Genomic DNA, 60,948 nt, shown 5'->3' on the forward strand with positions numbered 1-60,948 from the left:
TTGTCCTCTTTTTGCTCATTTTTGTGATCTACACTCTGACAGTCTGGGGGAATGTTGGGATGATCTTCTTAATCAGGATTGATTCACGACTTCACACACCCATGTATTTCTTCCTGGCTAACCTGTCCTTTGTGGATGTTTGTTGTTCCTCCAACGTCACCCCAAAGGTATTGGTGGATTTATTTTCAGAGAAGAAAACCATCTCATTTGCTGGCTGCTTTCTGCAGATGTACTTCTTTATCGCCTTGGCCACTACTGAATGCCTCCTCTTTGGGTTAATGGCCTATGACCGCTATGTGGCCATATGCAACCCTCTACTTTACCCCTTGGTCATGTCCAGGACAGTCTGCCTAAAAATGGCAGCAGGAGCCTTCACGGCGGGGCTGTTGAACTCCATGGTGAACACAAGTTATGTAAGCAGCTTGCCGTTCTGCAGTTCCAATGTCATCCACCACTTCTTCTGTGACAGCCCTCCCATTTTTAAGCTCTCATGTTCTGACACACACCTGAATGAAAGCATCTTTTCCACTTTTGCTGGAGTAAATTTGGTGGGGGTTCTGGTGCTCATCCTCTCCTCCTACACTTACATTCTCTTCTCCATCTTCCGTATGCATTCAGGGGAGGGGAGGCACAAAGCTTTCTCTACGTGTGCCTCTCACCTAATAGCTATATTTCTATTCTATTCCACCTCCATGTATACTTACCTGAGACCTACTTCCAGCTACTCCCTGAGTCAGGACAAAGTGGTGTCCGTGTTCTATACAATGGTGATCCCCATGTTGAACCCTCTGGTCTACAGCTTCCGGAATAAGGATGTAAAAAAGGCTTTACGTACTGTAATTACGAGGAAAAGAATCCCTTCATTGCTGTGATTGCTTAATTATCTGGACGTAGAAGAATATTTAATAAATTTTCAAAGCCTGGTCAAGCCTACAACTTTTCATTAAATTTTTTCTAAGTAATTATGTCCTGTATTATTCAAATATATTACCAAATGTACATAAGACCATGAAACTTTCATCTAACTATTTGGTATCTTCACTGGCTCCTAAACAATAAGGTTTATTTGCAATAAAATCTTACCTAGGATAAGAAAGGTATTGAGTGTTTAGAAACAAAAGTCACAATATTACATAAAACTAATTGTAATAAATACTTGTAATTATATATTTATTTTTCTCATGTATATTTTTTCCACCATTTTCATTTGTAGTAGTTTATTATATATCATATGGGAAAAAATGTGTTAAATTTAACTATATAGATACGCTTTTTTAAATATTGAATTATCCCCTGGAAAAATACTTCAATTTCAAGACTGTAGTTTAATTGCCACTGTAAACTCCCCAGCTTCTGTTTCCCTCCATGCCCCAAAGCAGATACATATTCTTTCAAAAATAAATGTGAGTTGTTTAAATGTGTGACATCAAGGAAACTTTTGTCTGATAGACTGTACCAGAATGGTGGTAATTTGTTCTATTTTATTCCCTTTTCCTCAAAAATTTCCAATTATCTCACTTTCTTTCTCCCAGACTGACACACACACAGAAGTCCACATACATACACAATTAGCTGCTGCAAAGAGTTTCAAGCAGGAAGACAATGGATGGATCTGACATATATTATTTACCATAGGTTCATGGATGTCCTGCATATAGAAGTACTCTCTCAGTTGTCAATAAAAAAATCATCTTAATATCAAACTTAAGTACTACTAATACGGAGGCAGATAGAGAGCTGTCTTGGTAAAACCTGGGGGAAACTGAGTGGGGTCAGGGCTTTTTTTAAGTAGACAGTCACATTTACTGAATTTCTTGAAAGGAAATTCCCCATAACCTTTCTCTTATTCCAGCTGATGGATGCTGTGATGAACAAGTCTTCTGGGATATGGCCTAGCAGACCTTATGGTTTGTCACAAAGAGGTTATCTAGCTTGACCACTCATAATGGTCTCAGTGGTCCACATAGGTGACTTTGGCCAAACAAATGTTTTTGAAGGTATTGGTGTCAGCTGTACACCTGTGTACCATGCTCTCACCCCACAGGTATATAGTAGTTACCTGCCCCAGAACCTCCGCAGCTGAATGATCAGGCTGTCCTCAGAGGTGGCTCATTCTTTCCTGAGGACCTCCTCTACTTTCTTCTGTACCAGCTGGAGCTCATAGGTTGAATTCTTTCTGCTTTTCTTTTCTTCTGTATTCAGTGAAAGCATACATAGGACCAGGATACTTCACAAATAAAAACTAATTTATTCCTTCTATTAAATGTTTTAATTTTCAGTAAAACAGAAATAGAAACCATGTGTGGGAAATGAATCCAGTTATTCTGATATTTAGGATTTTAGACATATTTTAAGACATGTTTTCTACTCTTTAGTTCAGTTCTGCTACATTTACTTAATCTCATTTAAAAGGTTTTGGGAGATATTATCACTGATTACATTGCTTACTTTTTAATTCATTGCATATAGGTTTCTTACATAAACTTTGATTATTTCTTAAACCCATTGATATTTGTAAAAAATGTTTTTATCATCATATTTTTGCTTACTGTTCAATGCATTTATATAAAAAAGTTCCAAATATTGTTTATTCTCTTCAACTCAAAAGAAATTAAATTATAAAGCATTAAGAGAGGAATGGGGGAGTGAGAGATCCCCTTGATCTCTCCCATTGAAATTTCAGCTATTTGAGCAGCTATAACTCAGCAAAGGAACCCCTCCCTGATGGGTACACAGGTACACCTGAAAGATCCACACTTTGAAGCAACTGAAGGTGGGCATGGAACAGTGAGGATGGGGATGAGGATGCAAAAAGATAGAGACACAGCACTTCAATAGACCAGGCATGGCTGGGCTCCAGAGAGGGGAGGAACCAACACAGTTGTATCTGGGTTTCCTCCTGCCAGGAGGAGTGGAGAGATGGGGCAGGAGGGTCATTGTCAGGAGTGAAGAACTAGAGCAATGGCTGAATTCTGGGACAGAACAGGGGATGCAACACTGGGATTCTGCCGGTTCTCCTGCAGTCTGTTTGCAGCCCACACTTTGGACAGAGATCTGGAAACACAAAGTGCTTCAAACCCACAGCTTTCCATACATGGGAGCTAATTCCACAGAACCACCATTTCCCCTGAACAGAAAGGGTGCTCTGTGTCTAGTCCCTAGTCCATCAGGGCACAGGAGACAACAGGCAAAGGCCCAAGGTGGCCATTGCTACAAAGAACAGAAAGGCAACCAGGACCCTCAGCCCACCCCACCTCCAATTCATGGCTACAGCATGATGGCAGCCACCAGGCAGTGGGAGCCAGCCCAGGGATTTCACAGAGCTAAACTGTCTAATCCAGTGCCACTTACTGGAAAATAATAGAAAAACATCTCGAAACTAAACTACTAAGAGCCGCTCACAAATACCTAGACAGAGGATCCCATCAAATACCTTGAATAACCAAGAAAGAGACACAGTTCAAAAAGAAAACAAAAAATCAAATAAACTCAAAAATAGTGTGTTAATTCATAGTCAGCAAGTTTTAATGGACAGAAATAAACAATATTGTGTCCAGGAGGTACTGCCCAAGAGGTGAGGTTTAGGGCAAAAAAATATCCAATACAAAGTAGTTGAATTGATGTGAGAACATGTAATCTGTATAAAAATGAATGTACAAAGAATTTGATTGAAAATATAAAGTTTTATTGAAACATATAGCTTTATAGAAACATTGTTAAAACAAAGAGCTTTGTTAAGAAATGTATGCAATGCCTATCCAATAGAGTGTGTGGCATCAAGAAATGTGCACACACTTGTTTCTAATTTTAGATGTAACTTTCCGTGTTAGCTGGAAAATGAAAATGTGTTATGTTTAAGATTCTCCCAAACTTCTGTGATTTGACTTCTGTTGAGAAAACATTGTGTAGTCATGGACCACCCTAAATCTCAGAAGAGTACTATTATAGATATACTTCATCCACTTAACAGAACTGAGTTCTTCAAGAGCAGAAGAAAGAGGTGATAAATATTGTTCGAGGAACTGGGAGGTTTGAATACAGAAGATCAACCTGATACCAATTTATGTCAAAAACTCTTGAGTTTCTGATTGGGTTCCAAACCCTCAACCTCCTGAAATTGTGTGATCATATTTACCATGTGTTGTTGGGCAAAATTCTAAAATATAATTTATTAGCTAAGTTTGTGTTGAGGGTGTGTCAGATTCATTAATACACTGGGAAGAGAAACAGAAAGATGTAAAAAAAAAAGCACAGATTTAGAGAGAATAAGGAAATAGAAATTTTATTTTTAAAGCTAGAACACATAATGAGAAGCATAGGAATGCTAAATGAAGTTGAGGCTTTATTTTACAAATCATAAAACCATCATGCCCAAATCCTATAATAGGTAAGAAGACTGTGTGTCAGAATAATCTATGTGCTAGGTTTGGTAAGAGTTAGTCAAAAATAATAAACAGCACATTTAAAGAGTGAATGGTGCTTGACCAGGCAGTGGCACAGTGGATAGAGCATCAGCTTGGGACACTGAGGGCCCAGGTTCAAAACCCTGAGGTCACCAGCTTGCGCACAGGCTCTTCCGGCTTGATTGCAGGCTCACCAGCTTGAGCACAGGGTCACTGGCTTGAGTGTGGGATCATAGACATGACCCCATGGTCACTGGCCCAAAGGTCGCTGGCTTGAGCAAGGGGTCACTGGCTCGGCTGCAGCCCTCACCCCCTGTCAAGGCACATATGAGAAAGCAATCAATGAAAAACTAACGTGCCATAACTACAAGTTGAGGTTTCTCATCTCACTCCCTTCCTGTCTGTCTGTCTCTCTCTCTCTCACTCTCTCTCTGACTAAAAAGAAAAAAAAAAGAGTGAATGATAAAGTATATCTGTCACTGAGTGTATGGCACAGTTTTGTCCTCCAATAGCAGTGCCCCATAGACCCAGTCAGCATGGGCTCATAGTGCCAAGAAAAAGGTTTTATTTTTAAATGGGCCATTGCCAGTGATTTTTTTTTCTAGTGTTAACAAAAATTTCAAAACACGTACATTGTTTTCCTGTTTCTTAATTTTGATTTTGCTCTTTAAAAATGCATATAAACTACATTTTTCCCTGAAAATGAGGCTGATAACTTCAGGTGAGACTTGTATGAAGTAGCTATTTACTACTGATCTGTTGAGATGAAAATAATATATTGGATGTGAAACACAGGCACACACACATACAGGACTTTAAAGACACTCACATGCTATTGAGAACCTTAATATGTGTAAACGTTTGAGCTATTGAGAGCAGACTTTGTCCAAAAGGTTGTTTTCAGTATACAACTCACAAACATCTTGTGATTTGTCCCTTCTTTAATTTCACTTTTTTTTATCAACAGTGCAGGCTGTGACTCCATTCTCTCTATCTTCTTTGTCAATGACAGCCTTGTTCATGTCAGGAAGGTATTCAGCATGACTGTTTACCCTTTGCCTGGATTTAAATTGATTTCTGATGCACAGTCTTGCATTTATAAATGGAGTAAAGAAAAAGGCGCCAGTAGCAGCAACAGTGCATTTGCATATTTCTACTTATTTTGAGCGCTGCAATGCACTAAATTAGTTTAAAAGAAACTGACTTAACTAGCATCCAACTACATTGGGCTTAATTATGCATTAAGCAACATAAAACACCACTGTAGCTAAGCAATTTCCAGCAAGCAAGAAGAGCAAAGCTGATTTCAAACTATAGGAAGGTAAAAACGTAGGTTTATAGTCATAAGTATATGAAATAGTTTATTCTCCTATTATTACTTATTATTATTTTCCATTCAAAAAACTGTAAACCTACTTATGTAATATACTTATGCCCTGCCCTGTATATTACAAAACTTAGCAATCAAAACAGGATGATATTGGTATGCAAACAGGAAAATAGATCAATAGAAATCCCATAAATAAACCCATTTATAGACCAGACCAGTTGGTTGGTAGAGCATCAGATAGCATGTGGATGTCCTGGGTTTGATTCCCTGTCAGGGCACACAGGAGAAGCAACCATCTGCTTCTCCACCCCACCCCCCTCTCACTCTCTCTTTCTCTCTCCCCTCTCACAGCCATGGCTCAATTGGTTCAAGCAAGTTGGCCTCTGGCACTGAGGATGGCTACTTTGCCTCTGCCTCAGGCTCTAAAAGTCCTGTGATCCAGATGGGCAGACATCACCACCTAGTGGGCTTGCTGGGTGGATCCTGGTCGAAGCACATGCGAGAGTCTGTCTCCTTGCCTCCCCTCCTCTCACTAAAATAAAATAAAAATTAAACCCACTCATATATGACCAAAAAAAAGGCATCAAGAATGCACAAGGGAAAAAAATAGTCTCTTCAATAAATGGTAATGTAAAACTGAATATCCACAAGCAAAAAAGAAAAGAAGAGAAGAGAAGGGGAGGGAAGGGGAGGGGAGCCAGGGAAAGGAAGGAAAAGAATGGGAAGGGAAGGGAAGGGAAGGGAAGGGAAGGGAAGGGAAGGGAAGGGAAGGGAAGGGAAGGGAAGGGAAGGGAAGGAAAAGGAAGAAAAGGAAAATTAGATTTCTATCTTACACCACTCACAAAAATCAACCTGAAATGTATTAAGCACACCTACCTCACAGCATATACAAAAATCAACTCAAAATGGATTAAAGACTTAAATAAGGGTTAATATGCAAATATATATAAAGGACTAATACAACTCAATAGGAAAAAAACTATAACCATATTAAAAAATTGGCAAAGGACCTAAATGGACAATTTTTCCAAAGAACTACAAATGGTCAACAGGCATATTAAAAGATGCTCAACATCACTAATCATCAAGGAGATGCAAATGAAAACCACAATCATATATCACTTTATACCTGGTAGGATGTCCATTATCAAAAGGAGACATGAAGATGATTTAACTTTGGGTGGTGGGCACACAGCGTGATATACTGATCATATGTCATAGAAATGTACACTTGAAACCTGTATGATATTATTAACCAATGTCACCCTAATAAGGTCAATTAAAAAATAAATTTAAAAAAAAAAGGAAAGAGACATTTCCCCAAGAAGAAAAAAGAGAGAGATAGACATGAGATACATGTTAGTGAACATATGAAGAGAACCCTTTTTGGTGGGAATGTAAATTGATATAACCACTACAATAAACAGTATAGAAGTTCCTCAAAAATTAAAAGTAAAATGACTATATGATCCAGCAAGCTCTCTTATGGATATACATTGAAAGGAAATAAAATCTCTTGGTTCTTATCAAAAAGTTACAAGAAATTATTCTGGTTGACCAATGTTTGATATAACATCCACTCTTGAGCCAAACAACTGTGACCAGGTATGTGCAGTCATGTCATATATAATGAGTATTTGAAACAAGGGGGATGAAAGTGGAGAAATTTATTAGGAAATTCATGCAGGGGTGAGTAGAAATATCAAGGGGACCACTTTGTAAATTACATAATTGTGTAAACTGTATGCTGTTCATCTAAAAATAATACAGAACAATATCAAATATAAACTGTAATTAAAAAATAAAAATATATCTAAAGAAGAAAAATCAACGTATCATCCTAATTAGGTTAAACTAGACAGAATATTAGAAAATCCCTATGATTCTAAGATTTTAGGTTTTAAGAAAGATAATCTAGGACAGGATTCCAAGCTCAGTGTGAGACTCAACCCTATATAATCATTCAGGGACAGATGACTTTGATATTTTTCACTGGTGACTTCCATGGTTGTTATGGTCAGTTCGGACCAGCCAGCTAAAATAAAGATAAGGGAAATTCCAAGAGACATCCTCCCAAGTAAGTGAATAAATCTGTACACACTCTTTTCTTTCCTATTTCATTGCCAAGAACTAAGTCATGTGTTCTCACAAGCTACAAGAGAGACAAGAAACACATCCTGGATATCATGGAAATTAAAAAAAAAATAAAATGAAGGAGGACTGAATTTGGTAGACACCTATCTGTCTCTGGTGCAGTGCACAATACAATACAATCATGAGAACCAAAGAGAGCCAGGGAAAAAAATCAAGAGAATAAATGCCATAATTTGACTTATATCTTAGAATAATATATTAATAATTACTGAAATAAGAAAGAGAAAATTGATAAGAGCAATATACAATACTGAAAATAAAGAGTTGTGTTTAAGTATTTCGGCTTTTAAAAGATTACACAAATGTGAACTAATAGAGTTAAAAGACAGGATTAGTATGATTTGGGTGACTCATTAGCCAGGTATATACAAGAGATGCATTTGATAAAAGTCATATTTTCTAATAGGGCTGATTTTATGTGTGACAAAATTGAGAATCAAAAAAGAAGAGATGTCTTGAGCACAATGTCTGTGAAAATCCTGGGACCATTGTCTACAATATCTACACATCTACAAGCCTGATCCTGGCTGCTCTCGTCTTCCACATAGGTTATTGCAATCACCTCCTAACTCACCTCTCTGCTCCAACTCCTGTCTTCACTAATGCATATTGTCTCCTTATTTCATACCACCGTCCAGATTCCACTCATTTCCTAAACTGTAAGAAAACACGATATGTGTCGTTAATGATTTTGAAAGATTAAATGACATGGTGTAAATTATTGAGTCCCCTAAAAGCCCATGTTCTATGCAAATGGCTTCATATGTGGAGCTGGATGTGTACCCGTCAGTAAATAAGACACATGCCCTGGAATCAAGGAGTTTATGAAAGGCAAAGAAGTCAAATTATGGAGTAACACTTAAAATGTAGTATAATAAGAGTCAAAATAGCATTGCATTAGAAATATTTAACTTTGCCTGCATGAATAATATGTCACTTTTCATAGATGGAACACACCAGCTCAGTCTAAAGGATGAACAGGAGTCTGGCAGTCAGACATGTGACCGATCTACAGGGCACAAAGTTTTCTGTGTCTCCTGGAGGTTACAGAAGACTATCTTCCATAGTTATATACTTATTGAAGGCCTCAAGTAAATAGAGAAAAGCTGATGCATGTACTGATTATGTTATATAGCTTACCAAATATTCATGGCAATAATAAAAGTCACACTATCTTTTCTCTCCTATTAGTATTAAAAGCTTCATAATGTCATTTTCCTATCCTCACTTTCTGATACAGAAACCTTGAGACTTAGGATACTATATCCTCTCATTCAAAATCTTTTTTTTTTCTAAATATCTGTAAGAAAAGATAAATTCTATCCATGGCATGACCACACAAACAACCTAGATGGTGATGCATAAAGTTCAAGTAATTTCCACATTGCATTCCTTGAGGTTAAGATTCTATTTAAAAATTTCATATTTAGTACCCTCAGAGTTTCTATGTACCTACAGACCAACTTAAAGACTAGGGATGTCTCGCCCTGGCCGGTTGGCTCAGTGGTAGAGTGTCGGCCTGGCGTGCAGAAGTCCTGGGTTCGATTCCCTGCCAGAGCACACAGGAGAAGCACCCATCTGCTTCTCCACCCTTCCCCCTCTCCTTCCTCTCTGTCTCTCTCTTCCCCTCCCACAGCCAAGGCTCCATTGGAGCAAAGATGGCCCGGGCGCTGGGGATGGCTCCATGACCTCTGCCTCAGGCGCTAGACTGGCTCTGGTTGCAACAGAGCGACGCCCCAGATGGGCAGAGCATCGCCCCCTGGTGGGCATGCCGGGTGGATCCCGGTCGGGTGCATGCGGGAGTCTGTCTGACTGCCTCCCCGTTTCCAGCTTCAGAAAAATACAAAAAAAAAAAGACTAGGGATGTCTCTATACAGCCTTTCCCAAAGGGGAATTGCCTCCACTCTCCAAACATGGAGAGGATGGAAGAAGGTGAAGAGGAGTGGCCAGGAGGCAGTGCTCCTCAGACCGTATTCCACAGGGAGAATGTGCACTGAACAGGAAGCCTCCTCTGTCGTTTTCTAAGTCACCACTTGATAAACAGGTTACTGAGTTAAATATGCAACATCCAGGAGGGAAGATGCTATCACAATGAATAAGAGGCTATTTCTTACCCAAGAAACACTGATAGATTTCAAAGTGGAAGTATGATGTTCAGGAAAACAGGAATGGCTGAATTTGTTACTTGAATAATTTAAACCAAAAATTTACAGTACCTAGACCATATCTTTATGAAAGAAGCACCATGCAGTGATTTCTCTATAATAGAAACAGGTAAGCAGACATTATTTCCCCCTGCATATCTTATAGTAGTGTTTAATTTTTTCTCTCCAAACTTAAGAGTCATCAAAGAAAATACTTTCTTCCAAGCAGAATAATTGATACTGCACCTCTGTTATTCACTGATAGCTTTTTCATATGTGCCTTGACCTCCTTGCTCAAGCCAGTAATCTTGGGTTTAAGCCAGTGACCTTTGAGCTCAAGCCAGCAACCATGGTGTCATGTCTATGATTCAATGCTCAAGGTGGTGACCCAGCACTCAAGCCAGCAATCTCGGAGTTTCAAACGTGGGTCCTCAGCAACCCAGGCCAATGCTCTATTCACTGAGCCACCATGTGGTCAAGCTTATTTTGTTTTCTTAAATGTAAAAATAACAAAAGGAATTTGTGATACTGAAAGATCTGACAAAGTCTCAGAGTAAATGTCACTTCCTTAAGAAATTACATGGGGCTCCCTTAATATATTGTGTTTCTCTCTCCACAGACGCTACACATTCTAGCATAGGTAAGACCTGACTAGTCTGTCTGATTTACCAGTAGTCTCTAAGCTCTATGAAGCCAGAAACTGGGTTCATATTATTTACCATTAGCGCCATTACTGTGCAAAACATTTGGAATTTAATACACACTTAGTATTTCCCCATGATAAATCATAATATATACTACAAAATATATATAGATTGACTTTTATCACAAAAATCTGGGTCACTGAAAACTTAATCCTTTTTTCGTGGAAGTTGTTTTTCAAAAGGTAAAACTTCTGAGGAAACATACATATAAGTAAAGTAATATTATATATAAAATCTTGAAAATTGTGAAAAGATATAAACTGGAGAAATGACTACCAAAATGTGAAAACAGGAGAAAAAAGAGGGAGAAAGACCAGAAAAGCAAAGAAATGGAAAGAGAAGATTTGAAAACATGACCTCAGTGTTAGTTTGTAGAGCATATTATTTGAATCTGAAATGTCTCTGGTTCTTAATCCCACCTCTTGACATTTCTGAGCCCTAGCACAGAAGAGCTCAAGAAAGCTTTTATCTTTAGAATGTACTGTGAAAAACGAACAATGTCAGGATAGAGAATTCATTGAACTAAGGGAAAAGGAGTTTAGCATTAGCGAGAAGTAAGAAAAAGGAGTAGAAATTGTAAATTTTTTCAGTAGTTCAGGACTTATGAGAGGGAATAGAATTAGAGGTCTTAAGAGAAGAAAGGGAGGTCATGTTCTGTAGGAAGAAAAAACAGATTTGGAATCTGGGAAATGTAGGATAAATGTCAAAACTCGTGACAATGCAGATGTTGGAGTATGTCAACCTGTGAAAAAGATCACAGTTTAGCATGCATTAATAAAGGACGGATGGAAATCACAAAAGTGATGTCTAGGAATCCAATATAATAGAGAAGAGACAACTTATTTGGTCTAAAATCCTTAACTATTTAAAGAGCTGAATAGGCTAAACCTACACTACCTTTAGCACTGTGTTTTCGGACATACTTGTATCAAGTATGTATAAATATTTAGAGATAAAGAAAGGTCGACAAAAGCAGATTTTATATTTTGTCTGGTTTCAGGTGTGAAACTTATGATTAGATTCTCTAACAAATTTTCTTTTCCCTTTTCCTTGTGTAATTACCTCATAAAGGCCTAAACTTACCAAATTACTTCTACATTATGCCTGAAATTCAGAGTATAAGTAAAGCTGTTAAGATTGTTGGGGGCCATGGCAGGGCTGAGGACACATCAAAGCAAAATTATATATCTTTAATTTACATTCTAGAATTCAAATGACCTTGTGACTTGCTATGATACATTATTACTCATAAAAATGTCTATGACATATTAAATGGAATATTTTTCTAGAATGGGGCAAGGCTCTAATTCTGATCTTTCTGATCAGTGTCTATGTCACTTTCCCAGATGGAAAACGGTCCAGGCTGGTCGGAAACGGGTCTGTAGTAAGTCTTACTGATGCCCTTGCCCTTGGTCATCTGAGATGAAGTTCACAGGGAAACATAAAACCAAACATGAAAAAAAATCATCTAAGTGGATTATAAACTAGGAAGTTTTAGGCAGAAATATACAAATAAAAAACAAGTAGAGAACGACTGACCAAGAAGGAGAGAGAAAAATTCTCAATAGAGAATGGCACAAGTTACCTAGAGCAGTTGTTTCTCCTTCTCCTTCTCTCTTTTCTTTCTTTCTTTCTTTCTTTCTTTCTTTCTTTCTTTCTTTCTTTCTTTCTTTCTTTCTTTCTTTCTTTCATATTATTTTGAAGTGACACCCTGCTTTTTATTTGGTAGAAGACTTAAAAATAGTGAGAATAATAATTGTACTGGTTTCAAGTTCTACAACAGGTCTGTCCTGTTCTGAGACTAAGCTAGCTAGCTACCTGACATGCTTTGCTGTTAGTTGGTTGTTCTGTTTTGATGTGTTATGCATTTATTGATGTTGTTACTACAAACAGGATAAATTCAGTTTAACATTGTTTTCTGTTCTCATATATTGAAATTTTAGAACATTGAATTTGAACAAAAAAAATACAAAACCAGCACACAAAACATTGCAATATCTCTCCTTTGTCAGTGAATTGAAGCGACTTCTAAGCCTGAAATCATTCTGTTCATATATGGAATCTACAGGACAAAACCTCCCACGGGGAAACCACACTGCGTTGATGGGTTTTATCCTGATTGGCTTTTCTGATGTTCCTGACCTCCAAGGATTTCTTTTTGGGATGTTTTTGATTATCTATGTGATCATTCTTATAGGAAATAGCCTCATTGTCCTAATAATCAAGGTTGATCCTTCCCTTCAGAAGAAGCCCATGTATTTTTTCCTTGGGAACTTTTCTTCATTGGAAATCTTTTATGTGTCAGTCACTCTCCCCAGACTGTTAATAGATCTTTGTAGACAAAATAGAAATATTTCCTTTCTGGCCTGTGCCACTCAAATGTATTTCTTCCTGGTCTTCGGAGCTACTGAGTGCCTTATTCTGACTGTTATGGCTTATGACAGGTATGTTGCCATTTGCAACCCATTACTCTACTCTCTCCTCATGAGTAATAGGCTATGTGTTCAACTGGCAGCTGGCTGTTTAATGACTGGATTTCTGGTACACACAGTGTTCACCTACCAGATCTTCTCTCTACCCTTCTGTGGATCTCACCAGTTGAATCACTTTTTCTGTGACGTACCTCCAGTACTTCAGCTTGTCTGTGGGGACATTTTCATGATAGAGATGTTGGTTTATGTGCTAACTGTTCTAATTATTTTTATTCCTTTTATGTTGATTCTTGGGTCTTATGTGAAAATCCTCTGCACCATCCTGAAGCTACCATCAGCCACAGGGAGGGCCAAGGCATTCTCCACTTGCTCTTCCCATCTCATGGTTGTGGTGTTATTCTTCGGATCAGGCATCATTTCATATTTGAGACCAAAGACCAGTCATTCATCAGAGACAGACAAGTTCCTCTCTCTTTTTTACACCATTGTGACACCACTGTTTAACCCGATGATCTATTGTTTAAGAAACAAAGAAGTTATGGTGGCATTGAGAAAATTCCTATTGAAATGAACTGTTCTGTGACTCAAAAACATAACTTTTTATAGTTTGTTTCTTATTTATCACAGTCTCCAGACATTAATTTTGGTTTTTTTCCAAAATTTCTCAGAATCTTAGTTATTCTGGATGGGTGATATTATATTAGTATCTCACCTGAAATAAATTCTGCTGCTGTTTTTAAATAGGGATGCATGAGAGTCACTTTCTTACTTCTAGCTTTCTGAAGTACAAATGATCCATTTTTCTTTCTTCATTCTTTAAAGAAACTTTATAGGAACTTACTGACAAAGGAATAACTGTGTAGGAACTGGGAAGAGGTAAGACTGAATGCTAATGCAGCAAAATAGATAAAACTCATATTAGTTATCTCTGTACTCTCGACATCTCTTCTCCTCCATATAGTCCTGCATTCTGTAAAACTCCTTGCACCCCTTAGGGGACCACACCTGGTTTCCCATGACGTTCCTTTCAAAACACAGACTATCTTCACTCACCTTCACCTCCTCCCGCTCTCCTATATTACCCATCATCAGAGCTCTGGAGAGGTAATAAGAAAGTGCATATAATGCAATCTTTGTACAATTTCTTCTTGGCATTAAAACTATAGCTTAAAGAGAAAAGGTGGGGAAAGAACTTAAAGAAACAATTACCAAGGTCATAAGAGTATCCAATTATAAAAAAAAACATTTTTGTCTTTTTATCTCTATAAAAGAAATTATCAAACATTATGAGAAAGAACAATCTCTGAAGCAATGGAAGACAGTGTGGGTACTAATGTGCACAGTGCTTGCCTTCGAAGTTATGTCTTCTCAGGGTGAGGCCAAAGTAGGTTTACAGTTGTTCATATGGAAAATAATACAATAGTTAATAAATAATAATACAAGAATAAGCACTGTGTTTTACATATTCACAACTCTAAAACTACTTTGGCCCCACCCTGTATTTCTAAGCAAGGATTTGTGACCGGAATATATAAAGAATACTTGCCATCCAATAATAATAAAACAACTCTCTAACACTCTCTTACCTACATTAGAGTATGTGATTAGTTTCTACAATAGCATATGGGTAGAAGTGATGTTTCTTTATGTGTTGAAATGCTTAAGAGTGTGATTTTTTTCCTGTCTGTCTTTAATTCTCAGCTCTCTGAATGCAAAATGTGACTAATGGACTGAATGAACACTTCATCAAAAATATACAAATAGCCAATAAGTACATAAAAATATGCACCTCTTTAGTCATTAAAGAAAATGAAATCAAAACTGTAATGAGATATCACAACCCCCCATTAGAATGACAAAAATTGAAAACTCTAACAATGCCAAATCTTGGCAAAGGGATCAAGCAGTTGTCACTCTCACACACTGCTGGTAGGAGTGTTGTAAAATGTTATAACTTCTTTGAATACTTGGAGTTTCTAGGAAAGCTAAACATACATCTATGTGACCCAATAATCTCACTTCTAATTATTAATCTAAAAGAAGGGAAAATATATGCCCCACTCTAAAACTTGTGCACGAATATACACAGTAGCTTTATTTATGACAACCAAAACCTAGGAACAACCAAAATTCTAGCAACAGATAAATGAATGGACAAACTAAAGCAGGGAGTTCAATTCTGTAATGGCAATAAATGAACTACAGATATATAGAACTAGATGAATCCTAATATCATTAAACTGATTGGACCCCAAGATAAAGGAGGACATTCTGATTAATTACAAATGATCTATAGGTACAGAAATATTATCACTGATTTCCTGGGTTCGTAGGTAGAAGAAGGATGGATTGCAAAGTTACACAAGGAAATGTTTGGGATAATATGAGTATTCTCTGTCTTAACTGTGGCAATTGTTGTGTGTGTGTGTGTGTGTGTGTGTGTGTGTGAAATCTTATCTTATTTTAAATCTTATTGGATGTATTTTAAAGTTTGTACTTTATTTTTATGTAAATTATGCCTGAATAATGTTGCTAATTTAAGAAAAATAATGACATCACATTAGACACAAATACATATGAAAAATTGACTACAATACATAGATGTGTCCCACACAAAATTATTCTGCTTTGTAAAGTTTATGTTAAGACTTAACCCTGAAGTCTATACGTTATAGCATGCTATAACACGTTGCTAGTGAACAAAGGAGAGGACCGTGACAGCCTGGCTTGATGCTCTCCAGATATATTTCTTTTTCTTTGACATACAGTGAACAACATTCCCTAACGCTCTCTTTTATCTATGTTAGGGCATGTCATTAGTTTCTACGGTAGCATATGGGTAGAAGTGATGTGTCTTTATGTGTTGAAATTCTTGAGTGTGCTTATTTCCTTATTTTCTGTCTACCTTTAATTTCCAGATCTCCGAATGCAGAAAATCTAATAGGGATCTGCAGAGAGGAGTGAACTAGGGAGCAGTGGGATCCCTAGATGAAAGAAACCAATTTCTTAATCACTGATCACAATATTTTATGGTGGTATGAGCGTAAGATGTCTCTTTTTGTTGTTGTTGTTGTTAAGCCACTGATATAGCTGATGAGTTGTTTCAGTTTTTCAGATACTTTATAAGGTGATGGTTATATTTAATTGAATGAGAACATATCCAATTCTTCATCTAAATAATAGAATAGAGATATGGAGGACAAACATTCAGTTTGTCCCAGCTTGTATGTCACTGGCAAACCTCTTTGAGGCAAATCATGAATGCAGTTCTTATTTGTAGATAAAAATGAAAAAAGCCTGACATCAATGCCAAATCAGCCATAATAAAGTGTATGGGAGGCATACTCTGTATATAAAAAAGGAATGCAGTTTTTGAAACATACTATGAAATAGTGAAAGAACCCCAAAACAGAAAGAAACAACTGTAAATACAAGGAGAAGTGGATACTGGGATTCTGAAATGAAATAGTTTTACCTCCACATTAGCCTGGAGGTAGCTAAAATCAGAAAAGAATTTTGACAGAAAAGTTTCTTGTTTTCTGCCTGAAATATTTTTGCTTAACATGCTTATCTTACATTGTTTCTTACACTTCACTTTATGGTGCTTCCCAGATACTGCATTTTAACTTTTTATTTAAGTACTAATTTTTTATTTCTAAATTAAATTTATTGGTGTGACATTGGTTAATGATTATATGTTTCAAATGTATAATTCTATGATATATCATCTGTATGTTGTATTATGTGTCCACTACCTAAAGTCAAATCTTTTGTCACCATATATTTGACCACCTTTACACTTTACGACCTCTCATCAGCCCCTCTTTGCTATGGTAACCACCATACTGTTGTCTGTGCCTATGAGTAGCTTACATTTTGAATCAACTAAATATCTTCCCTGATGCTAGAAGTCATAACATGAATAAAACCATCTAGAATTTCATCAGCACATATGACATGCTGTAGTTTCTGCAAAAGTTAATCGAAGGACAGAGCATTCCACTTCTGAAAGGGGACCTAACCGCCCAATCTAAAAAAGAGTCAAAGTGTGCCATGTCCATGTGACAAAACGTGACATTTTTCTAAAGGTGTGGATACTGTAGATCAAGATGGATTATGGGAATAAAAGAAAGGAAGAAAAACACACACCAATGATCGAGGGTCTGAAACACAATACATAGAAAGATTTTTAACTTTGTCTTGAAAGTAACACTAGATAATTAAGTGGTATTTCCTCACCCAGGGACTATCCCATCGTGGGGAACTTTACGCCAAGAAGAGACTGAGGAGAAGGACAGGTCCATCTACAGAGAAAGTAGTTTCAAATAATAAACTCACGTGATTGCCTAAACAGAAAGAGTCATCTAAAGTTTAATTGATACACGAGAGATGTCCCCCAGGGTGAGCATGGCTACTTCTGATTTAAGAGCAGCCATTGTTAGAGCCAGCAAGAATACTGTAAAATTACAGTGACTTCCTGACACAAAAGAACTTTAAAAAGTTTAGAGGGTAAAAATACCCTCCACTCACACAGACAGCTTTGTGCAAATCCACAGAGGTAAGCTGTAATTGTGGTGTTAACTTCTTTTATTTAAAGATAGTTCTAAATTTGAGGATCCACATATAAAGAATAAACCAGAAAAGAATGAAATTCTGAGATCTTCATGTGAAAATAACTTAAGATAAATCAAGTTGCAGTTAACTTTCTTAATTATAAAGTAAAGTAAAATAGGTAAAATATCAATAATAATGTTAACTACAATAAAATTATTCACTGAAGGTCATTTTAAAAGTTAAACTTTTAAATAGATTAAAATAGAAAAATATGAGAGAATATTTGCTTTCTCCATTTTATTTATCAAAGTATTAAGGCAAAAACACCTAATGGGACTAGAAGGTGGAGTTCAGTATAGTAGATTTGATGAAGTAGAAAAACATAGTATTTGTTTTGGAAAGTTACAAAACAAATATTAATAAAGTGTAATAGAAATTGTCATGAGAAAAGATTTGGATGACTTTAGTATGAAGTGAAGCAAGATTGTGTTTGTGTGTTTGTGGTTAGTCTAATTCATATGTTCCAACAATTTCCATGCCCAGAGTAAATCATAACTGTGTTTAATCAAAGGTACACATTATTAGGAAAAATTATGAAAAGAAATAGGGGAAGAGAATTGTATTTGGTTACAAAAGAATTATGTGATAATGCATCATAAAATTGTACATAAGTAAGGAAGTAAATATTTTAAAAATATTGTGAATGAATGAGCCATATTTCTTGATTGAGTTAAAGGTTTATTAATACTCCTCGTATACCTCTACAGTGTATAGGAAGTGTTAATGGGAAAAATTAATATTTTTATATTTAGCATAAGTGATAGTAATCATACAGAAAGTAGAATATTAATACTGCATGTATTTATTCCCTAACTTAAAAAAGACTGTTTTAAGAAAATTGACTATAAATTGAATTATAAATGAAAGGACTTAAAACTCACTTTGAATAACAATTAAACAAAACTCAAAGAGAAAAGCTTTGAATTAAAAGAAGATGGAAAAGGTCAAAAAAAAAAAAAAGAAGATGGAATAAGTCAACCAACATAGAAAAAAATAATGAAAAAAACTGCATCATAATTGTACTCTAATAGGGGTGCAATAATTAGATACTATTCTTGCACAATAAACTCTAAATAGCAATGCATACTTCTTATTTTCTCTGATCTCATTCCATACAAGTATAAAAATATATTAAGTTTTTATTTCTTGGATTAATTTTAATTGCACATCTGTTCATTTGTGGTTTCTTTTTTTTTTTTGTATTTTTCTGAAGTTGGAAACAGGAAGGCAGTCAGACAGACTCCCACATGCGCCCCACAGGGATCCACCTGGCATGCCCACCAGGGGGCGATGCTCTGCCCATCCGGGGCATTGCTCTGTTGCAACCAGAACCACTCTAGCGCCTGAGGCAGAGGCCACAGAGCCATCCCCAGCGCCTGGGAAATCTTTGCTCCAATGGAGCCTTGGCTGTGGGAGGGGAAGAGAGAGACAGAGAGGAAGGATAGGGGGAGGGGTGAAGAAGCAGATGGGCGCTTCTCCCGTGTGTACTGGCCGGGAATCGAACCCGGGACTCCTGCACGCCAGGCCGATGCTCTACCACTGAGCCAACCAGCCAGGGCCTCATTTGTGGTTTCAAACCTTATTTCCTAGAAATAGAGCAAGGTAATAGGGGAAATAATTTTAATTATAGAAATACTTTTATACGTTTAATTTAGTTAACAGAAGAGAAAATGTGGCTCAAGAACATTAATGAATTAACCATCTTGAATTTACCATATTTGCAGATGGAAAACAAAAACAAAAAAAGCAAATATCCCCACAATGATGGAGTTTGTTCTCTTGGGGTTTCCTGATATTCCCCATATTCAATGGGTTCTTTCTGGGATATTTCTAGTCCTCTATCTGATTATCCTCATGTGCAATAGCATCATAACACTGATAACAAAAATTGACGCTGTTCTCCAGGCTCCCATGTATTTTTTCTCAGCAATTTTTCCTTTCTAGAAATTTGTTATGTAACAGTCACTATCCCAAGAGTGCTCATGGACATTTTGACCCAGAAAGAAAACATTTCTTTGCTTGCTTATGCTACACAGATGTGTTTTGTCCTTATGTTCAGAAGCTTAGAGTGTCTCCTCCTGACAGTGGTGGCTTATGACCGCTATGTGGCCATTTGTAACCCTCTGCACTATCCTCTCATCGTGAACCACGAGGTCTGTGTCCAGCTCATGACTGCTTCCTGGATAGTGCAGTTCCAGTCACCATTGGGCGCAAACATGCCAGATTTTTTTTTCTGCCTTTTTGTGGGTCTAACACAATTAATCATTTCTTCTGTGACATCTCCCCAGTACTCAAGTTATCTTGTGGAGACACATTTGTAAATGAGATAGTGATCTATGTAGTTGCAGTGGTATTTATTTTGGTTCCATTTCTGTTGATTGTTGTATCCTATGGTAAAATTATTCTCAACATTCTGAAATTGTCATCAGCCAGAGGGAGGGCTAAAGCCTTCTCCACCTGTTCATCTCATCTAATTGTTGTCTTCTTATTCTATGGAACAACTACTATCAACATATTTACAACCCAAAGCAAATCAATTTGAAGGGGTTAAGAAACTGATCTCCCTTTTCTACACCATTTTTACCCCAATGTTGAATACCATTATATGATATATATTCTGAGGAACAAAGACATAATGGTAGCCCTGAAAAAACTATTAGCTAAGTTGTTATGGTGACCCAAAGACTTGAAATTACAGAAGAGATTTACTTATATGTTGTCATGTAGATACAACAGAAAAAAAATCTAGTTTTGTTCCTGTGTTTTAAAATAATGATCATTTGTATAATCACAGCAACCTCACATTATGTTAAGTGGCCTCAACTTCATGGGGTTAAGTAAAGAGCTTCTACATATTACCTCAATTATAACAATCTCTCTTGAAGATTCATCCTTCCTCTCACTATAAACTAGTGAATTAAGAGATTTCCTGAGCAATACAATGATAGTTAATCAAGTATGTTATGTAACCAGGGATTAAAGTCATGTATTGTGATATATATCTATATATTAACCTTCCCATTTCTTCATATATATTTGTTGACCTTCTCTTTACTATGATTATATTGGGCCAATAAGAAAAACTAGCAGCAGCCTCGATGGTGGAAGCAGAATATTAGTGTTTGCTTTGCAGATATACCTATTTCTAGCCCTTGTCGCTGTCCATGGTGCTGTAAAGACTACAAATCCTGAGGTATCCCCTCCTCCATTATCCCAGCACACACTGTTCTCTGATAACATCATACCCTCCTCTTTCTTATAGCTTCAGGTTTTGCTTTAGCAATATCTGTTTCGTATTAGTAGTATATGAAATTTTTACTCTAAACTATCCATGTCAATGTGTATTGGGTTGAATGTAGGTCCCTTTAAATATATGTTCAGCTAGAACCTGCACGTGTGGCCTTATTTGCAGGAGGGGAGGAGGAAAGAATAGAAAAAACTTTTGCAGATGTATAAGGAAATGATATCATCCTGGCTTAAAGTGGGCACTAAATCCAATGAACAGTGTCTTTATGAGACAGGAAGGCACAGCAAGTTTAGAAAAGAGATACAGAGCACAGAGAACAGCATTTGAAGACAGGTAGAGATTGGAGTGATGCAGCCAAGAATCATGTAGCCAAGGTCAAGAGCCACCAAAAGCTAGAAGAAGCAAGAAATGGTTCTCCCTTAGAGCCTTTGGATGGAGTGAGACCCTGTCAACACTCTGATTTTGGACTCTGAATTCTAGAATTGTGAAAGCCCTAATTTGTATTGTTTTAAGTCACTTAATTTGTTGTTATTTTTACAGTAGTTCAAAGAAAGTAATATATTATATAAATAGGCTTTTCCCCATTAAAATGCTTTTATTTCAATCATCTTGAATGATTTCTGTATCCTTCTGATGCAGTAATTTAGTGGGGGTTTGGTTTTGTTTGTTGAGAAAAAGAGGAAAGGAGAGAGAGAGAGAAAGGAAGAGAGAGAAGCATCAATTTATTGTTCCACTTTAATTGTGCACCTGTTGGTTGTTTCTCACACATGCCCTGACTGGGGTTCCAACTGGGAACTTTGGAATTAGGCCGGTGACTCTGGGATGGAGCCAGCGACCCCTGAAATCGAACTGGCAACCTCAGCACTCAGGAACAATGCTCCATCCACTGTGTCACAGGCCAAAGCAGAAGGTTTTTTTCTTTTAAAAGTAAAATCAAAATACTTATTCTTTTATTTTAAAAGTTGCAGCAATGTATCCAAAACTGGTATAAATAATATTTTCTCAAGAATGAGTATACAAGTGTTTGTTCAAGAATATTTACTAAAGGTTTTTTTATACTGCAAAAACAACCTGGAAGCAAAGGGAATGCACTTCAGCTGGGATGGATTAAGACACTTCTATACCAGGCAACACAACAAGAGCCTCAAAAGACAACGGTTCAGATCCACTCCGCTGAGGGCATTCCAAGCTTTCCTGACAAGTGAGAAAGCATGCAAATGTATGTATGTCATAACTCTATTTTTACAAAACAAAGAAGGATAGCAATCCATTATTTCATGTGGCATTTTGCATATGCATGTTGGTAGTGCGTGTGTCTTTTATTAGCAATATGTGGGAGAATGTGGATTGGAAGAGAATACTGCTTTCCTCACAGTGGTAGAGTTTAAAATAATTTCTGACTTAGTTTACTTTTCATTTAGAGTATAGATTTGTTACAAAGAAGTTATAATATGCAAAACAAAAAATAACTTTTTCAACTGAGGTATAATTGACATATAACATTATACTGCTTTTAGGTGTATAAGATAATGAGTTGATGTGTGTATCCATTGTGAAATGATCATCACAATAAGTCTACTTAATATTTGTTACAGTTACAAAAATTTTATTTTCTTATGATGAGGACTTTTAAGATTTATTTTCCTAAAAAATTTTAAATATACAATAGTGTTGTTAACTATAACCACTATAATGACATCCCTATGAATCATGTATTTTATAACTGGAAGTTTGTACCTTTTGCCAACCTTCATCCATTATGCCCACCCTACATCCCTACCACTGGCAACCACAACCAAGTCTATTCTCTGTATTAGAAGAAAATATTGGCTTTCTCACATGGCTGGATTTCAAATAATTTCTGAGTTATTATTATATTTTATTTATATTTGTACTTTGGATTTATTACAAAAAGAATGTACTATGGAGACCAAAACAAATAACTTTTTTATTATGTAAATATAAAAATACATAACAAAGAAAGTTCTTCCATTTCACCCTTTCTGACTGCTAATATGGATCTTAAAGAATACTTAGCATTTAGTGAAGAAATTTCAACATCAGCCAAGTCATCTTTGATTTTTGAAAGAAACAACAGATTTTTATAAACTAAAAGGAATCAATACATAACATTGAGTTATTGCTTTTTCAATTAAATCTATTGGGCTATATTGGATAATAAAATTATATTGGTTTCAAGTGTACAATTCTATGCTATATCATCTGTATACAGCATTGTGTGTCCACCACCCAAAGTCAAGTCTTCTTCTGTCACAATATATCTGATCCCCTTTATCCTTTACTACCCACAACTCCTTCCCTATGGTAACCACCATAGTGTTGTCTATGAGTTTCTATTTGTTTGCTTCTCTCATTCATTTGTTGTTTTCAGTTTTATATCCTACATTTGAGTGAAATTATAAGGATCTTAATTTTTTTCCGACTTTTTTTGCTTAGCATGATATTTTCAAGGTCTACCCATGTTTTCACTAATGTCAGTATTTCAGTTTTACTTCTGACTAGTATTCCATTGTACATATGTATTAGTCTTTTAAAAATAACTAACCCCTGGCCAGTTCACTCAGCAGTAGAGCATCAACCTGGCATGTGGATGTCTCAGGTTTGATTTCTGGTCAGGGCACACAGGAGAAGCAACCATCTGCTTCTCTAGCCCCCTTCTCTTTCCCTCCCACAGCCATGGCTCAGTTGGAGTAAGTTGGCTCCATGCTGAGTATGGCTCCATGGCCTTGCCTCAGGGCTAAAATAGCTCAGTTGCCAAGCAATGGAGCAACGGCCCCAGATGAGTTAAACTTCACCCCATAGGGGGCTTGACAGGTGGATCCTGGTTGGGGCACATGTAAGAGTCTGTCTCTCTGCCTCCCCACTTCTCACTTAGAAAAAATTAAAATAATAAAAATAATAATAACTAAAAGGTCTTTACAATAAATATTGAGTTGGACCAATTTAAGATTATGTAAATGGATATAGTTATACACAAAGGTCAGTAAACACTGAATTATGATAAGTGAACCAATCCTCAAATCAAAAAAGAAAAATGTCAACTATTGAATCAATGAAGGGATCCTTGGTATTTGACAAATTATAAATATAATTAACAGTATGAAAATTATGCAAATAATGACAAATATGAGTTTTTGGTCTTTGACATATCAAAAAGAAACAAATTAATGTGTGTGAATAGATTAAGTGCTTCAGTATTTGATATTTTGGGCAACTGTCTAATAACATGGATTGACCTGGAGATTATTATGCTAAGTGAAATAAGCCAGGCAGAGAAAGAAAAATATCATATGATCTCACATATATGTGGAATCTAATGAACAAAGTGAACTGAATTACGGAATAGAGGCAGAGATGGGGTCACAGGGAGCAGAGCGACAGCAATCAGAGAGAAGGAGGATGAGAGGATGGTATCAAAGAAGGTAAAGGGATTAGTAAAACTATAAATACATAACAGATATATACATAATAGGACAGCAAATCCTAGAGGAAGGGGGGAGGGAGTTTGGGGGAGAGGGATAAAGGGGGTATAAAAAGGAACAGAGGATGGGGGTGAGGGAGTTATATTCAGTGGGACACTTGAATCCATGTAAATGCAATAAATTAAAAATTAATAAAAATTTAAAAAATACATATATATTTTATAATAATTTATACTGTTCAATTTGGATTTCTGTATGTGTCATCTCAGATATAGTATTAAAATGAGAATTTTTTAATTGAATTTATTGGAATGATATTAGCTCACAAAACCATACAGGTTTCAAGTACACAATTCAACAAACCACCATTTGCCCACCACGTTGTACACCCTCTGGCCTTAGCAATGTCTCTTTCCATCCCCATTTCCCCCACCTCTGCCACCTCTATCTAGCCCTCGGCCCCCTCTCCCTCTCGTCATCACCACACTGTTGACTCTATGTGTTATGTCTATGTTTTTTGGGTAATCCCTTCACCTTCTTTCATCCAGTCCTCCCATCACCCTCTCCAGAGACAACTAATCACAGATACCAAGACTCATCAAATTATATGGACGAGGCAATGTTCCTGAAACAGCATCTATGTAATTTATTCCATAAGTTTATTATTAACTAACTTATAGGTCAAAATACATATATCAACTATCTGCTACATGATAGGATTGAGTAAATAAAAGATCATGAAATATAATACCTGGTGATAATGTTATTTACTTGGCTTTCATAGATAAATGAAACAGGAATAAAATTTGAGGAAAAAGTTTATGCAGAATCAGCGAGAGCTATAGCAGTATTATAGTTAAGGAATGGCACAGTTGTACTTGCAAAAGGTTACATGAAAGAGTTGTATTACCAAAACTTACAATTCAAAATTTTATAGTGAGCATTCCACTAGGAACTGTGACAAACAAGAATGTTTCTGCTGTATGACTCTGTAATACGTGGAGTAAAAAGACTCACTTTGCTCTGTCCACAAACAAAAACAAATACATAATTCTAGAACTCTTCAATTCTATTAAAATACAAACCTACTATATATTTCATTGTGTTGCTATGTTTAGATTTAGTATATGTTCACCATTGGATTCCATTTATCTTTTTAATATTATGATATAAAATGCTGGAACTTAAATGGAAATTTAACATTTTATATATTAATTATTCAATCTTCTGCAGTCCATATAAAACAAATAAAAAGTATAAATAATTAATTTTACTATTTTCAGATGGAAAACCAAAAAACTATACTTCAACCAGAAGCAAATTATACTTCAATGATGGAATTTGTTTTGGGGGGATTTTATTGTATTCCCAAATACAATATTCCCAAATACAGAATGTTTCCTTTTATTATATTTTTCTTGTTTTTGTGATTATCCTCATGGAAAAAGGCACCATTATTCTCATAACCAGAGTTGACTAGACTTTTCAAACTCCAATGTATTTTTTTCTTCAGTAATTTTTTCTTCCTGGAAATCTATTATGTCTCTGTCCCTTTCTAAAATATTCATAAATCTTGGGACTCAGAAATCTTTTTTTCTTTGCCCATGTTACAAAAATATGTTTTATCATTATGTTTGGGAACACAGAATGCTTTTTCCTGATGGTGATGGTCTGTGACCACAATATGGCCATTTGTCACATTCTGTAACATCCTCTAGTTATGAATCACCAGTTCTGTTTCCGGCTGATGATGACCGGCTATTATATGAGTGGAGTTCCGGTTGGGCAGACATGCCATATTTTTTCGCTGCCATTTTTGGATATGACCATTAATCACTTCTGTGACACCTCCAGTGTTCAAACTTGCCTGTAGGGGCACTTTCCTGAAGGAGATGCTGGTCTTTACAGTGCTGTGCTATTTATCATGATCCCTTTTTTGTGGATACTTGAATCCTACAGTAAAACCATCTCCACTATCATGAAGTTGACATAAGCAAAATGCTTTCTTCACCTGTTCATCTAACACTGTAGTTGTGGCTTTATTCTGCAGATGGAATCATTCCATATTTATGACCAGAATCCAGGCATTCTCCCAGGACAGATTTCTCTCTCTTTTCTACACTGTTGTCAGCCTGCTTTTTAACCTCACGATACACATTCTGAGACATAGGGATACCATGATGGCCTTTAGAAAGTGGCTACCTTATTGTTTAATGCCTTAGCCACTGACTTGAACGCATTACACTGGAGAACAAAATTTTTGTTGCATCCACAAAAACACTTGTTCTTACCTAATTTGAGTGTGCTGATCTCAAATCTGACATTAGTTTTTCTCTGTAAGCTAAAATTTTTTGCAATTCAAGATTTTAGGTTTTCATCTTATTGTAAAATTTTCAACATTTAGTTTAACATAATGAAGTAGAATGTCTTCTTGGGCATCATCTTTGTGAAAATATAATAATTTATATAATGCAGTAAATACACTAATACATTAAAATAGGCTCACGAGCCAGTTGTGGCTCTTTTGATGGCTGCATCTGGCTCACAGACAAATCTTTAATAAAAAGAATAATAACATTAAAAATATAAAACATTCTCATGTATTACAATCCATTCATTTCCTACCGCTCATGTTCATGGTTGCGGGTGGCTAGAGCCAATCACAGCTGTCCTCCGGGACAACACCAAATTTTTATTGGATAATGCCTAACATACACTGGTCATTGTATGGCTCTCACAAATTACAATTTAAAATATGTGGCATTCATGGCTCTCTCAGCCAAAAAGGCTCCTGACCCCTGCACTAAAAGATATGATTGCATCAGAATTTGTCTACAATTTTGAAATAGAACATATTAAAACACTGATTTTAATCATAAAATTTGCACAAAATTTATTTAAATTCTATTCAGGCAAAAATTTGCACTTGTAGCTCTTGTGTTTATGTACTTGTTGAGGATAATCTCGTTTGATGCTCCAGCAGTAGTCTTCTCATCACTAACAGCTCCAAGATTTTGGGGAAACTAATCAAAATGACTGTTCTGGAAGTGAATCTTAATGCTCATGTTACATCCACTGTCACGGAAAGCCAACAGCATTCTTTGAACCAGAAGTTCATAGTTTTCTGCTCTTTTGTTGCCAAGGAAGTTCTTTGTAACTTCCACAGAAGACTGCCATGCTGCATTCTCCTCCTTATTCATCTTCCTGGCAAATTCTTCATCATGTATGAAGGTTCGAATTTGAGGTCCATCAAATACAACCTGCTTTTATCTTCTTGAAAGACAAGGCAGAAAAAGCAGAAATAATATGTTGAAAGCATTCACTTTCTTTATTCAAAGCCTGAACAGACTGCTTCATTAAGCCAAGTTTGATGTTAAGTGGAGGAAAAATTATCCTGTCCTGATTAACTACAGGTTCATTCACAATAGTTTGCATCCCTACTTCCAGAGCTTCACATTTCAGCCACTCCTTCTGTGTCCAGTGTTTCTCCTGAGCTCCAAGCTCAGCTGTCCCACAAACACAGAAAGCAAGGATACTTGGTGAAACCTCTCTGTTGTACTAGCAGGAAATTTACCATTTTAAGATCCACACAAATGATCCAGTTATGCTCCTCATACTTCAGAAAGTCAAGGACAATTTTTATGTCATTCTTACTAAGTCATTCAATTCAGGTTGGCTAAACTGCTGAGGGGTTAATGACTGCTTGGCATCAGAAGAAGACCCATCAGATTCTACAACCATTTCCTCATGCATCTTATTAAAATATATTTGATCACCATGTTCACTTTCTTCGTCCTTAGAAGAAATAAAACCATTGAAAACTGGAACCAGGAGTGTCTCAGAGTGTGGGATAGGTCGTATTGCTGAAGGAATATTAGGATATGCGATAATATGCCGTTTTTTCTTGCCGATGCCTTTGTTTGGATCAGACAGAAATAACAGTCACTGCTGTGGTCCTTAGGTTCATGCCAAACCATGGGAATACCAAAAGGCATTTCTTTGTGTTTTCCTTTTGTCCAATCATGAAGCATTTTCTCACAATTATGACACAATATGAGGAGCCAAATTCTTGTCTTGATCGCCAAGGGGAACTTGAAAATAGGCAATATATGCACGTGTCACAAATGATGAAATATTGAGCCATTGATGTTGAAGTGTGTAACAGCCACATATATAACAGAAGGCTTCAGAACTATTTTTACATTTACGCCTACTCGAAGAAGTCATGATTCAATCTTAAAACATTAGAAGAGGGTGTTTTTATCAGATAATAATTTTTTACATTTAAAAACAACTATAATTATGTAAAAGTGATGTTTGTAAAACCCAAGAGTCTTTGCCCTTGAACTCCAATTTAAAAACCAATGCATGCCATTAAGTGTAACAAAAAGATATTTAAATTGCATAAAAACTGGAACATGCACCAAAAAGTGGATTTCAGATTTGGATTCAGCAATGCAGAAATATATAGAAACAGTTCTAAAACCTCATGCAATAGAAAATGAAATAAAAATTTGTTCCCCAGTGTTATCTGTTCCCCCCTCCCCTTTAACTGTTTTTGTCTAATCAGAAGTTGTCTTGTACTTTCCTTTTCTGCCCCAATATGAATTGATTGTCCTTACTCATTCTTAAACTTGCTATTTCTGGCTGGACTTTCTGATGTTAGGATTTATATCCCTTAGTGGTTGAATTTCTAATAAGAAACTAGTATTTTAGACAATCTTATATTTAATGAACTAGTCTCTGTCAACATAAATTCACTGCTAATTTGAGACTGTTTATAGAAAAAATATAATATTTTTATTTAGTAATTTATGTCTCAATATTTTTTCCCTAAAAATCTTAGTATATATTTTAGCTCCTTTCTCCACTTATTGTCATTACTTACTTAAAAAAGATATCAGCTAGTAAAGAGCACTGTATATGGAAAGCCTTTTGAGAATATTTGTTGAATGACTACGAACATGAACATATTTCAATATATAAAAGTTTGAAGTGGAGAAAAGAATGTATTTTAATAAATTACAATATTTGAAACGAGTGTATATATAATTTGTAAACCTACATATGAAATGCAGCATGACTCTTTTCAAACACAATGTATATTATTTTCATGGTCTTGACTGTGAGAAAAATAGTTTTAATAAAATTAGTAAATAGTTTTTATAAAATTATTAGCCATGGCAGAAAACACTGATATAGTAATTGGAATTGATGAAGAAGTACTCTTCATCCAAAGCAGATGTTTAGAGTGAAATATTTAATGCAGAGTGTCTAATACACCACATATAAAGAAATACTTCTAATTTAAAACACAGCAAACTCAGGGGAAAAATTGACAGGAAACTTGAAGAGGCATTTCATAAAGGAGGATAATCCAAATGACCAGGAAAATAAAAATAACCGATTAGTCATCAGCAAAAGACAAATTAAAGCTGAATGAGATCTGTCACACACTCCTCAGAGACACAAAAAATTTACATAAGTAAGTTAAACTGACCATGCTACAGGTATAAATGACATGGAGTAACGGCAGCTCCCACAGATGCAGGCACGTGCATCAAGACTGCGCTCTAGCAGACAGCTTGCTCTCATCTAGAGGATTTTTTTAAATTTAAATTTATTTTACTTTATCTTTTAATTGAATGTATTGGGATGACATTGATTAATAAGATCACATAGGTTTCAAGTGTACAATTCTGTGATACATCATCTGTATATTGCATTGTGAGCTCATGACCAAAAGTCGGATCTTCTTTCATCACCATTTATTTGACCCCCTTCCATTTATCTTTTACTCCCCCCACCCCCTTCCCTCTGGTAACCACCATACTGTTGTCTGTGTCTATGAGTTTTGGCTTGTTCACTTGTCTTGTTTGTTCATGTGTTGTTTTCAGTTTTATATCTCACATATGAGTGATACCATATGGTTCTCGACTTTTTCTGTCTGACTTCTTTCACTTACCATGATATTCTCAATATCTATCCATGTTGTCACAAATGGTAGTGTTTCATCTTTAATAATGGCTAAGTAATATTCCACTGAGAACTTTACTCCTAGGCATGTACCAGCAGAAATATATACACAGGTGTGCCAGGAACACATCCAAGAATTTTTCACCTTTGCATCACTTATAAAGTCCAATTCTTCTCAAATTGGAATGAAAAATGATTACAGTAGCTTCATACAGAGATAAACCAGACAGTAATAAGCATTAATAAAACACAATAACATACAACATGGATCAAGCATATTGTGGAGAAAAATAAGGCATAATCTTACTTTACATCCTTTTATCTAAGGTTAAAGACAGTATTGATAATGCCCATTATATATATATATAGTTTCTATTATTTCCTCTATTTTCTAAATTTTCTTTAATAAACATGTTTATAATGAACAAAAATATGATATGCTTTATTCTTTTATGCCACGTTTCTATTTTTCCTAAAGCTAATTCAGAAAACTGAATTGCCTTTTACATCAAAAAATAATCAAAAACAGAAATATATTCAAGAGTGGTGATACTACTGAATTGTTCTGGAGAAATGAATCGAATCTATGTAAGGACTTACTACAAACCAAGCCACATATGTTTTCCAACAAAGAAAGAAATAACTTCCATTTCTGGTTAAGATTCACTGGGTCACAGTAAGCCAGTCCTCTTGTTGCAAGCACTAGATACATTTGCATAAATTACAAAAATCATATATTAGAGGCATCAGAGAGCTCCAGGAGGAAAAAGAATCTCTCACAATATCAAAATTAAAGTTCATTAAATCAGAAAGAGATAACCCACATGATTATTTATAGTTAGTTGGTTTACAAATTTTGCAAGTACAAACCTGTTGCAATATCATGTTACTGCATGACTTCTCATGTGTTCAATGTTTGGTTGATTCAAAAAGTAAACACAATTGTGATATTGTTCAATGGGTCCTTCTTCATTTTGAGCCTTTTTACTGGGATTTCTACTCTGTGGCATCAGAGGATCTCCTCATCCATGCATGATACTACACTGTGCTAATTATGAGGCTTAGAATGAAGTTTCAGCTGAACTACTTGTTGAATGAACACACGCAGTAGCTCAGCCCTGGCTGCCTCTCCCTCCCTTGCTGTCTTGTGTCACATCTGGTTCCCCTGAGGCCACTCATCACTCCCACCCCACTGGCTTTCCCTGATGACAAATGCCTCCTGAAACTTTGTAATAAACTTTCTTAATCACTCTTCAGGATCATATGGATTAAACCCTTAGAAATCACTATTTTCTAAATAATAGAAAGCAACATCCTATTTTTGTCATGAGAAATTGATTCCATTGTTTAAGATTCTTAAACAATGTAAGTGGTGAAGAAAATTTGTCTTTCACAGTATTAAAACCTGTTTGCCTGTATCTTTTCTATCATCTTAGCTGAACTCATGACAGATTTTTATTTTATTAGAAGTAAAGTTTCAAAGTATTCATACCTTAAAGCTGTAAAATAAAATTTGGAAAAGCGGTAATATGTCTAAAAAAAAGAAAAGGAAAAAATTTTCCCCTATCAATATCAATCTTGGATTAAAATTTTAATTTTTTGAACTATGTTTAATACATTCAACAGCTAAATATCAGGTTTGCTAAGGTGGTCATGAAGAAACAGATAACATATTAGTTTTGTGTATAAAAATAATATCCATCATCAGAGCATTTATTACCACTGTTACAGAAGGCAGTCTTTGGTGATCAAGGAACCTACTAGAGGAGACTATTTCTAAAAAACAAGTTCAAGACTCTCATCTAATAGGAGCAGAGGCTGCAGATAGAGCATTCATATTAAATAAGATAAAAATTGGATGTGGGTCTATATTGGATGGTCTCAAATAATTTTACTCAATACCTGCATTGTGTTCAAGAAATTAGATGCCTTGAGCACACTATTCCATGGGGAGGCTGGAGAAAGAGAATTCTGGGTAAAGTGAGAGCTATCAGGGAAAATATATGTATATATTACAAATCAAAGAGTGACAAAAATATGATTTTAATTAATAATTTAAATGCTAGGTTAAAGAGATCCCTGAAGTAGAGATAAGCACTTTTATTTAAGGAACACCTTGTGTTTAGAAAGAACAGAATATTTTAAAGGCAGCCTTGTGGGAAAATGGCTGGGAATTAGACTGTGGTCCTGAGACAAGTCTTTTGTGCAGACTTTGAACGCCCTTGAGAGCACTGATTAAGATTGTTTAAAGGAAAACGGTTGATCCCTATGACCTTTTCCTTACCTACCCGAAAGATATTAGTTAATTCCCCTTCTCAGCACCTGAACCCAGGCTCTGCTAAATTGCTTAATGAGCAAAGAGACCAATAAATACGATGAGGCTGCAGTGATCTGGGTTCTCAGTCCTAGAGGCTGGGAGTCCCCTGTACCCATCTTTTTATGTATGTTGTGTCTTGTGTGTGTTTTATCTTAATTCCTGCAGTGCCTTCCTTTTGTGCAAACCCACGGCTGAGCTGGTCTTGGCACAGCCTGAAAATCTTTGATGAAATAAATGATTTCACCTATATTAATTTAAATATTTAGACCATCTGTATAGTGAGAAAAATCAGCAACGACCCAAATAAAAAAGGTAAATATGAACTATTTTATACTGATAGCAAGCTTTAATTTATATTTTTAAATTTAAAATTAATATTTAACTTACAGTAGGAAATAGTAAACATATTTAATTTATATAATCATTATATTAAAGCAACTGCTATATACTCTAATTCTATTCAATAAAATTTATAATGAATGATAAGTAATGATGTTAAATCACATTGAAATACTGAATGCTGTGATATTAAAGAATATTTTCTAGGGATAGATAATATAAAAATACTTTATTTTGAGCCAGCAAATAACAAATAAGTATAATATTTATGTATTCAGCTTGATATTGTAATAGGAGATTTAAGTAAAGTACCATTAAGAAATCCAAAGAATATTTATCTTAAAGAAAAAAAAACAGATAAAATTAAGGGTTTTTAAATATTTTTTCAAGTTTTAGATAAAATATTCTTATTTTTGTTATCATTTCTAATCTGTGGAGCTTATTCCAAGATTACACATCACTATCCCATTCATAGTGTTGAAATTTGGCTACTTCCTTTTGGGTGCTCTTTCTTTTACTATCACTAAATGATCTGAGAGGTCAGGACTATGACTGTTTATCCGCTTGGGAAGAGTATAGATCTCAGGAAATGCCTGATTCTAACTCTAAGTAAAGCATCAAACATCTTTTAAGTGAAATCAATATTTTTAAAGGGAGAAATAGCAAAATGTAAAATCCAATAAAAATTCAATTTTTTGTATCACATTCATAAATGGCAGCATTAAATATAAATAATCAAACTCATTACTTAAATAAAATTACTTTCTGGTACTAAAATATGTCATTTCTAACTGTACAAACCAACCCAATTTTTGGTGATAAAATCATAAATCTATTACAGGAAATATTAAGATTTGTGTATGTTTTTCTCCTGGGGAGAGGGACGAGGTAGAAAAGCAAATATTGTCACAGAAATCATGGAGAATTTTATAACACTCTGATGATTGCTTTAGGATCTCATTTCTTTCTCACGTTAAACATGTGATAAAAAGAAAAAGTACATTAGAGGATATTTTTTATTACAGTTTAGAAGAGAGTAAAATTTAGAAAAATAAAATTTAGTTTGTAATCACAACTGTAATAGCTAGAATTTAGAAATACTTTTATAAAATTCAAGACTTCTCAAGTTGCTTTGGCTTTATTAAATCAATTAATTCATATGTCAATCCTAAGCATTTATTCTTTTGTGAACGATGGCACAGGGACATTAAGCAACTTGCATGAAGTCACAGAATGAGTAGGTGGGAAAGCTATAATTCAAATCTCATCCATTTTGATAGAAATGTATTCTTCATCCATTACAATATACTTAGACTATGTTCGGTGGACATAGTTCAAACACCACGATAGAAAACTGAAAGGCAAGGCTGGGATCAATCTTGAGTCAGGGAATATTTGGAGGCAATATCTAAGAAGAAACACACTGTCAGGATTGTACAGTGCAGAAACAGCTAGCGCTGAAAATGAGAGAGTGCCTCTTACATTTTGTACCAAAGACAAAATTTACGTTAGCCCTGACCCCAGTGAAAGGAAAGAATGGAAAAAAATAATCACCAACAAGTAACTCAATAACTTCATTAAGTACAGTTTGCTAGGCAATGTGTTACAACCTTGGCAACTAAAGATTCAAGAATATATATTCATCATTATAATTATAATTTTAGAACCATAACTAAAAATAAGAGTAAAGTTAATAGGCAATTATACCAATATGATTTCATTTAATTGTCACAAAGAAGCGAACTTTAGAAAATTTGAACAATAATTTCACACAGATTTTGATGTTAGAATTCAAACTCAAATCCAGTTAAAAAAAATAGTCCCTGACTTGCAATCATCAGACCTTTCTGTAAATGATCAAAGTATTCAATATTAGTAAGTCTCAACATCTTTATCTCTAAAAAAAAAATAGTGAGCTTAGAAACGGTTGCCTAAAGTGTTGTTTTTAAAGGAACAACAAAGATGGGGGGGAGCATAGAGCACAGGAGGTAAACTTCTCCCCTTGACCACACACAGAGACTCAGGGATGGGCACCTTCCAGGCCATTCCTGTTTCCCCTTCTTACTGTTTCTATCTGTATCTATGTTCTTAGAGAATAAAACACTTACATGTCCCCACTCAGAATCCTGCTAAAAATAACATGTTTTATTCCACAACATGCAAAAAAAATACTCTCTCTTTTTGTAAACTGCCTAATAATATGAACTGTATAATAAGGGCATGCATGTTCAAGAATATCAAGTGGTGGGAGAGAAATGAAGGGTTGCAACAGACAGTTAAAAACGTATGAGGAAGACAGTTTTTGATACAGAGCTGGTTTTTCAAGAAATGTAATTCACTAAAAGTGAGATCATAAGCCAAAGCTGTGGGTCCATCTTCAACAACTCCCAATTTGCCAGTGTCTTCGCTGAGCAGGATATACTATAATTTGGTTTATTCTGGACTGTATTCAGAAAGTACAATGATTTTAAAGGAAGTCTCATGGCATTTTACAATGGTAATTCATAGTATCTACACTGAGAAACAGGAAATATATTAATAGTAACATTCTTAAATTACATACAATTACAGTGATTATGAAAACCAACCTCAATGTCCACCATACAACATAAAAAAACAGAAACTGATCCATGAAGGTCAAATCAAAGCACATGGTAAATGTCCTCTTTCCACAGATGAAACACCAAGAACAACAACCAGAAGAAAATCTAACTAAATTGGTGGAATTTGTTCTCTTGGACTTTGCTGATGTTCCCCATCTCCGGTGGTTTCTATTTGGATCATTCTTAATCATCTATATCATTATCTTTTTGGGCAATGGCATCATAATTCTAATAACAAAACTGGACCCGGCTCTCCAAACCCCCATGTATTTTTTTCTTGGTAATTTTTCCCTTCTGGAAATCTGCTATGTGTCCGTTACACTCCCCAGAATGCTCACAAATCTTTGGACCCAGCAGAGAACAATATCTTTTACTGCTTGTGCTGCACAAATGTGCTGGTTTCTTATGCTTGGAGTCGCTGAGTGTTTCCTCCTGGCTGTGATGGCCTATGACCGGTATATGGCCATCTGTAGCCCTCTGCGCTATCCTCTAGTTATGAACTACAAGGTCTGTGTCCAGCTGGTTGTTGGTTCCTGGATCGGTGGCATTCCAGTCCAAATAGGGCAGACATTGCAGCTTTTCTCTCTGCCTTTTTGTGGTTCTAACCTCATCAACCACTTCTTCTGTGACATCCCCCCAGTACTCAAGTTAGCCTGTGGGAACACCTCTGTAAATGAACTGATGGTCTACGCAGTGGCAGTGTTGTTTGTCACAGTGCCCTTTCTGTTGATACTTATCTCCTATGGCAAAATCATCTCTACAGTTCTTAAACTGCCATCAGCCACAAGTCGGGCCAAAGCCTTCTCCACCTGCTCATCTCATCTTACGGTTGTGTCTCTATTCTTTGGATCAGTCATTATCACATATTTAAGACCCAAGACCCATGGCTCAGCAAGAACTGACAAAGTGCTTTCTCTTTTCTACACAATCATGACTCCCTTATTTAACCCCATGATATACAGTTTAAGAAACAGAGATGTCGTAGTGGCACTGAGAAAACTGCTATGTAAATAATTTCCTTCATTAGAAAGTGAGTCCATTTATAGAAGTGGGTGTCTTGTAGAGAAAACTATTATGTAAATAATTCTCTTCATTAAAAAATGAAACTGTTTACAGGAATGGATGTCTTATGGATTTTTAATAAAATTTCGAACAGCTAAACTCAATTTATCTATTTCCAAATTAAAAGTTACTTGTTAACACTGAGACACTTTTCTGTCTGCAGTTCAGCAGTTATGTATGTGTCCACAAATAGCAAATCACTCTCTTGGGAGTTGTATCATGTTATTGTGAAATGTTCATTCTCAGTAAGAATTCTGACAAAGATCAATGCAATAGGCTCAATTGTAATGTAGTCTCTGTTATATCGCATATTGGAAACCATATCATTCATTTTCATAATGTTGTCACAGCCATTTTTAAAACTAGGCTGGTAATAGAACATGAATCAAATATATATATATATATATCATGAATATATATATATATATATATGCCTAGAAATGACTCTACATAGAAATATTTTTAGAGAAAAAAGTACGTTTGATTAGGAATGTATTTTTATAAATAATGTTGTACAATGATACTAGTGAACATTAGGCTATGTATATATCAAATCAAGTATTTTTATATAATGCAACTATTGACACCAACTATTATTCAAGTATTTGCATATATAAGAAGAACTTGGAAGTGGCCATGGGAATGTTTACAAGTTAAAGTTTTTAAGTATATTTTATTAGAGATGATAGTTGGGAAAGGAAAACTAGGGAAAAGGAAATAAGTGTTTATAAAAGTAGATATCTCTTATAAGAACACAGGTACCGCATACATACTTTGTATACCACATACACACACATGAGAAATGATCAATAAAAATATAGTCATCAATGTTAATTATAGAAATCTTAGAGTAAATCATTCTATTATTTTTTCTCATTTTACTGAAATTTTTCAGTTTATTACAATAAACCTGTGGTATTGATGTAATCATACAAGGCAAACAATAAATTTGTATTCATTTTGAATAAGGAAAATTATAATGGTTAGTTGTATGTGCTACTTCATTATTATAGATTTCCAAACTTTCATGCTTATCTAATCAATTATTCACATAGGCACTGAACCTTAGCAATACGAGGAACTCTCACTAACACTCATTGTTTTAAAAAAAAAAAAAGTGGTGAATCTTGCAAAATACTTAAAGCTTTTTCCCCATAAAAAAATGTCAAAATTTTTCCCATTTTTATGAGCCTGACTCACTCCATGAAGGTAGGCAAGAATAGTATTACTTTCTCCCTGGAAGAAAACAGCCAGATGATGTATGAACTACCCTGATAATAAACCTAAGAAGAAAAATGGACCCAGGCAGAGAACAAAGAGAGCTATTAATGAATCACCAAGATTGTCAGATAATACAGCTATCATAAACTATGAAAATCTAATGGAAATTATTTCATACAGAGGAAGAATAAAAGAAAGAAAAATGTAACAACAAAAGATTCCAACTCTTTCAACAGCTACGCCTATGCCAATTCTATTTTTAAAAGAAAGTATCTATGGGTTTAAAAGTGAAGAAAAATGTTAAAAGTTAGATTCAGGATTACTGTAAGTACACACAATTGCATTTACATAAGTGTGCCTAATCTTTCATGTCTTTAACTCTTTCTAAAGTGTTTAAATGTATTAAAGCTTTGAACCGGCTATCCTCAAATTCCAGATATAGAAATCAACAACTCACATTAGGAGATTGTCTAGTGCATCCCTCTCTGGGAACTTCTGACAGTTATGCCATTCTGTAGTTTTACTTATAGTTGTACACAGGTGTGTGTAAGCCAATATTGGCTCCTGTTCTGTAGATATTTTACTTCATCAACCGATTTACATCCTCTATCATCAATATGATGTACTATATTTATTTATTTACACATTGTATTCATGGAACTGTGTATGTATATATTCCTTTTTATTCAATGTTCCCTATGCTATAAGAATTTTATACATGGTCCAGGGTGAAGACCATCATGATGATGGTAAAAGTAATAATTAAGATGATTATGATGGAGTAGTAGTGGGAGTAGCTTATATTTCTTACACTTTGTCAAGCAGGGATATTATAAAAACAGTTTGTCCCATGAGTTCAGATTACCAATTTTCACTTTTCTTTTCACCAAAATTTTGATCAAGTCAGTTACTTTCCTCATAAGGGATGGCAGGGATTTATCAAGCAGATTACCTAAGTAAATCTGATCATATGATTCTTGATTCATTGGTTTAAGATTACATTTGTAGGAGAGCCCAAATGGTAACCAAGTTTCAGTTTGGTGGTGTGGGGGTTAGCATAAATGACTCCATTTGGGACATGTTGTCCTTAACAATTCACAATCAGTGAAATGATGAAGACATACCTTTTCCTATGAACTCTGGGATTCATATAAGCTGAATATCTACCTACTATGGAGAAGCATTTGTAGAAGTTTAAAGCACCAAAAATTGAAGTGTTGGCTGTATTCTAGTATTATTCTTGGTGAAATTACTGACTTTGTTGTATTTATATTCCAATTCATAGAGATAATTATTATAATGCTATTTTTGGAGAATGAGACATTTTAAGATATCAATTATCTAGGGGAGAAAAACCTACCTATTTACACATTAGAATTATTTTCCTTTCACTAATGTATTATGCTTAGTTTTGTCTTGTTGTGTTTTTTTTTCATGTTCCTACTCAAAAATAGGAACTATGGAACAGAGTGCGTCTTCTAGTGAGTTAATAGACTTTACCCCAGAACGTAATGTCATATTGTGCAACACTGAATAATTCATGGCAGTTAGGTATCCAATCAAATAAAAACCACATGAGCTAATCATGTTATTTCATTAGGAAATTATAATAAAAAGAATAATGATCCCCCAGGATGACCAAATTCAATTTCTGAACCTGTGAATATGCTACATTATATGACAAAATGGACTTTGCAGATATGATTAAAGTTACAAATCTTGAAATGAGGAGATGATCTGTGTAGGCCGAATCTAATTACATGATCCCTAAAAAAAGGCAGAGGAAGAAAGAAGGGTAACTCAAAGATATGTTATGACAAAAGAAGTAGGAGAGAACAGGACTCAGTTTGTTCTCACTGGCTCTGAAGTCTTGATAAGACCATGAGCTAAGGAACATGGTAACTTCTAGAAGTTGAAGACAATTGGCTGACAACCAGCAAAGAAATAAGGTCTTCAGTACTACAATCTCAAAGAACTTAGTTTTGTCAATAGTCTAACACAAGGGTAGTCAACCTTTTTATCCCTACCACCCACTTCTGTATCTCTGTTAGTAGTCAAGTTTTCTAACCACCTACCAGTTCCACAGTAATGGTGATTTATAAAGTAGGGAAGTAACTTTACTTTATAAAATTTATAAAACTGAGTTACAGCAAGTTAAAGCATATAATAATAATTACTTACCAAGTACTTTATGTTGGATTTTCGCTAAGTTTGGCAGAATAAATCTTTATAAAACAACTTACTATAGTTAATTCTATCTTTTTATTTATATAATACTTTGGTTGCTCTGCTACCTTCCACAATGAAAGCTGGAATGCCTACTAGTGGGCGGTAGGGACCAGGTTGACTACCACTGGTCTAACAGATCAAAAAGAATGGACTTCCACTTGAGGGTATAGAGAGAAATAGAGACCTGCAAACACCTTGATTTTTGTTCAGGGAGACCTATGTTAAACCTATCGTCTACCAAGCCATAAGGTAATAAATGTGTGCTGTTTTAAGCCACTAAAAGTTGTGGTAATATATTACAACAATAGAAAATTAACTTTAAATTTTAATTTAAATTTAGAGTTTAGAGATTTGAAATACTTGACTTCTCTGTCTCCCTTCCAGCTAGGTATGAGTAGATGACTCAGTCCTTGATAATGAGATGATGTGGATGTCAGCAAGTGTTGTGCCTTTTGCTTCCACCTCCTTTCATTCTTGAAAGGTTGCAGAAGTTGTATCTAAAAGAGTAAAAGAAAGAAGAGGTAAGAAACTTAGCTGTCTGATGTCATTATTTGAAGACCCTGGAGTATCAACACAATCTCCCCAACTGTTTAGACATCAAACAGCCATCTTAGTATTGGGTTGTCTGGTCAAAAATGTAATTTATCTGTGTTTATAGTAATGCAATTTTTAAAAATTTTTACGTATTGATTTTAGACAGGGGAATGGAGAGATACAGACAGACAGAAACATCGATATGTTCCCGTATATGCCCTGACTGGGGATCAAACCAGCAACCTCTCTACTTTGGGTCAATGCTCTGCCATCCAGCCAGGACTATAGTAATGCTGTTTTCTCCCTCTGCATTAGGGATCACATCTTCTTTATTCTATATGTCTCATGGTTTTGTTGTTGGTGGGTTTTTAGGAAATTAAAAAAAAACTTAGACATTTTGTATAAAAGAATAGCAGAGGCTAAGTAGATACTTGAATCCTGAACTTTCGTCTGAGCACTTGTTCAGATGAGGGGCTGAGTCAATCAAATCTATAACAGCTTGGTCTTGGTTTTGTTGCAGCTTTAATTATATGTTCATTGTCCCGTTGACTCTAAGTATTTCTGTTATTTATCCATAGATGCCGTGTACTTCAGTTTATCCTTATTCCTAAGGGCATAGCAATCCAGGGCTTCCACTTCAGAACTTGAGCTCTCCTCTCTTCAGCAAGAAGAGACAGTAAGAATTTCCACTCCTGTGTTTCAGTGGCTTCTGGCTTCTTATATCATCATCATCCACCCCCAGCAGCTTCAGAGATTGGCAAATGTTGTAAAACGGCTATGTCTGTGTGTTTGAGCTGCACAAGTCTCTCGGTGCTCTAAATCTGTGCAATTACCAAAAGTTCCGCAAGTGTGTCTGATCCCAGCTGAAGCCCTCTCCCAGGAGCCAGATGTGCATTCCTAAATGCCAGATGGCCTGGATCGTCAAAGAAATGTGGATAATAATTTTCAGTGTCAAATGACAATCCCCTCCAAATTTTATACTTTTTCCTTTTATTCCCAGAACTCAAATTCATAGCAGATCTCTGTATCATAAGCACTAAAAAAACTGGAGGAGATTTCACTTTGCTTTTCCAATATTAATAGTGTGTTTGGTCGACTACATGTAGAAGCTTTGAATTTAGAAAATGTCTTCAATAGGAAATTTACCATTTGCCTGGGCTTCTCACATCTCCATTTTTGACACTGCAGCATTATGTAACTGCTAAAAGCTCTGGAAAAGCCCACATTCTCAATCTTTGCTCATATTCATAATGGGTACATTCCCACAGGAACATCTGTGGGTCTTTAGCTCACCTCTAAATGGTTATACACTTTCTCAAACTCGCCGTGCCCTAGTCCCTTCATGTGCAAATGAAAAGTGATTGTGAGAGTAACTGCACTGTAATTTTGTTGAGGGTTTTTTCAGTGACAGTTAAATCAATTATATGTAAAGTATTTAGAATATTGCATTGCAAGTCATAAGCATTATATAAATATAGCCATTATTAATAAAACCTTATGACATACCCTTGTCTTAAGCTACGGAGAAGAGAGAAAAGTGGAGCACGTGAAACTAATATTCATTGTTTACAATGTGTTAGTCTCTCTAAAGTGTGAGCATATGGAAGAATGTATGTCCAGAGATAGATAGATAGGTAATTTTCCTGAGTTATCCCATACAGCAACTTGTGAGACATTGTTGTTATTCTTAAAATGCAGATTAAGAGAGATTATTATCTAGAGCAAGGTCACAGAGCTCATACCAAATTCTTACTAACTCTATAGTAAGATGAGTTTTTAAATACCTTGTTTACTTTAAAAACAGACAAAAACAAGAATAATTTAACCAGTGTCCTAGTGTAGTGCTGCATCTCATTTACACTCTCTGAGGCCACAACATAGATCACACGTTAACCCTTTGTATTCTCTTAGGCTTCTCCGTGTCTATGTCAGAGGGTGGTTTTAATGATTAGAAAAGATAAACAAATGAAGCTCTTAGCACTGTCACTGTCTTAATATCTTTTACATAAATGAGATAATGACACCAAGTCATTCTGTTCCCTTCCTGCTCATGATGACAATAGTAACAGCTCATTGGATGCTTTGCTTGTTCTGTTTCGTGTATTTATAAACCCATCCTCAAGGTAAAGATAAAATTTCTTACACTTCAAAATCAGTTTAAATTCCTCCAACTGCTGTAAAATTCTGAAACCTCAGAAGCAGGAATTGATAGACTTCTTAGACTGAATGCCCTGAATTGTACTAGCATAAAACTCATAGACACAGACAACAGCATGGTGATTACCAGAGGGAAAAGCGGTGGGGAGGGTGGAAGAGTGTATGAGAAGGATAAACGGTGATGGAAGGAGACTTGACTTGGAGTGATGAACACATAATACAATCTACAGATGATGTATTACAGGACTGTACACCTGATATAATATAATTTTATTAACCAGTGTCATACCAGTAAATTTAATAGAAAAGAAAAAATCATTGGCAGAGCTATTTTTGTTTGCTCATAACGTATAATCATTGAGAAGACCTTACAGAGTCATTTTACTTTATTAGAAATCAACTTATTACTAAATTTTTGTCCACTTTACTAAGTTAAACAATATTCATTGAGCACTTACTATAAGCCAAGATTTATGATACATACACAGGTAGAAGACAATTAATTTCATCAACTTGGAATAGTATCTTGACATAATTTATGAAACTACCCTAAATGTTTTCCTATCAAAAATATACTCAGAGCTGATGTTTACTAAAATTTGCTTTCATGTTATTAAGTTTACTTTTACTTTATATTTTTTTAAAAAAATAATTAATTGGCATATGTTTCATTATAGCATTTCATTTGCTTTGTCCCGATTACAGCACACCACTATAAAATCATGGGCAGAAAGTCCAAATTGTTCTATAATTATCATTCTAAGGCATAGTCTACAAGTAAATTTATTTTTAGTTACATATGCATATATCTTTTTTTCATATCATCATCAGTTCATTAATGAGTTCATCACTTTCTTTCATCTTCTGGGACAGCTATTGTGCTATCTTTGAGATACAAAAAGTGAATAGACTCAGACATGGTCCCTGCACTCAGGGAACCAACTCACCAATGGAAGAAATAGCCATCAATCAAACAAATAAAATACAACTAGCAACCTTATAATATGATAGCTACTAACTCCTGAAATGTATTTCCCAGAGTTTGTATTTGAAAAGGAACTTGGGCTGGGCTTTCTTTTTTATTACTTGTTTGTGTGTTTGTTGAACCAATGAAATAAGTCTATATATCTATTTTTTTTTCCTTTCCATCAATATAACATTTAGGTTGTTAGAATTCTCATAAAAAGAAAACAACACAATATGGAATCTGTATCTGTAACTACACCTTGGTGACTGAGTTTATTCCATCAGTGTTTCCATCTCGCTCTGAACTGCAGATTGCCCTATTCTTCATGTTTCTGGCATCGTATGGTGTGATTTTAATAAGGAACATTGGATTGATGGTGTTAATCAGTATTGATCCACGCCCACAAACCCTCATGTATTTTTTCCTTAGCAACCTATCTTTTGTAGACCTTTGTTACTCCTCAGTCATTCTTCCCGGAATGCTGGCCAATTTTCCCTCAGAGAACAAATCTATTTCTTATTGAGGCTGTGCCTTGCAGTCTTATTTCTTCTGTGCATTTGCAGACACAGAATCCTCTACCTTGGCTGCTACGGCATAGGAGCGCTGTGGTACCATCTGTAACCCATTACTGTATGTGGGTGTGATGTCTCTAGAATCTGTTTATGGTTGATTGTCTTGTCACACATTGGAGGCAGCATGAGTTCCTCGGTTCAAACATCCTTTCCACATATTCTGAAATACTGTGACAAAAATGTTATTAATCATTTTTTGTGTGATCTCCCTCCCCCTATTAAGCTATTCTGCACAGACACATCAATTGATGAGTGGTTTCTCCCCAAGTACGGAGGCTCAGTAGAAATTATCTCTTTCATCATCATCATCTCCTACATTTTATTCTTCTCTCAGACTTAAAGATTTGCTCTTCTGGGACAAGGAGGAAAACCTTCTCTAGATGTGCCTCTCACCTGACTTCTGTGGACTTCTAACTTCAAAGGAAGTTCTTCATCTCTTTATTCACTCACAGCCCAGCTACCTGTACTCTCTGAACATTGATAAATTTATCTAAGTGTTCCACACTATTGTCATTCCCATGCTGAACCTATTAATTTATAGTTTGAGAACTAAAGATATGAAAGTCACCACTAGCATAGCCATAATATCAAAGGTAGATTCCCCACAAGGTAGAACATTCTAAGATTCATCTAATTACCCAATTATAAGCTCTCACTGGGCACCTGCAACACACACAACTTCTTTCACAAGGATTTTGTTTTTCACATAGTCAAATACATTTCTTAATCTCAACAAATAAGAAAAAAACATTTAAAAAGTTTCAAAATGTCTGTTAATAGACTACTGTCTAATGAGTACCAGCTTAATGTTAATGCTACAATGTGTTATATCAGGCTGTCATAAGGGATATAATAAATGCCCCAGAAAAGTGTGTGTGTGTTCTATTGACAAGGGTAGAATACGGACAAGGAAAGAAGCCAGTTTCCCTTGGTTCATATGCCAGCTCTGTACCCAGCTAGTGAGTAGCACTTTGAACAAGTTACTTTTTCTATGCCTCAGTTAACTTATCTTTAAAATGGGAAGAATATAGTACTTATGTCATTGTTACATGATCAACTAATTGAATGCTGAGAATACTGCTGATGCCATTTTAAGCACTTCAAATATATATATTTACTGATCAAATATATAGCCTATGACCCAAAAACAAAATTCTTAGAATTATACCCTAGAGAAATGAATAAATATGTTCATACACACACACACACACACACACACACAAAACCATGTATAAAATGTCCACCACTGAACTATTTGCAATAGTATAAAACTGAAAACAACTCAAATTTTTTTAGCACATTAGACCAGGACTTGACAGACCTTTCCTTAAAGAGTTAAATACTGTACTTTTTAATATTTATAGGCTATAATCTTTTGTCACAACCACTCGTATCTGTCCTTGTTTCATAAAAGCAACCATCAGCAATATAAAAATAAATGCTGCATCCTAGCTCCAGTAAAACTTTGTGTGCCATAGTTTATTGACACCTGCTCTAGAGTCGTTGATTTATTTTTATGATATGTTTTTATTGGAAAGCTAAACAGCAATGAGAATGAATGAGCTACCTCCACATCTCCACATGCAACAACATGGAGAGGTTTTACAAACATTTACTGTGTGAAAAAAGCCAAACATAAATAAGCAAAAGCTGTATAATTTGACTACTATACACCTCAACAACATATAATCTAATCTTCCATATTGGACATCAATTTGTGATGGGTGTTGGAACAATTTCTGACCTGCCAGTAATGGTCTTCCTCTTTGGCCTGGCTCTGGGTGCACACACCAATATATTATTTGTTCAGCCACTTCTCCTTCAGTGACTACTGCTGTTCCACAGCACGGACTCAGAATTCTTGTAGGCTTCGTTGCCATGAAGTCATTCTCTTCTGTCACTATGCTCTGCAATTCTCGACCTTCAGCACCTTTGCAAATTCTGAGTGTCTAATGCTGGAGGTGAGGGCCCTTGATGGGTACAAGGCCATTGGCAACCCCTTGCTCTGTACAGTCACCATGTCCAGCGGAGTGTGCTCCCTGCTCACGGCTGGGGTTCCCATGGTGGGAATGAAAGATGCTTTGGTACACATGATGAGTAACATTCCACTTATGTTTCTGTGGTTCCAATGAGATTAACCATTTCTTTGGTGATGGACCACCTCTCCTTCTTTCTTGCTCAGATACTCAGGTCAATGAGTCGGTGACATTTACCATTTTTGGCTTCATTGAACTGATTACTCTTTTAGGATTTTTTATGTCTTCGAGCTATATCAATCAGCAGTGTTAAAGATAAACTGTGATGAGGGGAAGTTCACAGTTTTCTCTCCTGCACTTGCCACTTAACTGCTGTGGCAATTTTCCAGGGAACTCTGCTCTTCTTGTATTTCAGATCAACAATATCCTGTTCCCTAGAGCAAGACAAAAGGACCTCATTGTTTCACAGCCTTGTGATTCCCATGCTAAACCCTCTGATTTATAGCCTATAGACCAAGTATGTAAAAGAGACCAGGGAAAGGCCCTGGCCGGTTGGCTCAGTGGTAGAGCGTCAGCCTGGCATGCGGAGGTCCTGGGTTCGATTCCCGGCCAGGGCACACAGGAGAGGCGCCCATCTGCTTCTCCACCTCTCCCCCTCTCCTTCCTCTCTGTCTCTCTCTTCCCCTCCAGCAGCCAGGGCTCCATTGGAGCAAAAGATGGCCCGGGCGCTGGGGATGGCTCCTTGGCCTCTGCCCCACGTGCTCGAGTGGCTCTGGTCGCAACAGAGCGACGCCCTAGATGGGCAAAGCATCGCCCCCTGGTGGGCGTGCCGGGTGGATCCCAGTCGGGCGCATGCCTCCCCGTTTCCAGCTTCAGAAAAATACCAAAAAAAATAAAATAAAATAAAAAAGAGACCCGGGAAAAACTTAGAAACAAAAAGTGGTTCCATTGAAAAGCTATATGTATACATTTCTTTCCATGTAATATATGTTTCATGAAAATCAAACTATATTTGTCCATCATGATGTGATCCAGTAGCTATTTATACCATGTTCCAGCTGTAGCAAAATGGTGCCATTCCCTAAATATTCCATGCTTCATTTTGTCTCTTGAATTTATATGTAATACTCCCTACTTGTCAAAAAGCTCTGGACTTTTAGTTACTGAATTTTTATTGTATCAGTCTTTTATTTGTGCATTAATTTAATTTTCTAAAGGTTATTGAGAGTTTTCTAACTCTCTGTTGCACTTCTATGTGCATTCCATGGTGAATCAAACAGCTTTTATACTAATGAATCTTATCTTCTAGTGGAAGTAACAAATATGGATAAATAATCATTCAAATTATTTATAATAAACTATCATTATGCCATCATGTAAAAATACTGGACACTATAAATCCAAAGCACATTGTTCTTATATAATGAAGGGAGTTAAAATGCGCTTCCTGATATGAAGGCAATTATCTGAGATCTAGAAGGTAAGTAGGAATTAATTGAGAGCTTCAAACAGAAGCATTCCAGGAGGATGGATCAGCTATTAGAGAGGCCTTGAGCTGGACAGGACCATGGCATTTCTCTGGGATTTAAAGAGCTTAATGAAGACCAGTGCAATAGGGTATAGATAGCAAAGGCAACTAGCCTCATGAATCAATCCCTTTGTTGCAATTTACAATTCATCTACTTCCTCAAGGGGCTTTCCTTCCCTCCAGCACTCTTTAAAGCTTGGTTCACACACCACCATGTGCCTTAGAACATTGTTGAAACTATGACTCTGTTTCCTAAACCATTGTTAATGTGGGATTGTAAACACACTGAGATACAGGACTGTGCAGTTTTTTTCCTTTACCCACACATCAGCACGTGTTTTTATTAAATGTTTATTACATATAATGCAGAAAAATAATCACTGATGGTCTAATATATGCCTTGAATTCAGTTTTTCTATCTTCTATGCAAGAACATAAAGTGGTTGTGGATGCTAAAAGTAAGGAAGTGTTAAAGACGTACAAATAAATTATTTGGAAAATAATTAAACCAAACAGTACTTATCTGGGTGTTTACAAGATATTTAACAACTTTACATGGCTCTGCTCTACTTTGTTGGTGGTCAAATCACTAGATGTGGCATATTTAGTAAACAGGGACAAGGACATGAATTTAGAAGATCGTACAAGAAGCAGGGACACTCTTAAATGTTTGCTACCATTACACAAGCCATTAACATTACACAAGTCACTCAATGTCTAAGGCTATCTAGGTGCCCTGGTAAAATGCTTTTCAGTAAAAACATTTCAGATTGCCAGGGAAGCCCAAGTGGGACGATGAAACTCCTATGTTCTCTTGGGTGGCATTGTTTCTGGGATTCTGAGACACAATAGGGGGAAGTACAGAGGTAGAAAAAACAACAGTAGGAGATGCTTCCTGTAGTTATAACATCTCCATATTAACCCATGACTTTAGACCAGCGGTTCTCAACCTGTGAGTCGCGACCCCGGCAGGGGTCGAATGACCCCCGCCGGGCCCACAGGTTGAGAACCGCTGCTTTAGACATTTTACCTATGTACTAAGTTCTGTTCTGAAAGGCAATATGGCAGGAGTGAAACTGAACTAGACTAAAAGTCAAAACTAGACTAAAGCCCAAGCAGAGAAGGGTGTCAATCCTACAAGTATAAAGATAACATCTAACTAGCATATTACTTTCCCATAAGACAACTGAAATGTATTTAAAATATGATTTCATCTGCATCTTAGCTCCTATTCTCAGGTCAAAGCCTAACTTGTGAACTAAAGAGAACTAAAAAGAATAGAAAAAGTAGAAATCTTTAGTGATTTTGATAATGGTCTGTTTCTTGATCTGGGTCTTGGCTACTGGGGCTTTTTTTTTTGAATTGCTGACCTACTGAAGTATTTTTTAAAACTAGTTACATACTTATCACTTAAGTATCTTCTATATGTGCATGCTATAACACGACTCACCTAAAGGGTAACTACAATGACAAAAACTCACAATATTAATATCAACTACCTGTTTGAATGTGGAAATAACTACAGCTCTACCTCATTGACAGAAGTCAAAACTGATGATAGACTTTGGAAAACTGTGTGGTAGTTATCTGTTTAGCTGTCCCTAAAATTCCATTTTTAGTTTCATACTCAATAAAATATTGAGGAAGTATGTAAATGATTAAAGCAGTATTATTTAGGATTTGACTATATATATATATATATATATATAATATGATTGTTCATTGGAATACTACACAGCAAAGAAAATAGTGAACCACCATCACACACAGCATCATTGAGGAATCTCATATACATAATATTAAGTGAAAGAATGCAGACATGAGACGATAAGAACCAAATGGCTTTCATTCTGTATACTTTATAAAAACATACAAACCTATTTATTATATTGACATCAATGTGTTCGGACCCACAAACAGTCTCTGAAAGGCTTGTTTTCTGATTATTGTCCAGGGTTTGAATGCAGGGACATTCTTTTTTTATTTTAATGGGGTGACATTGATAAATCAGGGTACATATGTTCAGAGAAAACATCTCCAGATTATTTTGACATTTGATTATGTTGCATACCCCTCACCTAAAGTCAGATCGTCTTCTGTCACTTTCTATCTATCATAGTTTTCTTTATGCCCCTCCTCTCCCCCCACCCCCCTCTCCTTTCTCGCCTCTCCCCCTCTGCCCCCCCCATTACCATCACATTCTTGTCCATGTCTCTGAGTCTCATTTTTATGTCCCATCTATGTATGGATTCATATAGTTCTTAGTTTTTTCTGATTTACTTATTTCACTCAGTATAATGTTATCAAGGTCCATCAATGTTATTGTAAATGATCCTATGTCATCATTTCTTATGGCTGAGTAGTATTCCATAGTATATATGTACCAAAGCTTTTTAATCCACTCGTCCACTGACGGACACCATCACATGAAGGACTGTTTACAGATCTTCACTATTGTGAACAATGCTGCCATAAACATGGGGGTGCATTTCTCCTTTTGAACAGTTCTATGGTGTTCTTAGGGTATATTCTAATTTTCAAAAATGGACTTTCTTGTTTAAAATATATACATGCATAACTTTTAAAAGGTTCTCTAAAAACAAAGACTATGTACTATCAGTTTGTAAATAACTGCAGGGTTTCATTACTAATTTTTAAATCTCTAACAGTTTCTTATACACAGACATTTTCAAAATATTCTTGTAAAATTAATAAAGCATACAACTTCCACAGAAGATTTCATTAAATGATTATCTTTATCTTTTCTTACCAGAAAGTATTACCTTGTTTATATGTCAAATACATGTTAGCAACCCACAGTCCCTACTTTTCCTATTTCCCACAATAAGAAGCCTTACAAAATCTGGTTTTCCTTAGTAGCAATATCATGCACTGAACTTCTACAATAATGGCCCATGCCTCAGGGGCAGGCAACCATGATCTGGAAGGAGATTTTATGTAGACAGTTATCTATAAAGGATTATGTTTAGCGGCACCATTGATATTAAGAAGACCATGTAGATCCATAATATTTTTCTCACTTGTTTGTCCCTGATGCCTTAAATTCTACGTTAAATCTTTCCCCTCACACCATTGTTAAAGAAAGCCATTCTATTAAAACACAAACCCATTGGGAAGCAATGAAATTATCCAATTTACAGCACCATATTGCTACCCATACTCAAAATGTAATGGGGAGTGGGAGTTAGACTACAGAGGCTTCCATGTTTACGATGATAACATTTGGATCCTGCCTAAAGGGAGAGTAGCCTGAGGAAACTGGCATCCCTGGAGACAGGGAGCCCCCGAGGGGAAACTGAGTATGGAAAGGAATCGGAAGAAGGTGCTCAGGGATGATGTCTCCTGCTCCAAATAAGCACGGAATAACTAGAGAATGGTAGCAAAGCCCTCAGGTCCACCAGATACAGCAGTCTCTTGCATTTACCTGGTGGAAAACTACTTAGGTGGCTTTTTAAAACACCCAACATTCTTTTAAAAGACTTCCTCAATCGCCCAGCCTGTAGGAAATAACAGATGATAAAACAGATAAACTGTCACTTATTCCTGAAAAACCAAGTGTTCGAAGCCCAGTGACCAGACACAGAGATGGTTATATAATCCTGCGCGGTCCGGAGCAGGCGCTGGACCCTCCCGAATCGGACTGGACGGAACAGAGATGGCCGTGTTCTGGAACAGCCACGGGTACTTGTTGTTTTTCTTATTTCTATTTTAGATTTCTTTAATTTTTTATCTTTAATAGGCTGAAAGCATGCTATAAAACCTAAAGATGGTATGGAATATTACACACTTTTATTTTAATTACTTTGAGCAATCTAATTATTTTAAAGATATGTACATAAATGGCCAGGAACACATTAAAATTCAAGTATGGATTATGGAGGTGGTAGAATTTTTTAATATTTAATCTCTTACCTGTACTTTTATATTTAAAAAAATATTTTTTTCTTTTATTAAGGAAAACCTTTTTTTTTTTTTTTGCCTTTTTAATAATTTTATTTTTTAATGGGGTGACATCAATAAATCAGGATACATATATTCAAAGATAACAAGTCCAGGTTATCTTGTCGTTCAATTATGTTGCATACCCACCACCCAAAGTCAGATTGTCCTCTGTCACCTTCTATCTTGTTTTCTTTGTGCCCCTCCCCACCCCCTTTCCCTCTCCCATTCCCCCCCCCCATAACCACCACACTCTTATCAATGTCTCTTAGTTTCACTATTATGTCCCACCTACGTATGGAATAATACAGTTCCTGGTTTTTTCTGATTTACTTATTTCGCTTCATATCATGTTATCAAGATCCCACCATTTTGCTGTAAATGTTCCAATGTCATCATTTCTTATGGCTGAGTAGTATTCCATAGTGTATATGTGCCACATCGTCTTTATCCAGTCATCTATTGATGGGCTTTTTGGTTGTTTCCATGTCCTGGCCACTGTGAACAATGCTGCAATAAACATGGGGCTGCATGTGTCTTTACGTATCAATGTTTCTGAGTTAGGAAAACCTTTTTTAAAAGATGTGTCTGAGAATGAAGCTGGGGGCATTACAATACCTGACTTTAAACTATATTATAGGGCCACAATAATCAAAACAGCATGGTATTGGCAGAAAAATAGACACTCAGACCAATGGAACAGAATAGAAAGCCCAGAAATAAACCACATATATATGGTCAAATAATCTTTGATAAAGGGGCCAACAACACACAATGGAGAAAAGAAAGCCTCTTCAACAAATGGTGTTGGGAAAACTGGAAAGCCACATGCAAAAGAATGAAACTCGACTACAGCCTGTCCCCGTGTACTAAAATTAATTCAAAATGGATCAAAGACCTAAATATAAGACCTGAAACAATAAAGTACATAGAAGAAGACATAGGTACTAAACTCATGGACCTGGGTTTTAAAGAACATTTTATGAACTTGACTCCAATGGCAAGAGAAGTGAAGGCAAAGATAAATGAATGGGACTACATCAGAATAAAAAGTTTTTGCTCAGCAAGAGAAACTGATATCAAAATAAACAGACAGCCAACTAAATGGGAAATGATATTTTCAAACAACAGCTCAGATAAGGGCCTAATTTCCAAAATTTACAAAGAACTCATAAAACTCAACAACAAACAAACAAACAATCCAATAAAAAAATGGGAAGAAGACATGAATAGACACTTCTCCCAGGAAGAGATACAAATGGCCAACAGATATATGAAAAAATGCTCAGCTTCATTAGTTATTAGGGAAATGCAAATCAAAACTACAATGAGATACCACCTCACCCCTGTTAGATTAGCTATGATCAACAAGACGGGTAATAGCAAATGGTGGAGAGGCTGTGGAGAAAAAGGAACCCTCATTCACTGTTGGTGGGACTGTAAAGTAGTACAACCATTATGGAGGAAAGTATGGTGGTTCCTCAAAAAACTGCAAATAGAACTACCTTATGACCCAGCAATCCCTCTACTGGGTATATACCCCAAAACCTCAGAAACATTGATACGTGAAGACACATGTAGCCCCATGTTCATTGCAGCACTGTTCACAGTGGCCAAGACATGGAAACAACCAAAAAGCCCTTCAATAGAAGACTGGATAAAGAAGATGTGGCACATATACACTATGGAATACTACTCAGCCATAAGAAACGATGACATCAGATCATTTACAGCAAAATGGTGGGATCTTGACAACATTATAAGGAGTGAAATAAGTAAATCAGAAAAAAACAAGAACTACATGATTCCATACATTGGTGGAACATAAAAATGAGACTAAGAGACATGGACAAGAGTGTGGTGGTTACCAGGGGTGGGGGGAGGGGGGACAGGGGGAGGGTTGGGGGGAGGGGGAGGGGCACAGAGAACTGGATGGAGGGTGGCGAAGGACAATCTGACTTTGGGCGAGGGGTATGCAACATAGTTTAATGACAAGATAACCTGGACATGTTTTCTTTGAATATATGTACCCTGATTTATTAATGTCATCCCATTACCATTAATAAAAATTTATTTAAAAAAAAAAAAAAAAAAAAAAAAAAAAAGATGTGTCTACAAGAACAGATATTGAAAGGAGTTTACACCAAAGGTTTTAAAAACTGCACATAGATCACTAGATCATGATTCCAATTTTCTTTTTCTGATTTTTCACTTTCCACTTCACTTCCATTATATTCTCACTGAACAGAAGAAGTCACATATGACATTATATATAACACAGTTGACTGGGTAAAATATACCAGCAAGATAGAGAATTCAGTTGGTGGTCCAAGGGCCAGTTCGTTTAGGAACATATTTCATAGATATACAAGGAAAATAGGGGTCAAAAAAAGAACACTAAGCAATATTTCAATTTTCAGGGAAATGCGGCCACAGTTGAGATCCAATTTCTCTCCGAGGTGATCAGACTTTTGGATACATATGGATTTCTATCATGTATCTGACACCTCTAGTCTGTTGGTGAAGAGAATGTGTGGATTCTAGTTTATTATAGAAAAGTGACTCACACAGAAATCCATCCACTCCCTCTTACTCCTCAGTACCTCTTGCTCCCAGCACGCCTTTGGTCAAGTCCCAGACATTCTTCATGATCTCCACTGAGTGACAGCAGCTGTCAGAGGGAGCACGGTAACATGGTATATTCCACTCGAGAGTATTACTCGTGGAAACCCTGCCAGCCTCTTCTCCCGGCTCCGGCAGGTCCTGATTCACACTATCTCTATCCTTTTTGAGGGGATTAATTGGGAATGGAAGAATGTTATATCCAGAAACCCACTACATTTCTGCCCACTTCACAATTGTGAATGAAGAGAGAAAAGTAAAGCCATTTGTTCATTGTTTATATCTCTTATTTAACTATGTTTCTCTATTACAGGATGTAACGAAGTCTCCACAATACTGAAAAACAGCAACAATCTTGTCAGAAGATGTGGGTTACTGAACCAATTAATTTAAGAATTATTGCCTCAACCATGAACACATCAATTTCCTAATCTATAATATGGAAATAACAAAAATTATCATAAATACTATATAGGCTGGCATAGAAATAACATAATTTAATATAAGAGTGCCACAAACTCGGTGATTGCTATACAAATATAAGAGACAGAATCATTACCATTTATTGGTTTATACTATATTGTGTATATGTCCAAAGAGTCAGGTTTCCTCATGGAATCCTAGCATTGTTTACTTTTTTCCCCAATTACTGAAAAATAGAAAGAATCAGTCGTTTCACTATTAAGGGAAATGAGCTTAACCCTCCACCTCTGTTTCCTTCCTCCACACCCAGGGGCCCCCAGACCTGAGTGATGGCTGGTGAGAACTGCACTGTGTTCACTGACTTCATACTCTTAGGACTTTCTGGCAGACAGGATGTGCAGCGGGGGCTCTTTGTGCTCTTCCTGCTGGTTTATGGCGTCACTGTGATCGCCAACCTAGGCATGATCCTGCTCATCAACCTGGACCCCAGACTCCACACGCCCATGTACTATTTCCTGAGCAGTCTGTCTTTCTGTGATGTCTGCTACTCCTCCACGGTCTCTCCCAGGATGCTGGCCGACTTCTTATCTGAACAAAAGAGGATTCCATATCATTTATGCTTCGTTCAGATGTTCTTTTTTGGGTTCTTTGCAGCTGTCGAATGTGTCATGTTGTCTGTCATGGCATACGACCACTACGTAGCCATTTGCAATCTACTTCTTTATACAGTTGTCATGTCCAGGAGACTCTGCACCCAGCTAGTGGCCATTGTGTACGTCCAAGGTCTGGTGTATTCGGCAATCTTCACCTATTGCACAATTCGGTTGTCATTCTGCAATTCCAATATCATCAACCATTTTTTCTGTGACTTCCCACCCTTACTAGCCATCTCTTCCTCAGATACAACCGTCAATGAGATAGTAATGTTCACTTACAGTAGCTGTGTTCTGGGGTCCAGCATCGTCACTGTCCTCCTCTCCTACAGCTACATCATAACCACCATCCTTAGAATGAACTCAGCCGAGGGGAGACGCAAAGCCTTCTCTACCTGTGCCTCCCACTTAACTGCTGTGGCTATGTTTTATGGGACACTCGTGTTCATGTATTTCCGTCCCAACTCCAGTTACTCCATGGACACAGACAAAATGGCCTCTGTTTTCTACACCGTTGTCATCCCCATGTTAAACCCACTGATCTACAGTTTAAGGAATAAGGAAGTGAAAGGTGCCCTGAAAAAAGCAGTTGGCACTAAATTATGTTCTGAGTGAGACTGTGTTTTCACCCTGAAGTATTTACTGGAAGATCCTGAGAGCTAAAGTTCAGGTGCTTTGACAAAAGTCTCTGTTGTCTCACCAGTGCTGTTTTTAGATATTTTCCATTACTTTTAATTGTGTCTAAATTAAATATAGGGAGCAGTCATTATTGATCTTAAACTTCCTTCCAAGCTATGGAAGACTAGTAATAGATTCATTTTGCTGTTTTCAAAGAAGATATTTTATACCTCCCTTTTCTATTCATAAGTATGTCCCAGTGAGAAATCATGGACACAACAACCCTCCACCCCTGTCAATTCAATTTACCCTCCTAAGGTTCCATTTTCAATGGATTTAATAAACTTGCTCAACCAGGTGGAGTGTTGTGACCTACAGGGGGTTTATCTCCTTCCTATGGACTCATATCACCCTATAAATGATTCATCATAACACTTAGAAGTATAAGTAGTAAATAAGTAAATAAGAATTTTAAAAAACACTCTTGCTCTAACTAAACGTTTCATAAATATATGACCCTTTCTTGTCCTGTTCACAAATATTTCTTCTTTGTTATTGGCAATGCTCTGTTCTGGGATGCTATTCAAAAACATTAATTGAATAAATGAATGAGTATCCTCTGCAAAATTGATGCAATAAAGAGATTTTTTTTAAATTTCTTTTAAAAAATACAGAACTCCCTTTATTTTATTTTATTCTATTCTATCTTAATGTGCTCATCTTAGATAAAATTCATATGTGCTTCTTGTCTTTGGCGTAGGCTAAATGAGTATCAGGGACAGGGATCACATAATACAGTGATACCTTGAGATACGAACAGACCAACATACAAATTTTTTAAGATACAAGCTGCAACTCAGTTCGTATTTCTGTTCAAGATCAGAGCGAAATTCTGAGATACAAGTCGTGATTCGGGAAGCTGCTGCTAGTTGGCGCGTTGGCGCACGGGTCCAGTATCGGCAGTTTGATATACAAGTTGACTGACTTACAAGCTTGGTTACAGAATGAATTAAATTCGAATCTTAAGGTACTACTGTATATAGAACTTCTTGGGTCTTGTATTTCTCATCTTTGTGCCCCAATTTTATTAATAGATATCCAGGATCAGGAGTTTTAGATTTATATTATACTTCGCAGTATTCACATCAGTCTATGGATTTCCCTTCTTGCCCTCACTTTGGAGAACAGACATGATGCTATTGACAACTATATAGAAACAGCATGAATAGAAGTTGGGGTTAATGTACCAGGACCTTATCAAAGGTCATTGGAGAAGAAAACTCCCATCTCAATTTGTTCATAGCACCATGCAAGTTAAAAATAAAATTTTTAAAAATTTAAATGGCCCAATTGATACAGTTTATATTGTAAAGACATAGTTATTAACACAAATATGTGCTCAGTGGAAAAATAAGGGAGAAATTTTATTTTCTTAGTATTCCATTTGTAATGATTTTTATTTGTTGTCTGTGTATCTGTGAAATAAACTGGAACCGTATTCTACACACAACCTTAATAGTGGTCATCATTGAGTCTGTTAGCTAAACTTTAATTTATTCTAATGACTTAAGTCAATTGCTTATGTTGTTCTCACTGTAATCAATTAACAATCTAATTATAAAATGCACAACACGATTTCAGGTTCTAAAAAGTGCTTATTTTATCTTATGTTGTTGTCAAGAAAGGAACAAGTGGACACTCTTTTCTGGCTCCAAAAGGAAAGATTAATGGGTAATAAAATGTTTTCATTTAGGTCCCCTTTCCTAATTCTATCTCTACCTTCAGTGTATAAAAATGTTGAATGTTACGTACTTCCAAGCATGATAATGAAACAATACATTAAAAACATGTAATTTTCAGCCAGTTACTTGCCTTCAATTACTTATTGAAGAGAGTTTTCAGACAAAAATATTTTATTATGCTTAACTATTTTATTTGATAATACCAAATAATTTATTTATTGTTCATAGATTATTTAATACATCAGGACTACTCAATCATTGTCCAAATTCCTTACACACTCAGTTACTTATTAAAGATATATTTATATTTATAAAGATGAAACCTATTCATGTTATGTAAAATTGGATTTGATGGTCCTCATTCACATATATGTTTAAGAAAAAAAATATATATCCTTACTTTTTTATCTTTACCTTTTTCTTTAAAGATAATGAAATAATAGCTTTACACATGACCAAGAAAACAGCATTTTTGTTTCTGTTTGTGTTTTATTTTCATTTTAAGGAAATGATCAAGATAGGAGACAGGTTAAGATAAGAACTGAATTTTGACATGACACAGACCTGAGTTCAAAATTGTTCACTATCCTCTTCTTGTTAGCTGTGTGACCTGAGAATACTTAATCCTTTTAAGTCTCAGTTTCCTCATTTCTTAATTATGGGTTAATATATTCATTATAAGGAGATATATATAACATTAGGTATATATGATTTTTGAAGAGAGTTTGTAAGATCTTACAAAGCCAACCTACTCCCTATCAGAAACTACAGCCCATGGTTTCCTTCATGGTCTCATATCAGTCAGTGGAGTCTCCAAGATCCACCTTCATCAACATTAGAGCCTGCTCACTCTACTTTCAGATTTCTACGCATATCCTTGCTTCAGGTGATGTTTGGAGCTCTCTGTTATTCATCCACCTTAGTACTTGTTTTTCCTGACCCCTCCTTCACTCTTAGAGCTGAGTAAATATTTCTTCATGGGATCCTGTATGACCACACCATTCCCATCTACAGTTCAATTCCCTGAACCTACATACTAATGAGTCAATAGTAATCAAGACTCAATTACAACAGGAAAACCCACATAACACAAATAAGGGACATTTCTAGAGCAACCAGCTCAGATGATCAAAGAGACAGTGTCATGGGGTTCCACAAACACATACTACATAAAGCCACCTCATGAAAACTGGGGTTCATAGCTGATCTATCTAATACATAGAAACAAACACAGAGAGGCAGCCAAATTGGGAAAACACTGAAACAGGCCCAAAATGAAAGAGTAGACAAACTCTCCAGAAAAAAAAGCTAAATAAAATAGGCAAGTAATTTCTCAGACATAGAGTTCCAAAAAATTGTTATAAAGATGCTAAAAGAACTCAATAAGAACTACGAGGAACTTAGTGAGAACTACAGCAACATGAAAAAGATCCCATGGTAATTATTTAAAAGAACAACTCAGAAATGAAGAATACAATATCTGACAAAAGAATACACTGAATGGAATAAGTAATATGTTGGAAGAAGCAGAGGATAGATCAGCAATTTGGAAGACAAGGTAGAAAAAAACACATTCAATCAGAGCAGCAAATAGAAACAAGAATTTTTTAAAAAGGATAGTTTAAGGTACCTTTAGAACATCATGAAGTGTAGCAACATCCACATCATAGGAGTTCCAGATGGAGAAGAGAAGATTAAGGGATCAAAGACCTATTAGAAGAAAAATAATCAAAAATTCTCTAACCCAGTGAAGAAAAAGACATAGAAATTCAGAAAGCACAAAGAGTTTCAAACAAGATGAACTCAAAGAAGCCCATGCAAAGACACATCATAATTAGAATGTCAATGGCTAAAAACAGAGAGATAATTCTCAAAGCTACAAGAGAAAGTTACCTGCAAGTGAGCTCTCATCAGAATATCAGCTGATTTCTAAGCAGAAATATTTCAGGCCAGAAGGGATTGGCATAACATATTCAAAGTGATAAAAAGTAAGGAACCTGCAACCAAAACTACTTCAAACAGCACAGTTATTATTTCAAATTGAAGGATAAATAAAGAGCTCCCAGACAAGAAAACACTAAATGAATTTGTTACCACAAGCCAGCATTGCAAGACATGTTAAAGGACCTCCTTGAATAAGAAGAAAAATTAAAAAAAGAGGAAGAGAGAGAAGAAAGAGGAGGGAAAGGAGAAGAAGAAAGAGGTAGTAGAAAGAGGTGGAGGAGGAAAAGGAGGAAAAGAAGAAGAAGGGAAGAGAAGAGGAGGAAGAAGAATAAGAGGCAGAGGAGAAGAAGAAACAGGAAAAAAATAAATAAAATAATAAAAAGGCAATAAATAAGTACTTAACAATGATCACTGTAAATGCAAATGATTTAAAAGATCCAATCAAAAGACATAGGGTGGCTAAACAGACAAGAAAGCAAAATCCATATATATCCTGTCTATAAGAGTTCACCCCAGAAGGAAAAGAAACACAGAGATTAAAAATAAAGGTATAAGCAGAGATATTTCTTGCAAATGGAAATTTTTTAAAAGTGGACTAACAATACTTATATCTGACAAAACAGACTTTAATACAAAGCCTATAATAAGAGACAAAGGATGACAATATATTGATATATTGATAAAGGGAGTAGCCCAACAAGAGGATATAACCCTTGTAAAATTTATGCATCCAACATAAGAGCATCTAAATATATTTTTAACAAATCATAAACATAAAGGGAAAGATTGATAGTAATATAGTCATAGTAAGGAATTTTAACACCCCATTGACATCAATGGATAGAAAATCAACAAGTAAATGGTAGCTTTAAATGACAGACTAAGATCAGATGGATTTAATTAATATCTTCAGAGAATTTAACCCTAAAGTAACAGAATATACATTCTTTTTAAGTACACATGAAACATCTCCTAGGATTGACCACATGTTAGGACACAAAACAATTCTCAATAAATTTAAGAAGGCTGAAATC

The 60,948-nt window shown here is 35.9% G+C and overlaps 4 protein-coding genes and 3 pseudogenes across 4 annotated transcripts in view; all 7 read left to right on the plus strand.

The window, feature by feature from the left end:
* LOC136388654 (olfactory receptor 5F1-like) overlaps window positions 1-1,108 on the plus strand; it is a 1,866-nt gene extending 758 nt beyond the window's left edge. Inside the window, exon 2 of the mRNA XM_066360477.1 lies at window positions 1-1,108. This exon is cut by the window's left edge and continues 224 nt beyond it. Within this exon, the coding sequence (XP_066216574.1) occupies window positions 1-872 (872 nt within the window). The 3' untranslated portion in view covers window positions 873-1,108.
* Window positions 1,109-12,790: 11,682 nt separating this feature from the next.
* LOC136387936 (olfactory receptor 10AG1-like) lies at window positions 12,791-13,738 on the plus strand. Its single transcript, XM_066360042.1, has one exon. It carries the CDS (start codon window positions 12,791-12,793, stop codon window positions 13,736-13,738), a length of 948 nt encoding a protein of 315 aa, XP_066216139.1.
* Window positions 13,739-19,536: 5,798 nt separating this feature from the next.
* LOC136387937 (olfactory receptor 10AG1-like) lies at window positions 19,537-20,458 on the plus strand (annotated as a pseudogene).
* A 15,296-nt stretch (window positions 20,459-35,754) lies between these two features.
* On the plus strand, window positions 35,755-36,720 carry LOC136388655 (olfactory receptor 10AG1-like). Its single transcript, XM_066360478.1, has one exon. The coding sequence runs from the start codon at window positions 35,755-35,757 to the stop codon at window positions 36,718-36,720; it is 966 nt and encodes a 321-aa protein (XP_066216575.1).
* A 1,251-nt stretch (window positions 36,721-37,971) lies between these two features.
* LOC136387938 (olfactory receptor 5I1-like) lies at window positions 37,972-45,071 on the plus strand (annotated as a pseudogene).
* A 1,164-nt stretch (window positions 45,072-46,235) lies between these two features.
* On the plus strand, window positions 46,236-46,936 carry LOC136387939 (olfactory receptor 5W2-like; annotated as a pseudogene).
* Window positions 46,937-55,286: 8,350 nt separating this feature from the next.
* Window positions 55,287-56,225, plus strand: LOC136388656 (olfactory receptor 5J3-like). The gene has a single exon (XM_066360479.1). It carries the CDS (start codon window positions 55,287-55,289, stop codon window positions 56,223-56,225), a length of 939 nt encoding a protein of 312 aa, XP_066216576.1.
* Window positions 56,226-60,948: the final 4,723 nt, after the last annotated feature.

This window comes from Saccopteryx leptura, chromosome 1 (genome assembly GCF_036850995.1).
Source record: "Saccopteryx leptura isolate mSacLep1 chromosome 1, mSacLep1_pri_phased_curated, whole genome shotgun sequence".
In the NCBI taxonomy this organism is placed as follows: Eukaryota; Metazoa; Chordata; class Mammalia; order Chiroptera; family Emballonuridae; genus Saccopteryx; species Saccopteryx leptura.

What these genes read in the sequence shown, in the direction of transcription:
- LOC136388655 (XM_066360478.1), top strand. Translation starts at nt 35,755, where the DNA reads ATGGTAAATGTCCTCTTTCCACAGATGAAACACCAAGAACAACAACCA.
- LOC136388656 (XM_066360479.1), top strand. Translation starts at nt 55,287, where the DNA reads ATGGCTGGTGAGAACTGCACTGTGTTCACTGACTTCATACTCTTAGGA.
- LOC136387936 (XM_066360042.1), top strand. Translation starts at nt 12,791, where the DNA reads ATGGAATCTACAGGACAAAACCTCCCACGGGGAAACCACACTGCGTTG.